Below are 59,798 nucleotides of genomic sequence, written 5' to 3'. Positions count from 1 at the left end.
AGGGAGTCACAGACTGAAACAGGCTCCAGGCTCTGAGCTGGCAGTCAGCACAGAGCCCGACGCGGGGCTCGAACCCACGAACCGCGAGATCATGACCTAAGCGAAAGTCGGACGCTTAACCGACTAAGCCACCCAGGCGCCCCAAGTGTTGGACTCTTGACTTTGGCTCAGGTCATGATCTCACCATTTGTGAGATCGAGCCCCTCATCAGACTCTACAGTAACAGCACTGACAGCGCAGAGCCTGCTTGGGATTCTCTCTCTTCCTCCCTCTCTCTGCCCCTCCCCTGCTTGCATTCTCTCTCTCTCTCTCTCTCAAAAATAAATAAATAAACATTTAATACAAAATAAAATTGGGGGCGCCTGGGTGGCTCAGTCGGCTGAGTGTCCAACTTTGGCTCAGGTCATGATCTCATAGTTCGTGGGATCGAGCCCAGCATCGGGCTCTGTGCTGTGCTGACAGCTCAGAGCCTGGAGCCTGCTTCAGATTCTGTGTCTCCTTCTCTCTCTGCCCTCCCCTGCTCCTGCTCTGTCTCTCTCAAACATAAATAAACATTTAAAACAATTTTTTAAATAAAATTCAGTATCTCAGTTGCGCTAGCCACATTTTAAGGGCTTGATAGCATGTGGCTTGTGGCTACCCTATCAGATAGCACAGACAGAACATTCTGTCACCACAGAAAGTTCTATCGGACAGCACTGGCCTAGGGGCAGTGAAATCACGTCGGAGTTTCCTGCAAAAGCCAGGGTAGGAAGTGGTGCTGACAGCCTTCTGCAGACAGTGCCACAGTAATGGAGAGAAGGAGTGAGGCTCAAGAGGTATTTAGGCAGTAGGGTCTTAAGAATCCAGCTGGTGGTGAATGACAGGAGGAGATTCCAGGATTCCCGGGTTCCTGGCTGGGGTGATGATTCAGAGGGAAGGTGTGTGGGCAGGGAGGTGACATGATTCATCTGGGCATGATGAGAGTGTTGTGGGAGGGGGTCCCCAGGCAGACAGCGGGTGATTGGATGTCCCAGACTGAAGTTCCAGGTCCATATCTCATAGATTGTGAGATCTTCCCTAGATTTAATTATCCATCTGTGTCCACCAAGGTCCTCCTTCTCTGCCAGGTCTGGGCACAGAGATGAATGGGACCCAGCCCTTGCCTTCAAGGGGCCCACAGGCTCTGCTGCAGTTTGGGTGAGACGATGGGCCAGCCAAAAAACTATGGCTCCTTGCGGCCAGAGCCATGGCAGAAGTGAGAATGGGATGACGAGAGGCACAAAGAAGGACTCACCCCACGAGGAGCAGACAAGGGGCTGTCAGTTACTAAGTCCTGACCACCAGCCAGGCTGATGACAGTGCACTGAATAAATTTGTCGAGTGACCCAGGGGTGCCCTTCACCCTTCTCCTCACCTTAACCTTAGCCACACTCTGCATTTCTCTGGAATCCTCTCATCAGGAAATAACTGCTGTGAAGCTAAAACAGAGACAGCCAACATGAAGCATGCAGCACAGAGCTTGGGCCACAGAAGGTGCTCAACAAATTTTAACTGCAAGGATTATTACATGCAATTTCTGTAAAACCAATATAGGAATGCCCAGGGCAGAGTGCTCACAGCTCTCGTGCAGGTGAGCACTCTTACTTGTGAGCACCAATGGATTCAACAAATCTTGCTCTGTGTACATGCCGTGTGCCAGTCCCTGTGCTGGAAACTAGAGGTAAGGAGAAGAGCAGAGGCTACCTCAACCTTTAAGCTCACAGTCCAAAGGAGAGACGGCATGAAGGATGCTGTCAAGGAGAGCAGTGTGGGGCCTGGAGGAACTCAGAGGAGCAGTGTGGTCACAGCAGAGCAGGGTATAGAAGGATGAGAAGGAGCTGCCCAGAGAACACAGGGTAGCCATGAGTTTCAAGCAAAGGGATCAACATATGGAGAAAGACAATGGGGGGGCGGGGAGCAGGGGGTTCGTGGCAACAAACAGAGCCATCAAGGGAGCAAGAACTACTGCTGAAGGCTTCAGGTGCTAAGCAAAGGCGTCTGGCTTTTATCCTGAAGTCTGAGAAACATCGTGGGATTTTAGAAAGGGAAGCACTTTTTTAGAAAGGGAATACACTCTCCAGAGTGGACAAAATGAAAAATATGAAAAGTTTCCCCTGGTGGTGTGTGCATGAGAGAAGCAGCTGGGACCCTCATATACACCTGGTGGATGTACCTGTTGGTTCAAGTGCTTTGGACAATAGTTTGGTAGATCTACTAGACTGAACCTATGTCTAGCCTATGCTCTAGCACTATACACATGGGTCTATACCCAGCAGAAATACATAGAGAAATATGTGTAAGAAGGTTCTCAAGAGTCGGGCTTATTATAGTCCAATATGGAAAACAACCCAAACATCAATCAACAGTTGAACAGATAAATAAATTGCGTGTTCATATTATAATGGAACAGCATACAGCAATGGGAATGAACTACAGCCACATTCAACTTGTGAATAAATCTCCTAAATGAATGGGAAGGGATGAAGGTAGATACAAAGGAGCACACACTGATTGCTGAATTCGACACCTCAAAGTGTTTAAAATGATAAATTTTATGATTTTTTATTTTATATTTTATCATGATAGAAAAAGTGAAAACAAATTCAATGAACCATACAATACAGAGTGCACTTTAATGTAAACTATGGACTTTGGTTAATACTAATGTACCAGTGTTCATCCAACAGTTGTAACAAATCATGCTAATGGGAGGTATTGCTCATAGGGGGAAAGTGGGAGTGGGGGTAGCGGGATATATGGAAGTTTGCTTTGCTTTCCACTCAATTTTTCTATAAAGTTAAACTACGATAAAAAATAAAATCTGGGGCGCCTGAGTGGCTTAGTCGGTTAAGCGTCCGACTTTCGCTTGGGTCATGATCTCGCGGTTCGTGGGTTCGATCCCCGCGTCTGGCTCTGTGCTGACTGCCAGCTCAGAGCCTGGAGCCTGTTTCAGTCTGTGACTCCCTCTCTCTCTGACCCTCCCCTGCTCACGCTGTCTCTCTCTCTCTGCTAGAAATAAAAAAAAATATTTAAAAAAATAATAATAATAAAATAAAATAAAATAAAATAAAATCTACTGGGGATGCCTGGTTGGGCAGCTCAGTCAGTTGAGAGTCGGACTCTTGACTTTGGTTCAAGTCACAATTCCAAGGTTGTGGGATCGAGTCCCACATTGGGCTCCTCACTGAGTGTGGATCCTGCTTAGGATTCTCTCTCTCTCTCTCTCTCTCTCTCTCTCTCTCTCTCTCCTCTGCCCCCTCCTCTTCTCTAAAAATATTAACAAAAAATATTCCAGGACAGGGACACGTGGGTGGCTCAATCGGTTAAGTGTCCAACTTAGGTCATGATCTTGCCGTTCATGCATGCTGACAGCTCAGAGCCTGGAGCCTCCTTCAGATTCTGTCTGTCTGTCTGTCTCTCTCTCTCCCCCTCCCCCACTCACACTCTGTCTCTCTCTCTCTCTCTCAAAAATAAAGTCAACATTTAAAAAAAGTTTTTTAAATATTCCATGACAAAAATTAAAAAAGAGTAGACACAGCATGATTTCATTTATAGAAAGAACAAACACAGACAAACTAATCTACAGTGTTAGAAGCTGGAGTGATTGGGGTGGGAGCACGAGAGTGTTTCTGGGGTGCTGGTAACATTCTGTCTCTTGATCTGAGGACTGGTTACATGGCTTCGCTAAATCCGTAAAACTTCATCAAGCTGTACACAATATCTACACTTTCCAGTGTGGATCTTATAATTTAATTTAAAATGTTAGGATTGTGGGGCGCCTGGGTGGCTTAGTCGGTTAAGCGTCCAACTTTCGCTTAGGTCATGATCTCGCGGTTCGTGGGTTCGAGCCCCGCGTCGGGCTCTGTGCTGACTGCCAGATCAGAGCCTGGAGCCTGTTTCAGTCTGTGACTCCCTCTCTCTCTGACCCTCCCCTGCTCACGCTGTCTCTCTCTCTCTCTCCCCTAGAAATAAATAAAAATATTTAAAAAATAAAATAAAATAAAAAATAAAAAAATAAAATGTTAGGATTGTTATTAAAGATAAGATAGTCTGTCGCATATAAGTTCAAATATTTTATGTAGACACTCCATCCTCAAGGTTGTGGGGGAGCAGAACTCCCCACTCTGTAGGTGTGGGCCGCTCACAAGGACTTCCTCCAAAGAGCACAGTATAGAAAGGGGGGGAAGGAGTGACTCACTGTGGATAACCTTGACAAACACGACTTCAGCCAGCTGATCAAAGTCAACATCAACCATCCTGGTCAGGCTGACAGTATGCAGCTTTGACATGATGTGACCAAGATGGCACTTTTCTTCCATGGTCTTCTACTAATAACCCATAACACCCCATCAGACAAATTGCAATCCTGGGCTTCCTATGGAATAACAGACCCGTTCTCCTGAGAACTGTCAAAGTCATCAAAAACAAAGGTATTCTGAGAAATGTCACAGTCAAGGGGAGCTTAAAGATGACTCAGTGTAATGTGGTGTTTTCCTTGATGGGATCATGGAACAGAAGAGGACATCAAGCAAAAACTAAGGAGATCTGAATAAAGTATGACTTTAGTTAATTAAAGAATGAGAGCGAGAAGGAGAAATAAAAGTAGAGGGCAGTGAGGAAAGAAGGAAGGAAGAAAAGAAGGAAGGGCAGGAGGGAGGGAGGAAGGTGGGGGAAGAGAGACATAGACAGAGAGAAATATTTAATTTTCTGTAAAACTTAACCTAACCTCAAACCTTGATTATTTTTTAATGTTTATTTATTTTTGAGAGAGAGAAAGCATGGGGGAGGAGCAGATGGAGAGGGAGACAGAGGATCCACGAAGCGGGCTCTGCCCTGACAGCACTGAGCCCAATGTGGGTCTTGAACTCATGATCCATGAGATCATGACCTGAGCAAAAGTCTGACACTCAACCAACTGAGCTACCCAGGCACCCCAAACCTTGAGATACAGACAGAAAACAGCTTTCCTTTCTCTCAGCCATGGATCTTCAAAGTCACTCCACAGTTGTATCAGACTTCTTGACTTGCCCCTTGACCTTGGCCCACCTTGACCACACAGCTTTCCCCAATCCAATCTAAATCAAAATTTGTGTCTCACGTCCAATTTAGGGTGTGTTCCCAGCCTCGTGGGGGAACAGTTTTCTCTTTTTCATACTCCCTTCGCCTACCCTGCACTTTGCTGGCTTCTCCACCAGGGAGTGCCAAGAAGGAGGGTGCTGGAAGAGAAGCTAATCTCTTCTTATTTGCCTGGTGCTATTTATCTTCTCTCTTGGCTAAAGATGCCCTTATGTGTGCCAGATGCCTCACTGTCAGCTTTGCATAAAGTACCTTAGAGTCCCAACTGTCCTCCTCGTAGAGTCCCTAAGTATCTCATGGACTTTCTGGTTGACCTCTTGGCCACCCTCCAACTCGCTCCCACAGGGTACATTTGCAGCCCCTGTGCAGCGAGGTCCCATGACGAGCTTAAGTCTAATCCCTTGAGAATGTCTACCTGGCCTTCAGGAGACTCATATCCTGGTACTGCACCCCGCTATGGCCATGCAGACTGCCCTCTGCTGCCCCCACCATCACAGCTGCTCCTCCAAATCCAGGGACATGTTTCCAGCAGGTGTATAGCATGCTGGTCCAGAGGACAGTCTTCTGAAGGTTTAGGTCTCGGCTCTAATACACTGTTCTGGAACCTAGAGCAAATTGCACAACTTCTCTGTGCCTCTCTGCTGCAGTGTATTACAAAAATAGTATTAATTTTGATTCCAAAGGATGACCGAGAATGTTTTTCATTCATGTGTGAAAAGCTCTTAAAACAACTGGGTCCATAACTATCAAACTCTATAAAGCATTGATAAATATGCAAATGGACAGCCTCCTCACTACTGTCCAATCCACCTGGACTCACAGTCTGAGAGGGAGACCCCATTCTCCCCTCCTTGTAAGTATCCCACTTTTTTTTAAGTTTATTTATTTTGAGGTGGGGAGGAGCAGAGAGAGAATCCCAAGCAGGCTTTGAACCATCAGCACATAATCTGATGTGGGGGCTCAAACCCAGCTCACCACCTGAGCTGAAATCAAGAGTCAGACACTCAAGCCACTGAGCCACCAGAGTCCCAACACGTATCCTACTTTCAAACCTTGGGTCTGCCGGACTCTCCTCACTTGACACTCAGGTGGAGGCTTCCTCCTGCCTTCCCCAGGGAGGAGAGAGAATCACGATGGAAATCCTCACCAAGCAACAACCCTCTTGCTACCTTAAAGTGCCTTTACAGTCAATGAACACCCACATACTTTCCCCTAGGACCTTGGATAGCTGACATTTGCTGTATCTACTCTTTGTCTCCTCTCTCTATATGCATACACACAGAGATGTGCATTTTTTCCCATTTTCTTTTCAATTTTTATTTCTTTATTTTGAGAGAACGGGGAGGGGCAGAGAGACAATCCCAAGCAGAATCCTCAATGTGAGCACAGAGCCCAATGTGAGGTTCAGTTCCACACACTGTGAGATCATGACAAGAACTGCTGAGGGATCCTTGATCAAGGCCAATGGCTGACCCTTTCAACTTTATTTGATGATATTGATATCTGGTGATCAAGATGGCCAGGCCAACCTGGCAGAGAGTGGTGTTTATAAAAGGCCCTTCACCCAGAGTCAGAAGCTCTGTGCCAGACTTCACAACTCTGCTGATCTCAAGCACCTGCCTCTACAGGTACCTTTCTTTGGCTCATTTCCCAGTCCCTGGGACCCCTACCATATACCTTGGGAATGAGTGGAGATGAAGGGAGCCTGGGTTAGGTGTAGGAGGCCTGAGTTCTTGTCCACCCTGCCCAGCTCCAGACCTCAGGATAAATACTTATTTATTTATTTCTCTTTAGAAAGAGAGGGAGTGGGGGGAGAGGGACAGAGGGAGAGATACAGACAGACAGACAGAGACAGAGAGAGAATCCAAAGCAGACTCCATGCTCAGTGTGGAACCCAACATGGGGCTCAATCCCACGACCCTGCGATCATGACCTGAGATGAAATCAAGAATCAAAAGCTTAACAAACTGAGCCACCCAAGAGCCCCTCTCCATTTTTATTTTATTTTTTTTCACTCTCCATTTTAAATTAGCAACTTGGCCATCTCTGATTAGAATGGAGAGATGGGAGGGGATCCCCACCCGGCATGAGGGCAGCCTTGGCTCTGGCTTGGCTGCAGCCCAATCTCAGTCTCCAAGACTGTGGGAGGGTGGGGACTCACCCTCAGAGGAGGGGCTCCCCATGGTCTGGTAAAGAATGCCCTGGGGAGGAGGCATCACCAGCCATTTGCATGAGCCCTGGGACCTTGGCCCCCTCAAGTGTTTGTAGCTGAGTGGGAGCTGCTCACTGCTCCCTGGGTAGGAGCAGGTATTGGCAGGAAGCCAGCCTCAGCACGGTCTCTTTGGCATAATGTCCAGTATAACCTTGAACTGGAGGCTGGCAAGGGTTTTCCCCTGTTTTGAAGTCGTCAATTGCCTCCACTCCAGCCTCAGAATTGGAAACTGAGGTGATGGGCAGATGAGAGCATCAGAGCTAATTAGGTTGGGAATTTTGAGGCTCCTTTCCAGGCCTCAGATTCTGTGATGTTCTAAGAGTGAGCTCTTGGGACACAGGACCTATGGTGGATATACCTTAGTCTTTCTAGTGTCTAGCTAGGAGCCAAGCACCAAACATGGGGAATGTTTATTGACTGAGTGGATGAATGAGTGAAAGGCTCCATCTTGATGCTCAACCAGTCTCCTCCTTCCCCAGTAGTTGTTACAGATGGCATTATCCCCAACAGCCACAGAGCTTCTCCTGGCCTCCGTTGTCTTCTGTCTGGTGTTCTGGGTGGTCAGGGCTCGGCAGCCTCAGGTTCCCGAAGGCCTGAAGAGTCCACCGGGGCCCTGGGGCTGGCCTCTGCTCGGGCACATACTGACCTTGGGGAAGAGCCCCCATCTGGCGCTGGCAAGGCTGAGCCAGCATTATGGGGACGTGCTGCAAATCCGCATTGGCTCCACACCTGTGCTGGTGCTCAGCAGCCTGGACACCATCTGGCAGGCCCTGGTGCAGCAGGGCGATGACTTCAATGGCCGGCCTGATCTCTACAGCTTCACTGTAATCACTGATGGCCAAAGCTTGACCTTCAGCGCAGACTCTGGACCGGTGTGGGCTGCCCGCAGGCGCCTGGCCCAGAGCGTCCTCAACACCTTCTTGACTGCCTCAGACCCGGCTTCCTCGTCCTCCTGCTACCTGGAAGAGCATGTGAGCAAGGAGGCTGAGGTCCTCATCAACAGGTTTCAGAAGCAGATGGCAGAGGTTGGGAGCTTTGACCCCTATACCCAAGTAGTGCTGTCAGTGGTCAATGTCATTGGCACCATGTGCTTTGGGCAGCGCTTCCCTAAGGAGAGTGAGGAGATGTCCAGCATCCTGAGGAGCACCAATGAATTTGTGGAGAATGTGATCTCCGCCAACCCTGTGGACTTCTTCCCCATCCTTCGATACTTCCCCATCCCTGCCCTGCAGAAACCAAGGCCTTCAACCAGAAGCTGGTATGGTTCCTGCAGAACATTGTCCAGGAGCACTACCAGGACTTTGACAAGGTGAGCCCAGGGTGCTGGTGAGGCTGCAGGAGGCACCCTGCAGGGCCTGTGTGCGGTCCCTCTCACCCAGCTTCAAGGCACACACACAGCTGACATGCTGCTGTCAAGGCGTAGGAAAGCTCTGGAACACCCTGGACTGGCTGTGTGACCTGGCAACAATCCCTCTTCGTCTCTGGCCTCGGTTTCCTCATCCCTACAGCCTCCCTCTCAGGGTTGCTCAAAGCCCTAGAGATATTTGGCTGTGAAGGGGGCCCTGGCAGAGTCCTGCAATGTGGGGGGGCTGTTATCATAAGGCTTTTGTTCTGCGGGAACCTGAATGCTGACGGAGGCTAATCCCCAGCTCAGGTAGCACTTTGCTTCCTAGTCCTCACCCCAGTCTCCTCCTCTGAAACTGGACCCCTGGGGTTATTGGGAGGAAGGGTCCCCAGGGCTGCCACCAGCTCTTGCTATATAAGCCCAACTTACTGCCTACAGGCCAGGGGGAGGCACCCTGTGGCATGGGGTAAGGTCCAATGGTTGGCCCTGGAAGTACAGGCTTGTCCCTAAGATTTTGTCCTTACAGAATAACATCCAGGACATCATGGGCGCCCTGTTGAAGCACTGTAAAAAGGGCTCCAGAGCTAATGGTGGCCACATCACTTGTGAGAAGATTGTCAACCTTATCAGCGACATTTTTGGGCCTGGCAGGAATCAGACCTTTGCTCCTCCATCCATTAGTGCCTGCTGTTCACCCACAGACTTGCTCAGCCCCTGAGTACATCAGAAAATTTGCCAACCACATACCAGATGGTGCAGAACATACAGACACCTGGCCCATGTTCAGGGTCAGAGTCCAGGCCAGCCAACAATGCTCAGTGGAAATTCAATCAAGCCCCTCTCTGCCTCTGGGCCTCAATTTCCCCACATGAACAATTAAGGGTTCTCTAGCCTGTAAGTCTGAGTCCCTGTAATTCCAGAAACTAATGATAAATCCAGTGACCAAATATCCGTTGAGGAGATCTGGCTCTGCCCCCAGAAAACTCATGGGAGGGGCTGGAGCAGGCAGGGGGGAAGGAGGCAGAGAAAGCAATGCATGGTACATACATGCGGGGTGCTTAGGGACAGCTGGTTTCTTGTTCTTGTCCTCCTTCCTTCCTACCTTGCACCGTGCTGCCCAGGATTTGACACTGTCACAACAGCCATCTCCTGGAGCTTTGTGCACCTTGTGAAAAGTCCTGAGAAACAGAGAAAGATCCAGGAGGAGCTGGGTACGTAGCAGAGATGCATTGGCTGAGAGAAGCCTTGGGATCCTCAGGTCATTTGTTCAATCTACATATGGCTGTTATGTGCCTAATAGGGGACATAATGGGGGATGTAATAGGAGACGCAGATGCCCTGGAGCAGTCAGGGAAGCCCTAAGCCCTGTTTGGTCTTCTGTGTTCTACAGACACAGTGATTGGCAGGGCATGGCAGCCCCGGCTCTGACAGATTCCAGCTGCCCTACCTGGAGGCCTTAATCTTGGAGACCTTCCGACACTCCTCATTCATCCCCCTCACTCTCCCCTATAGGTAAGTTCTCCTTATGCTGCCCTGCCACCTTTGAAGTCCTCACCATGTCTCTTCTTCCCATCTTCTCAGCCCTGGCCTTGGCTCACATCTCAGCATCTCATTCTGGCCGGTCCCCAAGTTCCTCACAGACCCTCAGCCTCTAGTCTGTTCCCAACCAGTCCAAGCATGATCAAACTACCCCACTTTCAGGATAAAGTCACACTCCTGATCTCAGCTCTCCTTCACCTCTGCTCACATTCCCTCCCTGCAAGTACTCTCAGCCCAGCCAGGCCGGCCTCACTGCAGCTCACCAGCATGCTGCAGCCAACCTCCAATTCTGCTTCTGCTGGACCTTCTCCCTGGAATGCCATCTATCCTCTTCTCTGGCTACCAGAATCCTGTGCTTGCCCCAGGTCAATCCTGACACAAACTTCCCTTCACCTAGCAGGCTTTCCTGACTCAAATGGCTGGCACAGATTCATTCTCTGATATCTTGTAGAACTTTCAGCCATTTGTCTTTAATTACGTCCTAGGATTTTAACAATGTCAAAAGAGTTAGTGAACACTTACTTCCATCCATCTATTGGTCTAATCATTCCTGGAACAAGAGGTCTGACTCCTCAGCCAAGCTGGGAACTCCCCAGGGCTGGCCCAGACAGTCTTCTTCTTGGCGCCAGAGGATGGCCAAATGCACAGCCAGACACACAAAAAAGTTCAGTAAACACTTGCTTTGTTGAAGGTGAAAAACAGGAGCTGAGGAAGGGGAAGGATAATTTCGCCACTCTTTTTTTTTTTTTTTTTGAATAGTTTATTTACTTTTGAGACAGAAGGAGACAGCATGAGTGGGGGAAGGCAGAGAGAGGGAGACACAGACTCCAAAACAGGCTCCAGGCTCTGAGCTGCCAGCACAGAACCCGATGCGGGGCTCGAACCCACAAACCACGAGATCATGACCTGAGCCGAAGTTGAACACTTAACTGACTGAGCCACCCAGGCGCCCCTAATTTCACCACTCTTGACATTCCCTCCCAGTGTGGGGTATGGAGACTGTGGTGAGCAAGCTATTGGGCTGGAGTGGAAGTAGGAGAGAATACCTCCCAGAGACATGCCCCAGTTTTCCTTCCCTGAGCCTGACAGCCCCCTCTTCCTTCCTCAGCACAACGAGGGACACGACATTGAATGGCTTTTACATCCCCAAGAAACACTTGTCCTCATAAACCAGTGGAGGTCAATCATGACCAGTGAGTATACATCCTCCACTAAAAACTATGTGAGACTCAGCAGTCAGGAAGGCTGTCTGTCCCCCTGGGAACTGGGTATATGATAGAAGGATGGGGCCTCGATTGCTATATATAGTCTGTTCTAAGTAACAGACTTTGGGTCCATGTTTCTCAAACTGTAGTGCACATAGGAAAATGATCAGCAGGTTGGTTAGATTAGGGTGCCTCATCCCCCAAGATTCCACTTTGGTAGGTAAAATGGAGTACCTCAGGTGACTCTGATGGCAATGGCTTGGTGACCTCTCTTTAGAAAATCCCCCTCTAGCCTGTAGGTGGGGGGGGCATATAATTTACCACTTAAACTGGGGTGCTCCTAAGTGTGAAAAGGAATACTGCCAACCATTACTCCAAAACAATAATCATAAACCAGGATGTACTGTTGACTCCCCTGTATACTGAGTAGGATGGAGATAATGTTTTCCTCCTTTTAATTTCTTTTAGTTGAAGCATTATTTCTTTAAAATAACAAATTAATATTTAAAAGCCCCATTTGTAAGGTCGATCATCTTAGAGAGAGATTTGTAAAAGAAATAAGCAGCAAAGTACAGTTTGGCCGCTCTCTCAACTCTCTTTTCATCACTCTCCATCTATTCTAACACTTGTACCATCAACAGAAGTCTCCACCAGGTCTTTCCTCCCAGGGTCTCCCCCACCCAGAAATCCCATCTCCTCTGTTCCTCTTGCAGGAAGGTGTGGGGGGAATCCATCTGAGTTCCGGCCAGAGCGATTCCTCACTGCTGATGGTACTGCCATCAACAAGACTTTAAGTGAGAAGGTGATGGTCTTTGGCCTGGGCAAGCGCCGGTGTACAAGGGAGGTCCTGGCCAAGTGGGAGATTTTCCTCTTCCTAGCCATCTGCTGCAGCAGCTGGAGTTCAGCGTGCCAGCAGGTGTGAAAGTAGATCTAACTCTCATCTGTGGGCTGACCATGAAGCACCCCCACTGTGAGCATGTTCAGGCATGGCCACGCTTCTCCATGAAGTGAAGACACCAGCATGCCAAGGCAGAGGGAGGGGTGAGGATCGCCCATGAGTCCACAACCCTTGTTTGTTCCCCTCTTTCTTAAATGAAAGCTTTGTTGAGGTATAATATACATACCATACAATTCACTTTCTTAGACAATCCAATGGCTTTTAGCATATTCACAGATCTTGTGGGGTTCCTGGATCCAGTTTCAACATAGGGGGGTATCCCCACACACACAACACCAAGCAATTCTTGGACACCAAATGGATGTCCAAGAATTCAACTCAATTTTGACACTGTCTACCTACAGATAGCATTATACTTCACAGGTTAAGGGCTCAATCCTACAGGACTGCACCCCACCAACCTGACTTCAGTTGCTAGTCAGAAGCCCCAGGCTGCTACCTGTGCTTCTGACCAACCAGCTTCAGACTGGAAGTTCCAATGACCTCCTCCTCCTTAGGTTCTTTAACTTGCTGGAGTGACCCACAGAACTCAGGGAGACACTTACCTATGTTTATCAGTTTATTAAAAGATATGATGAAAGATAGGAATCAGCAGCCAGACAAAGAGATACACAGAGCGAAGTCTGGGGAAGGGGTATGGAACTTCCATGCCCTCTCCAAGCACACCATTCTCCCCAATCTCTGGGTGTTCACCAACCTGGAAGCTCTTGATCCCAGTTCTTTTGGGATTTTTATGGAGGTTTCATTGTATACTCAGGACTGACGAAGTCATTGACCACTGTCTAATTGAACCACCAGCCGCTTTCCCCTCCCCAGAGGTCAGGGAGTGAGACTGATCCAACACTCTAGTCATATGGTTGGACCTCCTGGCAACCAGCTCCAAAAGTTGCCTTCATTAATACAACAAAAGACAAGGCACCTGGGTAGCTCAGTCAGCTCAGCATCTGACTCTTGACTTCGACTAAGGTCATGATCCCAGGGTTAAGCCCACACTGAGCATGGAGCCTGCTTAAGGTTCTCTCTTTCTCTCATTCTGTCCCTCTCCCCCACTCACTCACTCTCTAAAATATGTATATATTTTATATAAATATTAAAACAAAAGACCTCTTTATCACTCTCAACACTTAGGAAATTCCAAGGGTTTAGGAAGCTGTGAGCGAGGATCTGTGGACAAAGACCAAATATATATGAGAAATAGATGTTTGGTCATTTAGATGACCATTTAGATGACCAAACATCTATTTCTCATAAATCACAAATTGCAACAGAGTTTTGCTAACACACCACAATCAATTTTAGAAACTTCTCATCTACTGGAAAAGAAAGCCCACACCCACTGGCAGTCACTCCCAGCCCTAAGCAACTACTAATCTACTTTCTGTCTCTATAGATTTGCCTACTTTGCACATTTCATATAAATGCAGTTATACAACAGGTGGTCTTTTGTGACTGGCTTCTTCACTTAGTGTATTGTTTTCAAGTTTCATCCATATTATAGCATGCATCAGTATCAGATTTCTTGAGTCCTAAGAGTAGGCCTAGGTTTGTTTCCTCCATCACTGAGGGCACATTGTTCATTGCTCTCTCTTCTCTCCTTTCCTGTTTGACCCAAGTCTTTTAACACTTGAAGGGAACATGAAGGAAGAGATCCAGCCTTGTGGACCAAACCCAGATGGCTGAATGGGGATACCTCATGCCCCAATCCTCAAAACACCTGACTTCTCACAAGACCTTCATTTGTTCATCCATAGCTAGGGGAGGATAAATTCCCCAGAAGGGCTTGGGTTATCTGCAAGAGGCCCAGGTCTTCTTTTGCAAAGGGAACGATCAAAAGAGTGAAAACAGAAGCCACAAAATGGGAGAAAAGAATTGCAAATCATATATCTGATAAGGGATTAACCTCCAGAATACATGCAAAGAAATCCGCAAAGAAATCCTACAAATTGACAGGAAAACAAACAACCCAACTTAAAAATGGGCAAAAGAGGGCCGCCTGGGTGGCTCAGTCGGTTAAGTGCCGACTTTGGCTCAGGTCATGATCTCACGGTTTGTGGGTTCCAGCCCTACATCGGGCTCTGTTGCTGACAGCTAGCTCAGAGCCTGGACCCTGCTTCAGATTCTGTGTCTCCCTCTCTCTCTGACCCTCCCCTGTTCACGCTGCCTCTCTCTCTCTCAGAAATAAATAAAACATTAAAAATTTTTTTTAAAAAATTGGCAAAAGACTTGAATAGAGTTCTCTAAAGCAAATATGCAAATGATAAGAAGCACATGAAAAGATGCTGAACATAATTATTATTAAGGAAATGCATATCAAAACCACAGCGAGATATCACTTCACACATATTAGAATGGCTATAATAATAATTTTTTAAAACCTAGATGGTTACAAAAATAATTTGTTATATAAATATAAGTGGTTACTTCATTGTAAACATAAAGCAAAAACCTGTGACAGATACACGAAAGAGAAAGAGAAAGGAATCTAAACATACCACTACACAGATGCACACACACAACATAGAAGTAAAAAAATAAAATGAGTAATTGTGGAAAGTACTACAGACAAGACTGTCTGCTCCATGTTAGCTGTGTCAATACCTACACATGGATGAATAAGTGAAATGAATTTCACATGGTAGTCATTTTTGTTGCCATTTTTCTAGTATCAGATGTAGTACTGATCTCACACTATTTAGTTTTGTTAACATATAAATTCTGCTCATAATAGATCTTGATCCAAATCTATAATGATATAGAGTTTGGAGAGTAGCAGACATTCACATGTTTGTCCACAAGTAAATTAGTAAGACCACACAATAGAAAGGCACAGTCCAATTTCTTTTCATACAATCTAGTTTAATGGGAGTATTGAGCCCTTAAAATGTGGCTGATCCAAATTCGCATGTGCTATTAGTATAAATTGCACTCTAGATTTTGAAGATGTACAAAGAATATAAAATATCTCAATTTTGTATATTGGTGAAATTATATTTTTGGTACAGTGTGTTAAGTAAAATGTTATATTCAAAATTTAAAAAAAAACAAAAACAAAAGGAGCACTTGGGTGGCTCAATCAGTAGAACATCCAACTCTTGATCTCAGGTCTTGATCTCACTCAGGGTTGTGAGTTCAAGCCCAGTGTTAGGTGTGAAACCTATTTAAAAACAAAAACAAAAAACAAAATAAAAACAAAAACACACCACTATAAAAAATAATCAAATCACAAAGGAAGAGAGCAAGAGAAGTAGAGGAGCAGAAGAAATACAAAAGAGCCACAAAACAATTAACAAAATGGCAATCACTACATATCAATAATTATTTTAAATGGAAATGGACTAAATGCTCCTATCAAAAGACAGAATGGATGAACAGATTAAAACAAAACAAAACAAAACAAAAACAATACCTATCTATATGCTGCCTCCAAGAAACCCATTTCAGATGTAAGGACACACACACAGACTAAAAGTGAAGGTGTGGTAGGGTCCCCTCCCTAAGGAGAGAGAAAAAAAGGGAGAGAAAACCTCAAGGTAACTTGGCTGTGCGCCTACATGAGAACATCCCTCATGACCTTGTAAACCGAGACTACCTAATCAGACTGCATGTTTATGTGTGTTACCATATAACAAAGAAATAGACAAAGAAATAGAAAATGTATTTTTAAAAAAACTATGCCACGTGATGTTCGGCGCTCAGTTCTTTGGGTATGAGACCCAACTGAGCAGTGCCGGCATGAATAAAAGTTGCTTCCTGGATAAAAAAAGCCTCAGTGTCACGACTCTCTGTGAGAGAATCCTGTTACAAAGGGATGGGAGAAAAACAAAGAAACCAAAAGAAAGTTGGTGTGGCTATACTCGCATCAGACAATAAAGAGCTTAAAAAAGACCATGGGGCACCTGGGTGGCTCAGTCGGTTAAGCGTCCAACTTCGGCTCAGGTCATGATCTCCCGGTTCGTGGGTTTGAGCCCCGCGTCGGGCTCTGTGCTGACTGTCAGCTCGGAGCCTGGAGGCTGCTTCGGATTCTGTGTCTCCCTCTCTCTGACCCTCCCCTGTTCATGCTCTCTCTTAGAAATAAATAAAAACATTTAAAAAAATTAAAAACAAAGACTGTAATAAGAGACAAAGAAGGTCATTACATAATGATAAAGGAATCAATCCAGTAGAAGGATATGACACTTGTAAATACTTATGCACCCAACACAGCAATACCTAAATATATAGAGTAAATACTAACATACCTAAAAAGAAAAATAGACAGTAATACAATAATAGTAGGACACTTTAAATTTTTAATGTTTTATATATTTTTGGGAAAGAGGGAGAGAGAGCACAAGCAGGGGAGGAGCAGAGAAAGAGAGAGACGCAGAACTTGAAGCAGGCTCCAGGCTCTGCACTGTCAGCTGAGAGCCCAACATGGGGCTCAGACTCAGGAACCATGAGACCATGACCTGAGCCGAAGTCAGACGCTTAAACAACTGAACCACCCAGGCACCCTTACCACAATTTTTCTGAAAAGCAAATAACATAATGAAATATCGTGTGCAGTAAAAAGAAATAAGCTACCAAAGTGATAAAAAGACAGGGAGGAACCTTAAATGCCTGTCACTAAGAGAAAGAAGCAAATCTGAAAAGGTTACCTATTTTATGATTCCAACTATATGATATGCTGGAAGAGGAAAAATGATGGAGACAGAGAAAAGATCGGTGGTTTCCAGGAGTTTAGGGTTGAGGTGTTGGGGAGGGGAGGGGGGGGGAGATGAACAGGTAGAACACAGCACTTTTTGGGCAGTGAAGTTATTCCGTGTGATCCTATCATGGTGGATACATGGCATCATACATTCGTCAAAACCCACAGAATCCACAACAAAGTGAATCCTAATGTAAACTATGGACTTTAGTTAATAATAATGTATCCATAGTGGTTCATTAATTGTAAAATATGTGCCTACTCACGCAAGATGTGAATAATAGGGAACCTGGAAGCAGGGTGAGCAGGTATATGGGAACTCTCCGTGTTTTCTGATCATTTTCTATAACCTAAAACTGCTTTAAAAAAAATAAAGCTGACCTGGGGCCCAATTGATTGGGCCTCCAGCTCTTGATTTCAGCTAAGATCATGATCCCAGGGTCATCAGATTGAGCCCTGTGTTGGGCTCAGCACTGAGCGTGGAGCTTGGTTAAGATTCTCTCTCTCTCTCTCTCTCTCTCTCTCTCTCTCACTGCCCCTCTTGGCCCCCCAATAAAAAATGAAGTCTATCAATTAAAAAAGGACAAATAACAAAATAAGATATTGCCAGAACATTAAACAAAGGCCCAGGCCTTCCCCTCTCTCCACATAGCTCTGGGGGTGGAGCACTCACCGGGCTCACTTCACAGTGGGTGGAGCCCCCCATTTTCCACTCTGGTGCCCCCTGATTTCACCACCAGTGTTTCCACCTGCAGAATGGAGGCAGCATTGGATTAGTTGATCTCACAAGAGCCCCAGGTTCTAAGTGTATTAGAAGTTTACTCTGTTCTTTATAAAAAATGAAAGCTGTTCATCATGTTTTATCTCCTCCCCACTGAAAAACAGAAACGGGAAACCAGAGGATGCTGAGATTTGGGCTCACACACACACACACACACACACACACACACACCTGAAAGACCACCTGCCTCTTTAATGCCCCTCTGACCCCGGGCTCTTTCCAGGGACACACCTTTATGCCTGAAGGGACCGACTGGCTATACTGTGACTACAGGGTAACCACCGGGTGTGAGTGGGACAGAGGAAAGAAAACCATGGAGGAATCCTTGGGGAGGGTCCTTGAAGGAGGTCGGACACAGAAAGAATGGCTGTGCCCCTCCAGCTGTCATGACCCCCTGCTTTCTGGAATAGACTCATCCAGGAACCAAGGGCAGTAGACTGGGTCTCTGCAAAATGAATCCTATTTTCCTATTGCCTTTATCACCATATTAGAGGTGTGTTCTGTAGAAAAATGGCTACCAATAGTTCACATTTAGTAAGAAGGTGGTCCAAATGGTAACCAATCTGTAAGTTACAGATTGTAACAACAACCTGTAAGTGTTGCAGTCCTGGGCAAGTGTATAGAGTTTCGACCCTGCCAGCACCCCTTTCCAAGGAGCTGCTACGCATAGCTGTGGGATCTCACCTCCTGCCACTCATACCTGAGAAGCAAGCACAGAAACTAATAATAGGCTAGGGCTACAATGCCACCCTTGACGGACAGGAGCTGGTACCTAATACACATTGTCTGCATTTCTGCTAATTCACTTCTTTATCGTTGCTTTATTACTAGCCAAAACTCAGCCTCATCTGTCCTACAAATTACAATTCTCTGAAATGAGATGAGATGAGATGAGATGAGATGAGATGAGATGAGATGACAATGAGCCAGACCTTTACTTCCCAAGTGTTCATACAATAGCACAACTGCCACAACATTCTGAAAACAGTTGTCGTTATCTGTGGCTTTGAAAAGGTTAATAAATTTAAGAAGGAAAATCAGTTGAGTCTGTGCTAAATCCATGAAGGCCGGATGCACCCTCCTGGGCTCCAGGGGCTCGTGCCCACGCCTGTCCTTGAACCTAAAGCAAACCCTCCAAGGAACTTCCATCAGAGAGGAAACTCAGCTCACCTGTCAGATGGAAGAGGCACAGCTCTGCCCTAGGGAGCACCAGCCTGAGGAGGACTACAAAGTCCTGCCCTGGGAACTTGAGACTTTTTCTGGACATCCCAACTTGAGGGAGGAGACACAGCCCCACCAGGGGGCTCCACTCTGAGGGAGGAAATGAGCCTACCCTGAGACTCCTGGTCTGAGGAGCGAGATGGAGCCCAGCCCTGTGAATCTCAGGAAGCATGACCTTGTCTGAAGAAAGAAACACTGCCTTGTTCTGGGAGCCCCAGTCTGAGGCGGACACGGTCCAAGCAACAAACAGTGCCACACTTTGTCAATCCAAGATTCAGCCAGGTCCCAGCTGCGTGTCAGGCCCCCCTGGTCACTCAGCCGTCACCACCCTGTGGTCAGAAGTTGGCCTGAGCTTCTCACGCACACCTGGCCAATCTTTAACTCACCCAGGCTGGCCTAGGGCTCATCTCGGGTCACAGCCAAAGTAGGAGGAATTAGACATAGAGACTTCACAACCCCTCACCCCTGCTAGCCATCCCTGCCCCCCACAGCAGGCTGGGGGCTGATTGAAACAGTCCTGTCCTGGGGCGCCTGGGTGGCTTAGTCGGTTAAGCGTCCGACTTTCGCTTAGGTCATGATCTCACGGTTCGTGGGTTCGAGCCCCGCGTCAGGCTCTGTGCTGACTGCCAGCTCAGAGCCTGGAGCCTGTTTCAGAGTCTGTGACTCCCTCTCTCTCTGACCCTCTCCTGCTCACGCTGTCTCTCTCTCTCTCTCCTAGAAATAAATGAAACATTTAAAAAAATTTTAAAAAAAGAAAGAAACAGTCCTGTCCTGCCCCTTCCTGGGCAGGTGGGGGACACACGTCATCTCAGGCTGTTCTCTCGACCCTAGGAGGTAGGCACCATTATACCCTGTGTGGAGACCAGGAGCCCACGCCTCGGAAAGCATGTGCTGGAATTGGTGGGGGAGGAGCTCAGGGCACAGCCTCTTTCCCTACCTGCTCTTCCCGCCTTGGCCAAGACCATCTGGCTGGAACAGGGCAGCTGGGAAATGCACTTGATCTTTGAGCCCTGTGAAAAGGGCACTCAGTGGGAGGCTTGGGAGCCCTGGGCTCAGGTTTCAGGTGTGGGTGAACTTGGGCAAGTCCCACCCCATCTTGGGCCTCAGACCCCTGTCTTCAGCCACCTCCGATGTCTTCTCTGGCACCGTACACCTGAAGCCAGGGCCAAGAACAATAGCGCTCCTCTGCCAGCCTCACTTCAGGCTGTGGGCAAAATCCCAGGAGGCTTTGGCCCACCTGGAGGGGCAGTGCACCGGGGAGGGGTAATTCTGTGAACACGGTGGGAACCCCCCTCTGCCTCATAGGGAAAATGGAATGACTCCTCCATCTCCCAGCATGTCAAGTCAGATCCCCAGCTCCTTTTATCTCAAGTATTATCCACCTACTCGGAATGAGTAGTTCATGTTCTTGGAGAGGAATGTGATGGGCTCAAGCCATCTTTTCCACCGAGGCCTTATAGGTGAGAGGTCACAGGTTAGTCAGTGATTGGGTCACCATGGAGCACTCACCTCTGATCCAAGTGGTCACTGCATGCCGGGGAGACAATGGCACAAGAGCCTCCCTCTGTCACTTTCCTGCCCTCAGTGCAGGACAATCATATTCTCCTTGATACCCCAAGACTGGACTTCCTGATCAGGAAAGAGGAAGGACCACCCCCCTGTTCTTACTCCCAGGCAGCTCAACCCTTCTCTGAAGGGGGTGGTGACGCAGAGCCGGGTGGTCCTGCCTTGATCCTTTTGTCATCAGGGTGGCCTCTCTCCCAGGATCCCCTCGGTCCCAATGCAAATGAACCCAGATCTGCCCAGATAAGTCTCAGTCCTAAGGCAACTTGCTCCCCAAGGAAAGATTTTCCAGTTGACAAATCAGAGGGACAAGGCCAACTGAAGCCAGGGTACTGGGTGCACGTCTGGGAAACCAGGCAGGGGCTGGATTTTCCTGGTCCAAAGTTTGTTTGGTTCAGAAAGTCAGCCCCTGAGTCTGTCCTCCACCTCATCCCTGTCCAAGAGGGGGCTGCCAGCAGAGGCCATCACACCCTCAGCTGAGCGCCCCACCTTGCAATGATCCCCTCCCTCAAAATTAGCCCCCAAGCCCCTGCACTCTGGTTATGCGTCTACCATGACATAACACCAGGTTTGCAGGGCCCCCCTGCAGTTGGGGCCATAATTCAAAGACGTGCGGGCTCTCAGGCTGTGCAAGGGAAGGAGAGCTTTGGGGGAAGGAGATTCCCAGTGCAAAGATCTCACCTTGCACTAATGAGGGGGGTCACCTCTGGTCCTCTCTGAGGCCATGTGGACTCTCCCTGGGGGCCGACAGATTTCTCTGGTTTTAGAAGGATAACACGGTGATACTCGATATGTTTCCCCACACTGCTCCTTCACGTCTACACCTCCCACTTCCTTCTGGGCAGGTAATTAACAATTGGAGTCCAATCCCCAGCAGGGCCTGGGAAAGGGAAAGGAGATATGGCAGGAGGCTGGCTCACAGAGAGATGTCCAAATCCCAGCTCACCCCTGGGCCAGTTGTATAACCTTTCTGAGTGTACCTTTTCCCATGGTGCAACTGGGGATGACAATCCTACCCCCCAGGGCTACTGGGAGGCTTGATGAGATACAGTGTGTAAAGTGCCAGGTGTTATTTAGGTCGATGCTCAACACACACACATACACACACACACACACACACACACACACCAGGAATGCTGGGAAGAGTGGTCTCAGGACAAGACGAAAGTCGTGACACGCATGCCGCATTTGCAGCTGTGCGTACACCAGGCTCACATGTGTCAAGCATTCCCGGGACCCTACTCCCTCTCACTGGGGTCCTGCCAGGGTCTGGGCTCAGCCCACTTCCTTCCACTGCTCCCCCCACCCAGAAGCTGGGAAGGGCTGGGGGTGCTGGCGTGCCAGGGAACAATAGGCCCCTGACCCCTTCCGGCCCATTGCGTGAGAAGGAGCTGCCGGAAGGAAACTCACCTCCCCGTGGGACAGGCCGCCACCACCCTGACGCCTGCCCCAGGGAAGCCTGGAGACCCCCAGACTGCTCAAGGGGAGGGCCTCTGTGTGTTCCAGGTCTCTTCCTCAGGGTAGATTCTGTCTCTACCACCTGGACTGGCTCCCTGTACCCCTCTGGCAAAGGCATCCCTGCCCCCCTCCACAAGGCCCCAGGACTCCATTCTCATTCATCTCTGTGTCCTGGTGTGTGGCCCAGAGCAGTCTCCATGAATATTGACCCACTAAGCAACAGTGCAGGAAGCCAGTCCAGGGAGGGTCAGGGGCCCAGGGCTGAGCTAGGAAAGATGAGAGAGAAGAATCCAGCTCAGCCAGAACTTACACTGCACATAGCAATGAGGTCAGGGCCCCAGAAACCCCTGGAGAGGGGCGCCTGGGTAGCTCAGTCGGTTGAGCTTCCGACTTCGCTCAGGTCATGATCTCACAGTTCGTGGATTCGAGCTCCGTGTCGGGCTCTGTGCTGACAGCTAGCTCAGAGCCTGGAGCCTGCTTCGGATTCTGTGTCTCTCTCTCTCTCTGACCCTCCCCTGCTCACACTGCCTCTCTCCCTTTCTCAGAAATAAATAAAACATTTAAAAAAAAAGAAAGAAAGAAAGAAAAGAAACCCCTGGAGAGAGCATAGGGCTCACTGCTGGGGAGGGCCAAGGCTGCTCCCACTCACCCTTAAAATCCTTCCAATATGCAGGGTTTCATTTGTAGAGCAGTACCCTAACCCACACCCCCAACTTTCTCATGCACATCCCCCTCATTCTGGGTGGGTCCGGTGCCTCCCCCTTCAGACCAGGAGCTCTCTAAGCCCAGGATGGAGGGTGGAGGGAAGCGGGGGGCTCTTCTCCCACACTGCACGTCCTCACCCAGCAGCGTGGGTCAGAGGGTTCACGCCAGTGGGGCTAGCCACCAGGGGCTGTGGACAGCACACCCCTTCTAGGCACTGGTTTCCCTGCCAAGAAGCCGTGTGTGTATGAGGTGTGGGCTGGATGACACCGTCCCTGTGGCCGGGCCCTCCTGGCCTGGGTGCGTGGACGCTCCAGCCCAGAGCGCAGCCGTGGCCGATGTGTGGTGGAGGTCAAGGTCCGCCTGGATCTTGCGCCAGATACTTGTTTTCCCCGTGTGGCCCCCAAGAGCCCTGGGCAGGGTCTCAGCTCCCCGCCCCCCCACCCCCAGGAGGTGGCGCCACCAGGTCCAGGTCTCCAGGTTCTCGGATGTGGCCACTGCCAGTTAGCAGGAGAAGCCAACTTGCCTAATTACCCTGCCAGCCATCTCCCCACAGCCACCCCCACCTCAGAGGAAGCGCTAATCCGGGGCCTGAGAGAGTCCAGATTCTCACGATTCTCAAGGCAAGGGACTCAGGCACGCGAGCCGGCAGCTCCCTGGCCCCGAGGGCGCAGGAGACGACAGGCGCTCCTGTGAACACACACCTGGCTGCAAGCACGCACCTACTTGGCTGGTGTGCTGATTCACCTGAACACACACCTGGCAAACTCACGCACGCAAATATACCTGGGCACTCCAGGCCCACCCTCGCCTGTGTGCGCTCGCCCACTCAGAGCAGGTGGCCCCGACCCGTCTGCAGCCTTTTACACCGTCCCCCTCACCCCAGGACCAGTGTTTGATACGCATGCCCACGCCTATGGAATGGCCACTGGTGCTGTTGGGCCATCCCGGACCCACGTCTTCTTGTGGACCCCACATTATATCCACTTTGGAGGTTCAGAGGACACTAGGGACGTAAAAGAGCTTTGGAGATGAACCCCAGGCAAGGCCCAAGGATAACAATGGGGTGTCTAGTGCTGTGTAGCAAATGATACAGCAATGAGTTTTTGTTCTCAGCAACACTATTGATTCATTCATTCATACAAGTTGTTATCACAGAGCACCACTTCCAATCAGTGTGGGAAAGCTGTATTTTTGAATAAATAATGTTGAAGAAAAATCAGATACCTCCCTCCCTCCTAACACCGAAATAAATTCAAATGGATCAAACATTTAAATGTTGGTTTGTTTCTTTTTTTGTTTTGTTTTGTTTTGTTTTATTTCTAGGGGAGAGAGAGAGAGAGACAGCGTGAGCAGGGGAGGGTCAGAGAGAGAGGGAGTCACAGACTGAAACAGGCTCCAGGCTCTGAGCTGGCAGTCAGCACAGAGCCCGACGCGGGGTTCGAACCCACGAACCGCGAGATCATGACCTAAGTGAAAGTCGGACGCTTAACCGACTAAGCCACCCAGGCGCCCCTAAACATTTAAATGTTGGTAATAAAACCATAAAAGGCCAAAAGAAAATGGAATTAATTTTTAAAAATAATCTGAGAGTGGAAAAAGCCTTTCTATATTTGACACAAGTTCAGATGCTATAAAAGATTGATTCTACTACATACAAATAAGCCATTTCTGCATTTATCTGTTTTCATGTTTTATTTATTTCTGAGAGAGAGAGAGAGAGAGAGAGAGAGAGAGAGACAGCGTGAGCAGGGGAGGGTCAGAGAGAGGGGGAGACACAGAATTGCTCTGAGCTGTCAGCACAGACTGAGCCACCCAGGCGCCCCACCATTTCTGCATTTAAATGAATCCTAAAGTCAAAAGACATACAATGAAAGTGTGCTGGATGCCTTCCATTTTGCCCCTGCAGATTCCCTCTTGACGCTTCTCTACATTGCTCTGTGTCACAGGGAGCCGCCCTGCAGGAGCCTCACACCCAGGCTCTCCTGCCCTCTGCTTTCTAGCTGGTACGTGGAACTTACTGTAATAGAAGATGGGGGATGTGTCCTCTCAGACCAACCCCCCCCCCACCCAGCTCTCCCCCTGGGGCTCAACTGTTCCCTCCAGCACCATTTTTCAGACCACTGAACTACCCCCTTGAGCTCCCCCTATTCCCTGCCTATGCCCTCATAAATAATCCCTGTAGTAAACCTTCCTCAAATTCAACTTATTAAAGAATGCCATCTGGAGGCACCTGGGTGGCTCAGGACTAACTCCTGATTTCAGCTCAGGCCACGATCTCACTGTTTGTGAGTTCAAACCCCACATCAGGCTCTGCACTGACACTGTGGAGTTTGCTTGGGATTCTCCCTCCCTCTCTCTCTCTCTCTGTCCCTCCCCCAATATATATATTTTAAAAAATGAATGCCATCTGTTTCCTGCTGGAACCCTGCATGATACAGAGGTAAAAGGTTAATTTCCTTTCCTTACTATGCAAAGAGTTCCTACGGAAAAACAACAGTCTAATAAAAATGGACAAAGAATATGAACTGTTAACAAAACAGGAAAACACAAATGAATTTTAAACTATAAAGAGATACTTGGCCTCACGTATAATAAGAGAACTATAACTTTTTTTATTTGAGAGAGAGAGAGAAAGAGAGAATGCAAGTGGGGGAGAGGGGCTGAGGGAGAGAGAGAGAATCTCAAGCAGGCTCTATGATCAGCACAGAGCCCACCAATCCCACAACCCTGGGATCATTACCTGAGCCGAAATCAAGAGTTGGACGCTAACTGACTTTGCTACCCAGATGCCCCCAAAAATATAACTTAAAACTAAAATGACAGAGGGACACATGGCTGGCTCAGTCAGAAGAGCATGTGACTCTTGATCTTGGGGTTGTGAGTTTGAGCCCCACATTGAGTGTAGACATTACTAGAGTAAATAAAACTTAAAAAAAAAAAAACCCTCAGTGACAGTTTTTCACCAATCAGATTGGCAAAGATGAAATATTTGATAACACTCTGTCGGCCAGAGGATTAAAAACAGTCACTCATATTCATTACTGGTGAAAGTGAATTTTAGGGGGCGCCTGGGTGGCTTAGTCGGTTAAGCGTCCGACTTTCGCTTAGGTCATGATCTCGCAGTTCGTGGGTTCGAACCCCTCGTCGGGCTCTGTGCTGGCTGCCAGCTCAGAGCCTGGAGCCTGTTTCAGTCTGTGACTCCCTCTCTCTCTGACCCTCCCCTGCTCACGCTGTCTCTCTCTCTCTCTCCTAGAAATAAATTAAAAAAAAAAAACATTAAAAAAAGAACGTGAATTTTAGTTAAAAAATAAATCTCTAAAAAGGAATTTTGACAATGTTTGTCAAAATTTTTAAAGCACAGGAGCACCTGGCTGGCTCAGTTGGTGGAGCATGCAACTCTCGATCTCAGGATTATAAGTTCGAGCCCCACATTGGGTGGAGAGATTACTTAAAAAAAAAAACTTAAAAATGTTTAAGTATATACCTCTGGAGGTGCCTGCCTCACTCAGTCAATAGAGCATTCAATTCTTGATTTTGGGGGTTTTAACACTGAGCCCCACATTGAGTATAGAGATAACTTAAAAATAAATTAAATTAAATTAAAATAGAATAAAATAAAATCTTTAGGGGAAAAGTGTACACTTTGGACCCATAAATGCCACTTCTAGAAATTTATGCTTCGGTTAAGCTGACACAAATGACAGTGTGCTCAGTGATTTTTTGCAGCAGCCCATTAATCCCAATAACCTGGAAATGACTACATAAGTTACAATAGATATATACAAGACAATATGCATGATATGGAAGACTCTCCAGGACAACGTATCTAGCTTGCTATCATTTATGTTTTTGAAAACCGTATATTAATAAATGCAGAGAATGCCCTGCAAAGATGTAGAAGAACAAGTAAGGCTCTTCTATGAAGAAGGTAACGCTCATCTGGAGGACATGGGTTTGAGAGATTTCATCCTTTTGTAACTTTTGATTTTGTACCATGTATATAGATTTCCTATTTCAAAAAAGGAATTTGTGTTATGCTGATTAAACATCTGTTATGCACTAGGTGCTGCGCTGGTTGGTAGAGAGATGGCAATAAATGAGATGAGCATGGTTATCTTCTGCTTTCATGGAATTTATAGTCTACTAAAAAGGCAGATACTAAAAAAGTAAACTACAAATAAATACCCAATTATAAATTATAATGAGTGTTATGAAGAAGCAAGCATGCTATATAAAAAGAAAAACAGGGATGATGACTTAATTTTTTTTGTTTATTTATTTTCAAGAGAGAGAGAGGGAGAGGGACAGAGGGAGAGAGAAAGAGAGAGAGGGGGGAGGGAGAGAGAGAGAGAAAGAGAGAGAGAGAGAGAGAGAGAGAGAGAATCCCAAGCAGCCTCCATACTATCAGTGCAGAGCCCAAATCCACAAAACGTGAGATCATGACCTGAGCCTAAATTAAGGGTCAGATGCTTAATCGACAGAGTCACCCAGGTGCCCCAGGTATGATGACGTTAGATGGGTTGATCAAGGCAGGCTTCTCAGAAGAGGTAGGTAGAATAAAACAGGAAGAGCTGAGGGAAGAAGTTCTGGGAAGAGGGACCAATATGTGCAAAGGTCCTGAGGCAGGAAAGGGTTTACTGTATTCTCAGGGGCAAATTACCCTATCACTCTTCTCAGAGAAAGCATAGTGTCACCTGTAGAATAACCTCATTTTAGAGATGGAGAGACAGAGGCTCAGACAGGGGGAATCAGCTTCCCCAGGAAAGTTGGTGAGCAGAACTGGCACCTAGATGTTTGAATCCATAAACTCAGTACTACCCTGGCCATGCATGTGAGGACTTTTTGCAGATCACAGGGACCAGGAGCAGAGATTAAAAGGGAAAGAAGTTTGCCACCACCCTGGCTCCACTCTGTTTCCCCACTACCACCCTGGACCATCTCAGGGACTGAGGGAGGGAACAATGAGAGGAGTGTACACACATCATGAGCACTGACCTCAGCTCGCAGAGAGCTAAGCTGCTGACTTACTGTGGTCATCTTGGGCCTGGAGTTGAACCCTCCTCCACCTTGCCCCAGCCTCTGAGATGTGCCTTTATTAAACTGCTGCTTGTTTTGTATGCAAACCTCAGTTCACATGAGTGTATGCTATGCAAATTCATGTACGCAGTTTTTTTTATTCTTTTAATGTTTTTATTTATTTTTGAGAGAGAGAGAGACAGAGCACAAGTGGGAGAGGGACAGAGAAAGAGGGAGACACAGAATCAGAAGTAGGCTTCAGGCTGTGAGCTGTTAGCACAGAGCCCGACGCGGGGCTCGAACTTGTGAACTGCGAGATCATGCCATGAGCTGAAGTCAGACACTTAACCGACTACTCAGGTGCCCTGCCCTCTCGGTGTTTATACTGAGGACAGAAACCAATCCCCATTTTTCTCATTGGATAATAATAATCCTATGAGGCATCCACTATTATCTACCCCTTTTTACAGATGAGGAAACTGAAGCCCAGGAGACATCACATAAATTACCCAGCAAGTAAAGTGGCAAAGGAAAGACTCAAACGCAGGGAGGCAGGATGGCAAATCCCCTGTCCTTAACTGAACATTAAATAAATGTTTAATGAATAAGTTAACAGGTGATCCTCATGGCACAGATGAGGAAACTGAGGTCCAGATGGGCACCCAGGAAGCTGCCATTTGGGCAAGGTTTAAAACCTGGTCTTCATTCTGCCCAGTGGAGCCCCCTCTCTGCTGCCTCTACCTCCAGGGCTGCCGGATCTGGCCGTCCACCTGCCAGGCTCCCCGACCTGGGCAGACAGTCCCTGGGACTGGGCAAGATCTCCTCTTCACCCTCCCGGGGTCTGGCTGGACTCTGGCCCCTGCCCTGAACCCCAACTTGGAGCCCAAGAAGGTCCCGGCCCTCTCTGTCCTATACTTGGTGAACCTGCCAAGGAGCTGCCTTCTCCTCAAGCTCCTCCCTGCCCCCCCCCACTCCTTTCCCAGAGAGGGTCCCAGGCCCTACTCTGAGGGGGAGGTGGAATCCTGGGGCCTTACCCACAGCTGTGCCTGTGCTACTCAGCGGGCACAGAGCCCAGGGGGGCAGGGACCTGGGAAGATCTGCTCCCGCACACCAGCACCCCTTCCAGACTCCTTTCTCCGCAAGGTGTGTTTTGCAAGCCCAGGAGACTGGAAAGCCAGCACCATGGTCTGCCCACCCAGGGGATGACGAGAGGCACTCCAGGCAGTCCCCGCCAGCCAGCTCACCACTGTGCCTGACGTCCCCCTCCTCCATGCTTCCCACCTGGGTGTGGGCACTGCCCTGGCTTGGGATGGGGGTTCCTATCTTCCTGTGCCCCAGGCCTCTTGCAGCCACACTCTCCTGTTCTCCCTGCCACACAGGAAGGGTAATCCACTCCTAAATGCCAAGGCTTCCTTGAAGCTTGCCACAACTGTAGTCTTCAAAATTTATAAACTTTTTCCAGTACTAGGGCTCATTGTTCAAAGAAAATCTTCCCACCTGCCCCACCCCCTTCCCCCCGCCACGAAAAGTCAGCCTCGTGATCTGCGGGAGGGAGAGTGGCCCTTTCTTGCACCCCACAGAGGCAGCTGTCCAACTCTGTAGCCCTCTTCCTGCCCGGAGCCCAGTTCTTGGTTCTCAGGCTTAGATCTGACCGCCTCACCCCTGCCCGGCGCTGCCGCAGCGAGAATGCAGTCTGGGGTCGCCCCCTCGTGGCCACTCGGAGAAGAACAAGAATCCCGAAGCCACTGAAGGTAGCCGGCAGCCCTGACGACCCCGTCCCGAATGGACAAGCCCAGGAAAAGTAAGTTTATTTTGCAAACGCAGCTTGAAGACAAGGCTTAAGTCCTTCCTACTCAGACATTCTGGAGAAGCCACTAAGAATGGCCAGAGAACAAACAGTTGCCGGGGGGGTGGGGAAAGGGGGGGATACAGACCTCCAGGTAGGGAATAAGTCACGAGAATAAAAAACATGGCAGAAGGAATACAGTCAGTGACGTTGTATTGTGTTGTGAGCACAGCATAGTGTACAAACTTGTCGAAGCACTATGTTGTACACCTGAAACTAATGTAACATTGCTTGTCAGCAATACTCAAATTAAGATACTTTTTTAGAAAAAAGAATGGTCAGAGGGTGCTTTCCCCACCTCTGCCATCATTCCTGGCATGATCTACAAAGATCCACCTGAAGTAGAAATTTCTTGTCCAACTCTCTGCCAGGAGTTCAGCTCTGTTCTCTTCCAGGTTCGGGGAATCATTATCCCCAAGGCTGATCCATCATCTTTCCTGTGCTGGGGACACTGGAACACTGGTGGTGTAGACCCTTCCTGACCTCCGGGGACTCACACTGATCTCTTACTGGAGCAACAGGTGAGCAAACGAGGGTTGCAGGTGCACCGACAGGCCCAGAGGTGGAAGCGGCCCATCCTACAAGACCTACACCCTCACCTCCCTCCTCTCAGAGATCTTCTATTGGAAGGGATGAAATGCTAGAAGCTGGAAGATGTCTGGGGTTCAGATGCTCCCCCAAATTCTGCCTGAGAATCCACCCGAGTTCCCTGAGCATTGGCTTTCTGCCAGGTCCCTCCTGTGAGTCCCTCCGGCACTCTGTGAGGGCAGTGTGCTCAGGCCCGCTCGGTGCAGAAGAGGAAGTCCCTTGCCCAGGATGACACCGCTAGTCATCTGCAGCATTAGACTTGACCTCAGCTTTGCTGGTGACTCTTGCAGCTCATGCATAATTCCTTGCACCAAAGCATGACCCCTGGGCCATGCCAGGCATGCTAAGAAAGCTCACGAGTTTGACCCCCATCTGCCCCCTCATGCCCTCCTTCCCAGCCCTGCCTCCACCAATGTCCCAGCTCTGCAATGACTCATCTCAGGGTCCAGTACCATTCAACCCAGACACTCCTACCTGGACTGTTATCTGGCAGGAGACAGCTCTGCAGCAGCAGCAACTCTCTTCCTCCCAGCTCACTGTCCTTTCACGGCCAGACAAACCTAGGACCTGGGACCAGCCTCTGGAGGCGCTGTCTGAGAGCCTCTGGTGGGGTAGAAGAGAGAGCCCAGGCTTTGGGATGGGCTCTGCCAGCCCCTCTTTTGCTATACAGAGAAGCTCGAGATGCTACTGTTTCCCTTAATAGATTAATGAGATCAAGTGTATGAACACCCAGCACACAGTAGATGCTGTCCCAAGGGTGCCTTCCTTCTGTCTCACCCTCCCCTTGAGCCTGTTATATTTTTTAAGATTTTATTATTTTTTTAATGTTTATTTATTTTTGAGACAGGGAGAGACAGAGTGTGAGCAGGGGAGGGGCAGAGAGAGAGGGAGACACGGAATCTGAAACAGGCTCCAAGCTCTGAGCTGTCAGTACAGAACCCCATGCGGGGCCTGAACCCACAAACTGCAAGATCATGACCTGAGCCGAAGTCAGACGCTTCACCAACTGAGCCACCCAGGCGCCCCACTTTAAGATTTTATTTTTAAGTCATCTCTGTACTCAACGTGGGGCTTAATCTCACAACCCTGAGATCGAGAGTCGCAGGCTCTTCCGACTGGACCAGGCAGGCACCCCTGCTCCTGTGACTCAGAATGTCAGCAATGCTGAGGCCAGGCCGGATGCCCTGAGAGCCAGTGTGGTGGTGGCCTTGAAATCAGAGAGCAGCCCGGGGCGGGGGGTGGACCCTGGGGAATCCTGGCAGCCTGGTGCTGATCTGGCTGTCCTCCACTAGCACCCCATCTGGAAAAAGGTCTTCTGGAGCCAGACGGAGAACCACTAGGGGTGGTTCCCTGAAGGGCCGGCTGCTGCCTCTCTGTGAAGGGATGACCAGCCCTCCCATGCTTTCCGGAAGTGGCCTTATCTCTTCCCCTTCCAGCTGCCCTTGGTTCCCTTCCCTCATCTACAAGGGCCAGCCTTGCCCAGCCTTGCAACACTCCCAGTTGGAGAGGGTCAGCTGTGGCTCTCGCCCTAGTTGAGTCCGGGACCGGGTCCTCTCCAGGCTCCTGGACAACTATTTCCAGAAAAGACATGCACCTGCTCTCCAGACATGACTCGGGCTGTGGGCCAGAACCCTGTGCCTTTGCCCTGCCTCCAGCCTCGCCACCTTCCCTTTCCCTTGGGATCTCCTCTCTGGCCGCCAGGAGGCGCTGTTTCCTCTCAGACCTGATGAGACCACAGGCCAGCACCATCAGAGACCAAACTCCTTTTAAAGGAGAACAGAAGGCAAGTCATAGTGGGGAGTGCAAGGGGAAGAAAATGACCTTTGTCTAATCGCTGCTATGAATCTGACACTTCCCACACAGGACCTTACCTCATACGCCTGCCACAACGGGTGTGGGGTCAGGGCGACTGGGGAGGGTTCTAAGTGACAAACGGAAACTGACCTCTGCCTCACATAAGTAAAAAATAAAAGTGCTGTTCACAAAAGTAGCAGAAACGACAGAGAACCACGCTGGGGAAATGGCAGTCACCCAAGGAAGACGGCCACAAGGAGACAGCTAAGATCAAGCTCTCAGTGCGGTTTGAACAGGATACTGCCTCTGCCTTCTCGGCTCCCAGCTGCCACTGAAAATAGTCCCCAGGGGATGCTGGTATTTGTGGCACTGCATCCCTCTGTCACACACCCTCACCCTAGCTGACATGAGGTCTTGCGTTCTCTGCACCACAGCTCAGGGGACCAACCAGCTCCTCTGAAGCTTTGGCCACTTTCACCCCAAGCTTAATCTGCCACTCATTCAACCCACACAAGGGCCCTGTCAACATCAAGCGTGTAGGACCTTGGCTCCCAGACTCAGGCAGGGCCTGACCTCTCTAAAGCTGCCACTCGCACTGCTGCCTGGCCAGTGGAGTTGAGGGTTAAGGTCTAGCTGCTGAGGAACTGGAGTCACATGGCCCCCTGGGGCGGGGTGGGGCATCTTTGGGGAGTAAGAAGGCCATCTCTCCAACCAGGAGGCCCTGCCATGGGCTCTGTACCACCCCATGGACAGACAGAGGGAAAGAAGCCAGCCCCTGTCCTCAGAGAGCTCACCCCTCCCAAACACCCACAACCCAGAACTAAACTCTGGGGTTCCTCCAGGCTCCCTGTACCCCATGGAAGAAGGGTCCTCCAGGCCTCATTCCTGACTCCGGTGGCTTCTGGAACCTCCTTCCGCTCAGGGAGGGTCCCCTCCCTGCCCAGCTCCACTCCACTCCCAACCAAGGGAGGGGTCTTTTCAAAGTTCCCCTAATCTCCCACCCGGGACAGGTATTGACACACAGGTGTATCCACAGGTGCAACAGGGCAAGAGGATTTGCATGTGATTTGCAAACGCTTGACCCCCAGCTGCTCTCCCCTCCCTGCCCAAGCCAGGCGAACCTCCTGCTCCTTCCCCTTGCCAGTCCCCACCCTAGGCCACGTTTCCAACCTTTGCACCCCAGAGAAGCCCAGGACCCCTTTTCCTGCTCTCCCCCAAACAGTTCCCATAAAGAAGCCCAAACGTGACCACCTGGGGCTTCCAATCTGCAAGGCAGGTTCTGGGTGGGAGTTGGTTTAGCTCAAAGATCACATGTGGCAGGTGAAGGTCTCTGGGCAGCACTTGAGGGGAGCCATCAACTTGCAAGAGGGTCTGTGAGCCCAGCACCCCAGGAAGCTCTGGTCTTGTCCAATCCCAGGGCCCCCAGGGCCTGGAGAGGAATAAGCACACCCTCAATATTTGGTAAGTGGATGAAGAAGGGTTTTAATTTGTCAGCCACTCTGTAGCAGCCGTAGGGGCCGGCACAGACAAGAGCCTCAGGGAGGTGCACTGAATACTCACAGGACAACAGGGGAGGGCCAGGACTAGACAGCCTATTTTGGGACTGGGAGCAAAACCTCTCTTCTGCCTGCCAGTGGGTGAAAGCATGCCTCGTGCCAAAGCACTGTGCTACGTGATCAGCTCTACATCGTCTCCGGTTAGCATCACAAGTACCCTGTGAGGTGGGCCTCTCGTCCCCATTTTAGAGATGAGGAAACTGAGGCTAGGAAAGGTTACGTGACCTTTGCTTACGGTCACACAGCTGGGCAGGAGTGAGGCTAGGACTCGAACCCAGACCTGTTAAAGTAAATTGGGTGATAATGACGCGATGACATCCCAGGCCCTTCCTCCCCTACCCAGGATCTGGCGACTGAGGTCCCTTACAGAATCCCTCTGAAGTTTCTGTATCTGCAAAACAGAGATAATGATGATACTTACCTCGATAGTATATTGCAAGGATTAAATGACTACTAAGACATGTAAAGTGCTTAGGATAGTATCTGGCACATCGCCAGCCCCATATTAGTGTTGCCTAGTTACTGGGGTTTTTAAAAATATTATTATTCATTGAAATTCATGTCATTCATCCAACCAGCATCTGAGCACTGCATTTCAGCCTCCAAGAGCAGATCAGGAAATCCCCACCAAGGGACAGCCAATGCTCCCATGCTGACAGGGCCTGTTGAGGGGCCCAGCAGAGGAGAGTGGTCTAGCCTTGGAACCTGGAGAAGGTCACTGCAAGACAGAAAGTCAATTCTCCACCTGTAAGCAAGAGTGTCTTTTTTTTTTTTAAGTTTATTTATTTATTTATTTTGAGAGAGATAGTGCACTCAAGAGCAGGGGAAGGGCAGAAAGAGAGGGAGAAACAGAATCCCAAGCAGGCTCTGCACCATCAGTGCAGATGCGTGGCTTGAACTCACGAACCATGAACCATGGGATCATGACCTGAGACAAAATCAAGAGTCAGAAGTTTAACCGACTGGGCCACCCAGGTGCCCCAGGAGTATCGTTTAAAAATTCAAATGCAGGGGCACCTGGGTGGCTCAGTGAGTGGGGCATTCGACTTTGGCTCTAGTCATGATCTTGTGGCTTGTGCCTTCGAGCCCTGCATCGGACTCTGTGCTGACAGCCCAGAGCCTGGAGCCTGCTTCAGATTCTCTCTCTCTCTCTCTCTCTCTCTCTCTCTCTCTTTCAAATAAATAAACATTTAAAAAACTAAATAAACATTTTTAAAGATTTTTAATAAACAAATAAATAATTCAGGGGCATCTGGGTGGCTCAGTCAGTTAAGCATCTGACTTCAGCTCAGGTCATGGTCTCAAGTTTGTGGGTTCGAGTCCCCATCGGGCTCTGTGCTGACAGCTAGCTCGGAGCCTGGAGCCTGTTTCAGATTCTGCGTCTCCCTCTCTCTCTGCCCCTCCCCTGTCTCCATCACTCAACAATAAATAAATGTTTAAAAAAAATGCTTTTTTAAATTCGAATACAGAGAGGCGCCTGGGTGGCTCAGTGGGTAAAGTGCCTGACTCTTGATCTCTGTTCCAGTATTGATCTCAGGGTTGGGAGTTCGGGCTCCACACTGGGCACGAAGCTTACTTAAAATAATAATAATAAAATAATAATAAAAAACACACAAATGCACAGCTGGACTGTGGTAAAACCCTCAAAGAGCACGGTGCCTCTGCCTGGGCAGGAGCTGCACAGACTCTCAAGGTCCCAGCAGGCTCTGCTTCAGGGCTCTGCCACCCTGCCCTGCCCCTCACTCCATCCTGGCCTCCTTCCCCTCCTCTCAAGTTCATTTCCTTCCAGCTCCAGTGACTCTGCTCCCATCGTCTCCTCTGCCTGCCTCCCAGGCTGGGTCTGAACACTCAGGTGAGGAAGGTTCCTCGGCTCTGAACCCACAGCACACCTGCAGGCCCTCTTGGTAACGCTCATCCCTTGATTAGCATGTGTGCTCCCCCTGACCAGAACATTCCAAGAAGACCGGGACCGAGGAGGAGAGAAATGTATGCCATGAGGGAAGCACCAAGACGGTTTGCTGGGATGACAGGTATCTTGACCAGTTCGTGTCATGGACTTAGCTCTGCATTCTTCCACTTCAGGGAGGTTCTAAATCAGGCAGCCCAGTACCCATGACCTTTGTGGTGAGGGGACTGGCCAGTTAGCCCTGCATAGCGGCGGAGGGCCTGTGTGTGGGTGGAGTCAGACCACAAGAGTGGGGTCCTCCAGCCCCCAGCAGCCTTTAAGTTGGGTTACCACCACTACTAACACTACCAAAGCCACAAGGCCACCAAACCACCACCACCAATACCTCTACCACCATCATGTCAGAAACAAAGACTAACTTCCTAGGACATTTCGCTTGAGCAAGCTGGTGCTGTGAAGGGAAGAGACCTTAATCTGACATAAACAATGCTTGTGCATAGTAAGTGCTCAGTAAATACTAGCTGTCATCATCAGTAATAATGAAGTACCTGGCACATAGTAGGTGCTCAGTAAATGGTAGTTCTCTGGTCCCAGGGGGTCACCAGTTGGAGGCAGTGGGGAGCCACCTCCCTCATCTCAGGGCCTACACTTTTGCACAAGGAGTCAGATCTGCAGGAGACCCCCAAATGTAACCCTCAGTACATAGGTGGGGAAACAGGCCGAGACGGGGAGGACTTGCCCAAAGTCACAAGTGAGGTCTGTCCCTAGAGCCTGGGTTTTCCAGGCCAACACCGCATCCTCATGATAAACTCTGCAGCCCAAGGAGGGAGGTTTTCAGTGTGTGACATCCCTAGAATCAGGTGGACACTGCTTACTCTCAGGGACAGCTTTGTAAGGGCGGGAGTTCAGGCTCAAGTGCAAGGCTTCTCTGGAAGGCCAAGGCTTCGCGCCCACACGAGGCAGGTGCAACTTCTTGACTTGATGGAGCCATGGAGGCCTGTTCACCTGCAGGTCAGGAAGGGAAAGAGGCCGCAGGGAGGGCTCATCCCGGCCCCTGCTTCCCTGAGCTTTTAGCCCCTGTGGGTATCAGCTTGGCCATCCAGCTAAGTAGCCCAGCTTTGAGACATCAGAGGCCACGGTGACGTCTTGCTTTCTCCTGGTTTCCGCCCTTCTCTAGGTACTCTCAGCCCCTGCCGTTGGTCTGGTCTCCCTGGCCTTCTTCCCTCAAGACCCCCCTTTTACTGATTCCACCCCTCAACCCAGCCCTCGGGTCTGTGAGACCCTGCAGCAGGACAGTGGCAGTCACACCAGGCCTGAGTGACCCCAAAGCCCATGCCTTTTCCACATGGTCTCATTGCTTTCCAGGGGTCCCCAGGCGCTATTCCCTGTAGGTGCTACTGGGCCCCTTCCCCAGTGACCGCCTCTTCTACCTTCCACAGCCTCTTTCTGGAGGCAGCTCATTGGCTCATTCCCCAAGGGGAGCTCCCCAGTGGGGATGGTGATGACAAGACCGAACCACAGCTCCTGAAGCAGGAGGCCACCTGAGGTGCCATCAAGCCAAGGGCAGCTGCTCACAGTCAGCTTGGCCTGAGCACCTGCTCCACAGGAAGTACGAGGGGACTTTGCTGGAAATCTGCCTTTAATCTTGGCTTCCTGTTTTCTGCCCTGGGGGACCGCCCAGAAGGTCTGAGTTTCAAGCTATTTCACACCAGCTTCTCTAAACTGTCATCTCAGAGCAAAAAGGCTGGGGGAGGGGAGGAGGCAGGATGGAGGGAGAAGCGGCCCTTCCCTCCCCAAGGGACCGGCCCTGGGAACACCGCGCAGGCCATCCATAAAGGTGGTTAAGCTCTGGACTGGCAAAACCAGTGACCAACCCAGCTCTGTGTAGAGCTAGTCTAGCTCACGTTGTTGAATGCAGCCCCAAGTCTTAAGCTCCACCCTCCACACCCAGGAGTCTCCCCAGCCTCTCTTCTCTGGAGTCCCTCCAGGATGACGACAAGAGCCCAGCCTGGGACAGCTAGCGCTGGAGCCCTTCTGGCTACCTGGATGGCTAGCCTCCCGTTAAGTGATGGGGCTCCTCTTAAATTTACTCCCAAGTCCTAAAACCCAAGGACCTTTCTCTGATGATTTATTTTCCTAAAGTCTGCTGAGTTCTGAGGCTGATCAGTGCTCTAGGCTTTGGAGGTCTTGGGGGTGGGATTCTGGGAAAGTTCTTTACATTCAAGCCTTAGTAGCCTCATCTGCAGAACTTGGCTCCAAAAGCCAGCCTTACATCTCTGTGTCTCACGGGGGTCTTAAAGCCAGTTTGTCCCAAATCCAACTCTTGCGCATTACTCCCACCTGCCCCTCTCCCAGGTCCTCCCCACCTCAGCAAAGTCCACCGCCATTTCCTCAGATGCTCCAGCCACACCCAAGGATCAGGCCTGCTTTCGCCTGTGCCCTTACTCCCGCTAACAGTGCCTAAACAAGAACTGTCCCGTGGCTCACCTTTGCCCACAGGAGCCCATGCCCATCACCACTGGCTCCCATTGGCCATATAATAAAATCCAAACTCATGTAATGAAACACCTGGCCCACAACGACCCCCAGGATCTGACCCCTTCCTTGAATACCTCTCTTCCCTGCCCACAGGGCTCACCACATTGGCCTCTTGACTGTCCCTGAAGCCGCCGAGCCTCTGCGCCTGGCTTCCTCAGCCTGCTCTCTTCCCTCCAGAATTCACTGCCTTCCAGCCACAGTCCCTAATCACCCTGTTTGTTTCTCCTGCTAGGCAAGAACCAAAAGTGGCCTTGCTTACGCCTTCACCTCCAGCATCCAGGACAGCAGCTAACACTCAGTAGGTGCTCAGTAAGTGCTTGTTGAGTGAGTCCGTGGCTGAAGAAGTGACTGGGGGAAGCTGAAAGTTGACTGGCTCTTCCACTAGAGAGGACGCCTAGTGGGGCAGGGCACTTACTGATCAGCCCCCTGGGCCTGGGGTTCAGGGAAGTTAAACCGCTTATTTCACTGTGCTATGGAGAGGTGGAGCCAGAATTCAAATGCAACTCTATTTGACTCCAAAGTTCACACTCCCCGCCACAGCAAACCAGGGGAAGAAGGCAAATGTGTTGGAGGAAAGGAAGATGGGTTGGCAACCAAACAGGGACAGGAATTGGAGCATTTTCCCCAAATCCCCTCAGTCCCTTCCATTTTGCCAGCCGATTCCTTTAGAGGGGAGATGTCGACTTCTCCCTTTCAGAAGCCTTTGCAGAACTGCTGAAGTACCTTTCTTTTGGCTGAGAGAAGGCCCCATCAGGCACTACTTTATCATTCCATCTTGACCTCAGAGGAAAGAAAGGGAAACCAACTGAGCTGAGAACCTGCCCCACCCCCAGAGCTGTTATCTTGCTGAATCTGCAGCATCTCTCATGAGCAGAAGTATATTTTGAGCCTGATCTCACAAAAAGAGGAAACTGAGCTCAGAGACCTTAAGTGGCTGGCCCAAGGTCACACAGCTAGTCAGTGGCCCAGCTGAGATTTAACTTTGAGATCCGTACCCCCCAGTCCATGCTTTTTTGCATTACACCATAGCAATCTCTGGGACCTGTCTCCTCAAAGGGCAGGGGTGCAACAACTTCTTCCCTCCTTTGAGGGGCTAGTCCCTCACTGAGAAGCTGGCCCAGGGGTGCATTGGGTCACAGAGCCAGCCGGTGGTTTATCTGGGGAGTCACACCCAACTCCTGCTCCTGGTATTTGAGGCTCTTTGTAAACTGCAGCCACATTGTCTCTCCCACTCACTTTCCGACGGCCTGTTACTGTCCCTCCCATTCCTTCAGTCTGCGTAGACTGGACGGTCGACTTGACGTTGTCAGTCTACCTCATTTCCCTCACCAGAAAGTGCCCCTCCTCTCTTTCCACCCACCCTGACCCCTTCCTTCAAGGCCCAGTCCCTAAGAAGTGCCTTGATGCCCTTCTACACACACCAGTCTCTGGCCTCTCCTCCATCACTAACTGCCCCCCACACCACCACCACACACACACCATCTGCTCCTGCAGCTCAGAGCAGACCCCTTCCCTGCTCCTCATTAACTATGAGATGTAAAAGCTGTACTTAACTGAGGGCTGATCACGTGCCAGCCACTGCAGGCTAAGCAGCTTAGATGAATTAACTCATTTCCTCACCACAGAACCTTAAGAAACTGGTGCTATTATTTTCCCCATTTGGTAAATTATAGGACAGAGTTTAAATAACTCTCCCAAGGTCACACAGCTTCTGGCGACTTCCTCATTGCCTCCAGGCTGAAAACAAAGTGCAAGGAAGTCCCACGGAGTTCTTTGGATCTCTCTCGGCCCTGCACCTTGCAGGAACCCCATCTCTCCCCACTCTCCTGAGCCCACAGTGCAATTTGCAGCCATCCGGAGCTATTAACAGTTCCTGGAGCCATCAAGGCTCTCACCATTCTCTGCCTTTGTCCATGATCTCTCTCCACCTGGGGTCCCAGTTCTATGAAGTCTTCCCATTAGCCCTCTCCTCTTTCCTGTTTTCTGCGGCTGTTGTACACCACGTCTCCACTTTTATCAGTTGTTTCTTTGCACTTGTCTGTTGGCCTGTTGGTTATCCTACTGAGAACTCCCCGACAGTAACGAAGTGGCCCTACTAGTAGACTTCGGAACAGAGCCTGTCATGCTGTCCGAGCCAGGACACGTTTTTGAATGAATGCTTACTGCTGCGAATGAGGCCCACTCTCCGTAAACAGGTCCGAGGAGAGAGGCCCGGGTCAGGCCTCGATCGCGGCTCCATCGGGGGAATCCGCGCCCAGGGAAGGCTCGGAGGTTGCTCCGCGGCGGCCGGGTCAGCCCTCTGAGAGGGACCTCGCGGAGCCTTCAGCGCTGGCCGGCAGGTGGGGGCAGGGCGTGGGCGCGGACACACCCCCCGCAGTGCCCCCCGGCTCCCGGCAGGGGGCGCCGCTCCTCCGGCCCACGCCCCGCCGCGCGCCGGGCAGGCCCCCTCGCGCAGGCGCGCTGCCGCGGGCGGAGGATCCGGGCCGCGCTTCCTCTCGCCAGGCCTGCGAGCTTCCTCCCAGCGGAGCCCCGGGCAAGCCGAGCTTGGCCGCCGCCACAGACACCGCCGCCGCCCTCCCGCTCCCGCCCCACCCCGCACCCTGCCCGGGGGGCCCGCCGGGGTGGGGTCCGAGCGGGGCGACCGTCCGGCCGCGCCGCCGTCGGGGCCGTCCCCCAGCCAGCCGTCCCTCCCGCCCCAGCCAGCCTGTGGCCGCCGGAGCCTCTGGGGCGTGGAGCGCGGGGAGCCCCCGCGGCCCCCCGATCCAGCGTCCGGGGCAGCTCCCCGGCAGCCGGCGCGACGTTCCAAACTCGAACCTCGGTGACGGCGTTCGGAAGCGGAACTCTGCCCGGGCCGCGCCGGCTACATTGTTTCCTCCCCCCGACTCCCTCCCGCCCCCCCTTCCCCCGCCTTTCTTCCCTCCCCGACCCGGGCCGCGCGGCCATCCCCCTGCCTCTGTCTGGCCGTCCCTCCTCCCCCTCTCTTCGCACCAATACCTCTTTGTACCGCACCCCCCGGGGACCCCTGCGCCCCTCCCCTCCCCCCTGGCCGCATGGACCGTCCCGCAGGCCGCTGATGCTGCCCGCAGCGAGGTGGCCCGGACCGCAGTGCCCCGAGAGAGGTAAGTGCTTGGAGGGCCTGGAGGAGGTGGGCGTCCGAGTGCTTCTCGAGGGGATGAGGGTGGAGGTCGCGCGTCCCGCTTCTGTTGCTTCCGTTGCAGCTGCGGTCACGTCCACTCCCATCCCCCACCTCCCTTACCCCTCCTTCCCGGGTTCGAATTCTCCCGGGAGTCGCTGTCAGCCTGTCTGGGAGGGGAGCTCACTGGGGAGGTACTGCCCAGTGAGCCCCACAGACTTGTCTCGGGCCACTCCGAGTCCGTCCCCTCCTCTCCCCGCCGTGTTGGGGCTGGCTGGAGTCTAGAAGGAGGGGGCACCATGGGCCAGGGCCCTGGAGAATGGGCACTTTGCCGTTCCCTGGCCTGCCTTGTCCTGCATCTTCCCTCATCCCCCCCCCGCACCCCCCCACCGAGGAGCCAGCTGGCTCTAGGAAGCCCAGGGCCCAGCCACCTCCCTCGAGCCTGCCAGAGAGGTTGAGCCCGTCTGCCTCCCAGAAGACCAGGCCTAAGCCAAGGGACCTGTGACCCTTGGGTGGGGAGACTGGGCAGGGCCTCTGTGTGGGTGGACGTGACACTGGGCATCGGGACCATGCCCCCACCTCCTGGCAGCATGGTCAACTCATTCTCCCAGGCTCCTCAGGGCCCAGGCCAGGTGTCAGGAAGAGGCGTGTCCAGCCACCAGATCCTTGGAACTTAACTGGGGGTTTACCTCTCCTCCCATTTTGTGGACCAGGGTAGTGAGGCTCAAAGGGGGAAGTTGCTACCCTAGGCCTCTGGCAGAGCCAGGCTGTCTGTCCGTTCATCCTCTGCTCTACGGAGCTGGACTCTTTTGGATGGAGGGAAACCAGACAGGGATCTTCACCCACCAAGGACCCTAAGCCCCCAGCCTGACCTAAAGGACCTTGGGGGGTAAGCACGTGCTTCCCTGCAGAGGGCTTCCGGCCCCAGCTCTGCCTGGGTCTGGGCTCAGGCAGCATCGGCACTGCCCATGGGATTTCCCCTTGGTGCCTGAGGCTGGGTCACTGACAGCATGTGGTGGGAGAGGGGCACCTTGTCTGGGGTGGCGCTGGTGCTGAGTTGAAACGGCCTGGTAGTCAGTTCTGACCCAACCTCCCCACACGTTTGGTCCAGCTGGCACAGAAGCAGCCAAGTTCAGAACATGAATGGGATCCGGATGGGGAAGGTGAGAGCCCTGTTTCCACACCCTTGGCATAGGACTGTTGTCAGAGTGGGGACACCCACGGGGCCAGTGTCTTTTCTTGGAGGGGTCCCAGCAGGAACAGGGCAAGGGCAGCAGGAGGAAGGCTGGGAGTGTAGCAGGAGCTTCTTGCTCCCTGGAAGGGTGGGAGGTTCCTTGGAGGATGCTGAGCTGTGTCTGGGGCCCCTTCGGGCCACTGGTAGTTTCATCCTGCTCAGGACTCTGCTCTTGATGTCGAGTTTTTTTCCAGTTGCCCCAGCATGCTTGGTGGAGAGGACCCAGGTGTGGCTCACCCAGCCCCACACTCAGCCCTAACTTCCTTTCCAGCCTGGGGCTGAGGCCTGACTGTTGGGCACCTTATACCAACTGTGAGCTGTGTGGATGCGGCCCCAGGGTCCCAGAGCCTTGTAGAAAAGGGGTCTGGCTTCGGGCTAGCACATGTGCAGAGATGTGGTTTTTATCTGGTGAGCTTAGTGCCTGCCTCCCTCTCAGAAGCGCCTGCTCTTTTCTGTGTTGGGTCAGGGGCAAGGAAGGATCAAATAATAGTCTCCAGGGCCGCTGCAGAGGCCACCAGGCCCCAAGAGGTTGAGCCACCATGGAGCAGCCCAGAGCAGCAGGCAGGGGTGGGGGCCCATCCACAGTGTGATCCAGCTGCCCAAACAAGCTGCCCGCTGGCCTGATCAGGCAGAACGGCCTGGGTCCAGTTCTGGACCCTACCATTTGAGGCCTTTGAAAGCCTTGACACAGAGTCCCCAAAGAAAGGTGTGGTCTGGGAAAGAGAAGGCAGGGAGAGACCCTGAGGTGCCTGAGAGGCTGATTCCATATCAGTATGGCCACCTGGCAGTAGAAGATGTCCCCAGACCTCAGGGCCAGAGCTGGGGGGCAGGAGGGTCCCAGGGAAGCATATCTGATCTCGTGAGAAAACTACGAATGGATTACTTTCTTAATGCATAAAGTAACAAAACAGCATTAATCACCATTGCTTCACCAGTGGCGACTGTTTGCATTTTGGAATTCCCTGCCCATCTTTTCCTGATTTTTTTTTTTTTCCCTTCATCGCTGTTGTCATTTGAGTATGCGCGCCATGACACCTTTCTTCACTTAATTCTGCGTTTCTGGGCATTTTCTCTGTCTGTGTAACTTCACCTCTAAGAAGCTACATGGTGTTCCAAATAGCTCTGCTGTAGCAGCCTCACCCAAACCCTCGTACTAAGCGCGCACATCGCTGTTTCCCATCTGTCGCCACTGTCACTGTTGTTACTACAGGCCCCAGAGCAGCCTGAGGTATTGGAAAGAGTGGGCAGCTTGGCACCCACCCGATGTTCCAGGCCGGGCTATGCCATTTAGGCTGGCACAGAGGGGCCTCGGACAGGTCACCCTCTGAGATGGGGTTCCTTTATGCACACAAGATCGGGGGCAATGCCTGGGCCAGGGGCCATAAGAGAGGAGTATGAGCTGACTCACTGAAGTACTAGAAAGTACCTGGTGCAGCCCCGGCTCCCCGGTAAGCACTTTGTAAGGAAAGGTTAACGTTCGCAGTGGACCCAGTGCAGGCTGCCTCAGTGTGTGGGGGTGATGCCCAGGCCAGGGTTGGCTGGGGGCTCGCCCAGCAGGGGGCTTTGCCCATGGACCCCTTCTGAAGCCCTCTTGTTCCTGAGGTATTGGGCTCTGTTGGGCTGTGCCCTGTCCCAGCTCCCTGCCTTGTCCCCTCCCTGTCACCACGCGGTTGGCTGGTCCAGGTCACAGACCTGGCCCTAGGAAGATGGGCTACTGGTTGGTTTCTGGGGCCTGGCCCTCCCCATCCCTCTTTGCCAGCGCCAGAGCTGACAGGACAAGGTCTGCTCTCCGAGAGCCCGGCCGCCGCCTGCCCCTAGCTTCTGCTGCTTCCTGGGCCACCCCTGAATTCCCCCGGTGGAGACAGAGGCCTACTTTCCCTGGGAAAACCAAAACTTGGGCAAGGAGCCCAGGCCTCCTGAGCCCCAACCGAGGGATGGCATGTCAGCCTTGTCTCCCTACCCTGTCCCAGTGGTGGGGGGAAGGGAAGAAAACTGGAGGTGGGGGTGGGGCGGGGATGCCAGCCTCCCAGATGAGAGCTGGAAGGAGACATGGATGGCCCACAGATCACCGGGGACGCTCCGTGTGTCAGCAGCCTCCTCTTCGGCAGGTGTCCCAGGTGTGACCTGAGCACATACTGCTGTGGTACCCCCTGCTCCCTCTTCTGCTTCTGTGGAGACAAGAGTAACTGGGAGTACCCTCCTGGGCCACCCCATGGGCAGAGGGAGGAAATCAGTCTCAACCTGGCACTCCTGGGCCCAAGAGACCAGAGCCCCAGATGACCCTAAAGTAGCCCAGGGCTAACGTAGGCAGGAGGCCTTCCCCCAGGTGGGCCATTCAATACACAGATCCCCAGGCACATGATCTCAGATTCTAGCCGCTAGACTTGTGCCTGCGGAGTGTCTCCCTCCCTCCCGCCTGGTCTCGGCCCAGGGGAAGTGGGCATTACAACTGCCCTCCTGTCCCACAGCCTGGGCTGGGATGAGGTCACAGGGTGGGGCCCCCTCCAAGATGCTAGCCTGGCTGGGGCAAGCCCTTTGGGTGTTTCTCATTCCCCCTGCCTTATTTGGGGACAGGATGGGTGGAGGAGCAGGCTGGCCCCCATGCCAGGCAGGGAGCACTGCCTCCCTTCCTCCTCTCCTGTGGGTCCCTTCATTTGAGGGCTGGAAATAGAATCCGCTAAGTAATGATTAAAGTCAAATTCAGACCTAAAAATAAAGAGCTGGTAAAGGAAGAGCTAGTGTGCTCCCTGTGTGGTTGAGGGGAGAAGTGAGCAGGGCGAGGCTAGCTCCCAGGGCCAAGCCCCTGCTTCCCAGGAGAGGCCAGAGCCCACGGCGGGGTGGGGGGGATCGGGAGTCCTCCACCAGCCAGGGGGCATCCCTTTTATCCGGCGTCATGCAGGCTGCACCAAACAGGCAGGCTGGCGGGACCAGGGAGAGAACCCCACTTTTCCTGTGGGGAGACTGAGGCCCAGAAGGGGAAGTGTTTTGTCCAGCCACTGTCCAGGAGCGCCCCTCGGCAGGCCCCCAGGGACCTGAGGGCCCCTCGCAGCCCAGCCTGCCCTTTCTGCCTGCTCAGTTTCTCTTCCTGGTTTTGAGGTACTGCGATGAGAGGCGCCTCTCATCACACACTAGCTGTGTACGCCTCGGCGGGGCTGGGCCTCCAACCGCAGCTTCCCTCCGTCCCCCTGCTCCCCACACCCGCCCCTTCCTGGGCCCAGAGCTGCAGGAACAAGCAGAAGAGAGGCGCCCCCCTGCCCCTGCTACACAGTTGGAGGCCTTGTGGGCGGTGAGAACCTGGCTGTCAGCTGACGCCTGCCCGCCCTGCCTGCCCGCCTGGCTGCTGTTGCTCCTTGGCCCTGGCCAGCCCCACACCTGGTCTTGACCCAGGCCCTTCATCCTGTGCTGGCATCTCGTGCTGTCCACGCCACAGGGAGACTGGAGGGTGGAGTGAAGAAGACCCTGAGGGCCCCCCTGTTAGCCAGTAGAGACTCAGAGAGGAGTCAGGGGAGGCCTGTGGTTCCACTTCCTGGCAGGGCTGGTGGGAGCTCAGAGGCTGGGGAGCTGCGTAGGCTGCAGCAGCCGGGAGGGCTTCCTGGAGGGGAAAGGCCATGAAAATCAAGAAGTGTTTGAGTTCCTTGCTCAGAGCTCTGCCTTCTATAGGGTTGCTGGCTTCTCTAGTTGCTGTGTGGCTGTGGACAGACTCCTGGCCTCTCGGGGTGACGCAGGATATGACAGACGAGCAAGGATTGGGCACACATGTCATTTCTGCTTCCCAGAGCGGAAGGCCGAGCTCTAGGCCGACCTCCCTTCAGCCACCTGCTCTTTTTCAGAGGATCTTCCGTCCTGCCCAAGGAGAGGCTGGGGGCTTCTCTCCTGACCAAGTTCAGGCAGATCTTAGTTCAAATCCCTGCTCTGCCCCTTGAAAGGTGGGTGACCTGTCAGCCTCATTCCTCCTCCTCTGTCAAACAGAGATGAACAGTAGAACCTCACAAGAGTTTTTGAGGATTAAATAAGTAACACAGGGTTGGCTCCGGGGGCTCTCATCCCATGCTTTCATTTTTACAGAGCTTCCTGTGGGGGGCGGGGGGGTCCTTCATGTTGGGCCCCGTAGCTTTACCTTCTGAGCTGTGTGTTCTGTGGGTCCCAGTTCTGAGGTGGAGAGACCAAGAATCTGGAGGGCACACTTCTTAGATGGTTCATGAGTCTCTGGCCCTCCGTCCCCCCACCTGTAATGTGCATAAGAGACTTCATGGTAGGGGCCAAGGACACTCATCATCTTTACGTGTTTGTTGGAGGTCAGTGCTGAGAGACTATATGTAAATGTAGGCAAATGGACACGCAAAGTCTATAGCCTGTGCTGGGGGGGTGGGAGGACAGAGGCCTGTGTTGGGGCCCTCGGGAAGCCCCAAGTCCCTGCTGCCCAGTGCATGTAGGTAATTAGGCTCCTGAGCGGTAATTAGAAACCTTTCTGGGCCGGGAGTGTCAGCTTCAGGCCGCAGCGGTGACTGGGGGAGGAGGCTCCCCATTAGCTTTCTGTAACCCCAGCCCCCACCTCTCCCCCAAACCGCTAGATGGGATTTCCGGTCCCACAAGCCACTGGAGGCAGGAAAAAGCCAGCGAGTTGCTGTAATTTAGTTTTAAACATTTGTCAGCCATTAAACTCACCCCTGCCCCAAGGGTGCTGAAGGCTGAGGGAGGCCCAGGGCTAGGGAAGGGGAGGGGGGGAGCGTCAGGCAGCACACTCTGGAGCCAAAGTGGGGCCATCCTTCCAGCTCTTTCCTGACCACCAGGAGGTTTAGGCATCTCCAAGGGTCTTGTGCCAAATTCTGCAGTCCCTGACCCTGAGACATGCGCAGTGGGTATGCTGAGGGCTCTGGACTGCCTGCCTGGGTTGGTGGGAACCCTCCAGCCCTCCAGCCTGGTATGTGGCCCGGGGGCATCACGGTGCCCTCAGCCTGGGTGTCCTTTGCAAAACTAGAGGTGGGGCTGATTTTACTGCTGCCAAACCAGCCCGACTGCCGGTGGTGCCCCGCCCTACTCAGGTGCACTGCTCTTTCAGAGGGGCGTGCCCACATTTGGAAATTCAGTTTTACTTCTTATCTGTCCTGTGACTGGTCAGAACTTCCGGGCTGGTTCAGAGCCTGTGTGGACTCCCACCCTGAGCTTTCTTCTGCCTTAATTAACTCCCTCCGTATCCCAGTTTTGGAAGCTTAATCCTGGCCTGGTCTAGCACATACCACCTCCCAGTTGCTTTCACTGAAATCCTCCCAGGTCCCGTCCCCTTCTTCCTGGAAGCCTTCCCGGGTTGCCCCCATCTCTCCTGTCTGTTGGGGCACTGAGCATACCTGGCCATGTCTGGTAGCTAGGTGGACAGAAGCAGGACGGCATTTTGGTGGTGGCCCTGGACCGGGCACAGAGAGAGATGAGTGGAGTTCTTAGAGCCCGCTGGAGTCTGATGGGCCCTTTTCTCCTCCTGTCCATTCGGGCCCACCAGGCAAGGGGCTCGTTGCGCAGGGAGGCTCCCAAAACCCCAGCTCAAATAATGTGAAGGCATAGGGGACATGCCTGTTGCTCTGGCGGCCACCCCTGCCCCCCCCCCCCCCAGACACTCCAGCTGGGTCCTCTGGCAGGACCGAAGTCTCTGGGGGCCATGGGGTCCCTTGTGCACTTCCCTTTTCGGTGGGTATTTTTAGATGGGTGTAAACAGTTACTGAAGGCTCCCACGCCCCATTAGGCAGTGGAGTTTTGGTGGGGGGGGGCAGGGCTAGGAGCCCCTTGACCTGCCCTGGCCTTGACACATGACAGACTGTAAGGGCCACAGCTGCCCCCAGGGCAGGGAAAGGGCAACCCGGGAGTTTCTGGGCTCCCAATTCTCCTTTCTTCCCCCCTCCGCTCCAGCCTCTGCTCCCAAGAAAGGCCTGCCCGGAGGCTGCAGCCACTGACCTCAGTGCTTGGGCATAATGCCCGGCCTGTTCCCAGGACCCCAGCACAAGGGCTGCTGGGAGCAGGGTTTGGGGCAGGAAGTCCGAGTGAAGCGCTGACTTCACAGAGTTCCAGAGCCCCCTGTCCCCTAGTCTGTGGGTGTGGTGACAGCTGCTGTCCCTTTGGGGTTAAATATAGGCCCATTAGTTATGGGACCTCGGTATGATGCAACCAGCCTAGCTTCTCCTTTCCTTTGTTGGTTCATTCATTCACTTAGCACTCATTCACCGAGCAGCCACTCTGGGCTCAGCCCTTTCTGGGGACATGAGTCAGCTCCCGGCCTTCCCCCTGCAGAGCTACCAGGCCAGGATCAGGGAGTTTCTCACTGGAGCGCAGGGAGGCCTGAGAGGCCGTGGAGGCCTGGGGCAACCAGCACAGCCAGGGAGCTAAGGAGGCTCCTGGTTCAAAAAGTGATTTATTTTCAATCTTCTTTTTAGGGGGAAGTCAGTAATAGATACATGTGGTTTAAAAAAAAATCAAGAAGGACAAAATAGCAAATACACAAAGTAATTTTCCCTTAAACTTGACTCCCCCTTCAGATCCCAGAGGCAACCCCTGTTGTCAGTTTTCTCTTTCAAAGATAAAATGTGCATGTCTGAGTCCGGGGGTGACTCGTATGTCCGCTTGAAAGACACAACTTGTAGCATAACATGGAAGATGGGTGTCCTGCCCCTTGCCTTTTGTCACAGCCTTTAATGTGGAGTGTTCCAAACCTACTAAAAGGCTAAGTAGGAGCCCCTGGCCAGCTCAGTCCGTAGAGCACGCGACTGTTGATCTCAGGATTGTGAGTTCGAGCCCCACGTTGGGAGTAGAGATGGCTTAACAAAAAGATACTGGTAATAGTAAAATAAAAAGCTGAAATAATAGTATAATGAATACCCATATATCCTTTACCCAGATTCACCAGGTCCTACTGTTTTACTGATTTGGTACCTCTTTTGTATACCTGTGTGTGTGTGTGTGTGTGTGTGTGTGTGTGTGTGTGTGTGGTTTTTTGCTAGTTCAAGTGTCAGTGTGGGTATCTCATCTTTCATTTCTAAGTACTTTAGCAAGCCGTGAACCTCTTACATAATCACAGCACCACGATCACACTTAAGAAAATTAACATTAAAATTCCATAATATTACCTAACACTTCCATTTTCCTAACTGTCCTCAAATGATTTTTATAGCTACTATTTTTTCCCTCTGAGCCAGAATCCAGTTTAGGATCATTCATTGAATCTCGTTGTCTCTTTCTCCTTTTTTTCCAGCTTTTCCCAAGGTGTGACTGACTTAAGATGTTGCATAAGTTTAAGATGTACAGGGTGATTATTTACCTGTATTACTAAACAATTGACCACTGTAAGGTTAGTTAACACCTCCTTCACCCCACATAAATACCATCTTGTTGTGTTGTCCTATTTCTTTTCTTCCTTTTTTTTCTTTTTTAATGTTTTATTTATTTCTGAGAGAGACAGAGAAACAGCATGAGCAGGGGAGGGTCAGAGAGAGAGGGAGGCACAGAATCCAATGCAGGCTCCAGGCTCTGAGCTAGCCATCAGCACAGAGCCCAATGTGGGGCTTGAACCCACGAACTGTGTGATCATGACCTGAGCTGAAGTCGGACACCCAACCGACTGAGCCACCCAGGCGCCCCGTGTTATATTTCTTTGGTGTTCCGTTTAATCTAGAACATTCCCCAGCCTCTGTTCGTGTGTCTTGTCCTTTATGACATTAACTTCAGGAGGCCGAGCCAGTTGCCGGTGCCGTGCCTAACTGCATCTTCCCGATTTGAGTCGGGGTGACCGGCTCCACGGGACTGCCACCCCGGGGACACTGCCCTGCTCGGTGAATCCTCCGTGTTGTTCCTCTCGCTGTGGCTGATGCTTAATTCGGTCACCTGGTTGACAAGGTGTCTGTCAGACCTACCTGCTGTGCAGGTGCTTTTTCTTCTTTCTGATTAATCCGTGGGGTGGTCTTTGGAAGCTGTGTCACTGTCTCGTTCCCCACAGCAGCTTGTCCTTCGGTGACTTGAACCGGAGGGTGCTCTGTGTCAGCACCTGAAGGTCTGTTTGCACCCTGTCACCGCTGGAACTGTCATTACCTTTTAGGGATATCTGGCCATATTACTTGGTCCCTTATGGATGAACGCAAAAGCTTGTTTCGCGATCTCTTGCTACCACAGACGGTTCCATGGGGGGTTTTAGGCCCATGTGAAACAGAAGCGATTCCTCATCTGCACCCCGGGGGCCGAGAGGAGGTTCCTTGGGCAGAGAGGAGGGAGGGAGTAGAAAGGGAGCACCAGGCAGGGAGTTGGAAACAGCAGGTGAGACACAGATCTGGCGGAGGTGCTGGATAGCCAGCAAGTCCAAGAAAAGCCAGGTGACTCCCCCAAGGTCACACACACGGCACGCTGGTGGCAGAGCCAGGACCGGGACTCAGAGCCCCTGACTCCCAGGGGTCTGTGCTATCTCTACACAAAGTAGCATGAAAGCAGGTCACAAAACCTGGAAAGGACCCCTGTGTACCTGGTCCAGGCCAAACTAGAAGCCTGAGTCCCTTGGAGTTCCTCCTAGCCGTCTGGCTCTTAGTCTCTGACCTGGATGGGGATGGCCCCGAGACCCTCAGGGTCTTAAGGAGGACCGCTGAGCCACCCTGGGCTCGCAACTTCACGGGGTGGGGGGGGGGGGGGGGGGGGACTGCCAGAGAGAGCCCACGGCTTGCAGTGTTCTCTCAGCACATCTGTGCCGAGGCAGGCCTGTTCCTGGTGCCAGGAGGTGCAGCCCCGGTTGCTGCAGGGTTATCCCTAACCCCATGTATGGATGGAAAAACTGGTCCCAAAGTCCTTGCCGGTAGAAAAAAGGAGAGGAGTCCATTCCTTCCCTGCTTTCCAGATCTGTGGCTGTCATAGCCCAGCCCCTCAAGGAAGCCCACCCTGACCACTCTAGCCATTCTTGCCCCTCCTTGGAGCACCGCATGCTTCTCTCCTCCCCTGCACTGTACTTTTTCTAGGCCAGTGTGGCCCTGGGCGTGGTGCTCCTGGGGCGTGGTGCTCCCGGGGCTTGGGGATCTGACTCCTGAGCAGGGCATGATGCTTACTGGAGGAGTAAACCTCAGGCAAGGCCACCTTGCCTCTTGACCTCGCTCAAGGTCCTCATCGGTAAAATGAGGGCGTCAGTTGCCACAACTTGCCAAGGACGGGGCCTGGCACAGAATAAGTGCTCAGAAAATGGGGCCTGTTATTATTTTTATTATTATCCTCAAGTCAGTGGGGAGGCGGCGGCAGCAGCTGCAGGCCGGGAAGGGAGTGTTTGCAAACTGACAGCCGGGAGGGTGACTAACGGTGCCACAGTCTCCACGCCCTCTGTGCTAGCATAGTGGTGGGGAGTTTGGGGGGGAGGGGTTGGGGGGAGGGGAGGCATGGGGACATGGACAGCTAGCAGAGCCCGTGTTCAGAAGGGCCTGGAGGTCGAGGACCCAGCCAACCCCAGTGGAACCCTATCACCTCTAACGAGCTGTGCGACTTCACACGAGTCATTCAACCTTGTGAGCCTCAGTTTCCGCTTGTGTAAAACGGGGGTAAGACAGGCTCACAGCTCACCACAGCTTGCGGAGCACAGAGCCCAGTGGCTGGTGTCTCACCCCAGCTCAGTCGTTTGAATGTGTTTGATGATGGGGGGAGGTGTCTAGGCTTGGCATGTTAGTGGGCCCCTGTCTCCCTGTGCAGAGGTTGATGGGCTGGCCTCTGGGGACCAGAAGCACTGTGTATCCTGGGAAGAAGGGAAGCAGCTTTGTCTGGAGGAGAGGGAGGGGGTTTACGGCAGGCACTGGGGGAGGCCTTCCCAGTCCAGGGGTCTTCTCTCCCTCCACAGCCTGCTTACGGGGGGGCCTGTCCCTGCCTTCCAGGGTGAGGGATCTGTGGCACAGAAGGGTTGAATCATTCTTCTGAGCTGCACACCCCACAGAGCCAGGTCTGCCTTACTTGAAGACTTGAAGCAGGGGTGAGGCCCGGAGGTGGTGGCGGCACTCTGGCTTCTGCTCTCCTCAGCTGCGTGCTTCTCTGCTAAGGGCCCCAGAAGCAAACCCCGGTTCCCTACATGGTCGCTCAAGGCTCCTACCACCCTGTAGGGTGCATGCCAGGCGGTCCCACCTCCAGAGGGTCCCCTGACGGCAGACGGGTAGGGCGCTCAGATGGTCAGAGTCTGCCTCCCAGACTCCCTCCCTGTGAGCTGGCCAGCCAGTCCCTCACGGTGGTCCCTGTCCGCCCTTGCTCAGCTGCCCCACCACCAAGGGATGCCTTCCCCAGCCAGCCTTCTCACCTTCGAAGCCCTCTGCCCATTAGGGCTTGGCTCTGGGGCTCCCTCCTCCAAGAAACCCGCCTACACCCTGCAGGCCTTGCTCGCCTGATACCCCACCCCCACCCCACACCCCAGATGCATGCCTGCTGCTGTCTCCTCCCACTGCCTGGCCTGGGGAGTTGGTATTACGGCCTGGGGAAGGTGGTATTACAGCCTGGCCCTCGACCTGGTCCGTCTTGTCACATGAGCCTGGGAATGGGGCTCGTGGAGTTTTTCTTCTAACACACTGTACCCATGGAGAAGTCCTTGGCCCTGTCTATGCTTCACTTGCCTCAGTTTCCCCATCTGTAAAAAAAGAACAGTAGCCCCAGCCTCTCTACTTCCTGAGACAGGTACACGGGGGCTCCGGGCTTTGGGAAAATGCCAGCTGTCCAGGGAGCTCCGAGGGGGGCCGCAAAGTATGTATCAAAGTGTATATGTGTGGGATGGATCAGCTTGCTGCCCCTGGGGCGTGCATTGGCTGGGGTAACTTTTTTGGAAGGGCTCGACTTTATTGAAGTAAACTCCTACACCAAAAAGTGTGCCAATCGTAAGGGTGCCACAGAGAGAACTCCCCCTCCCAAGGGCACTTGCTGTCGTGCACCGTGGATTTGGTGTGTGCAGTGTGAACGGGACCAGGACCACACAGCGTGCTCTTCTGTCCGGTGTCTCAATTACTACGACCCAGGAACGTGTCCTTGTTCCTGCACATCCACTGCTGCGCGGCGCCCCTCCCCCTAACCGTGCCAAAGCTTACCCAGCTGACTCTTGACGGGCATCTGGGCAGTTCCCAGCGTGAGGCTGGTAACAACTCAGCCCATTTCAGGGGACACTGGCCCTGCTTTCTCTTGCCTAGATGTAGGTTGACTAGGCCGTGAGGTGGGTGTACATTTGGCTACAGACCCACTGCCTGGGCACATTTTTATAGACAGAGGAACTGCGAGGCCCACAGAGAACAAGTGATTTTCCCAGGTTGCACTGCACCTTCACCAGGTTTGCAGAGCGGTCCTGGGCTCCCCTCCCCCACAGACCACATAACTCACATCCGGGCCTGGGACTTGTGGGGCGGGTGGCACTGGTGCAGCTCACCTCCAGAGCTCCTTTGCCTGTGTTGGCCATTCAGTTGGGCTGTAAGGCTCCCCAGGGGCTTGGGGTCCATGACCCCTCTGTCCCTGGGGATCCTCCACCTTTGTGCTCCTGCTTCCTCCCTATCCAGTGCTCTCAGCCTGCTGAGACTGGAGAGGATGGCCCTTGCCCAGCTCCCAGCTGTAGAGGCCTTTGGTACCTGTTCACCATGCTGCAGGGAAGGGGTGCGAGCTCCTCCGTGAGTCAGGGAGGCTGGCTCCTCATACCCCTCCTCAATCTTCCCCTTCTCCCTGCAGCTCTCATGGTACCAAGTGACAGGTCGGCCTTCCTGTGACACGGGGACGCCAGATCTTCTGAGAAGATGTCAGCAATACAGGTACCATGGGGGCGGGGGTCTAGGGCAGTTGAGGGGGAGCCGAGCTGAAGAGAGAGAATGGGGGTCACAGAGACCTGCTCCCCTTTTCCCAACCCTGGCTTTCAACAAGGGAAGGCTCTAGGGTGCACTGTTAGACCCAGGGCCCTCAATGTGGGAGTACCGATCTGGGGGCGATGGGGGAATCTCAGCTGGAAGGCCCCCAGATCTCTCAGGGGGAGGGCCACCTCACCCAGGCTCACAGAGGCCAACCAGGAGGCGGTGACTTCAAGAGTGGGTGGGCAAGTGGGTGGAGATGGGCCCCTGGGCTGCATCCACCCGCCCACCTGTTGCCTGCCCTGCAGGCCGCTTGGCCCTCCGGTACAGAATGTATTGCCAAGTACAACTTCCACGGCACTGCCGAGCAGGACCTTCCCTTCTGCAAAGGAGATGTGCTCACCATCGTGGCCGTCACCAAGGTAATGAGGGACCTCACATGCCCACACCTACCCCCTCCCATCTCTGGATGTTCCTGCTGGGTCCGGGCTCCCCTGAAGGGGACGGTAGCCTGAGAGTGTGTCTGGGCTGCCCTCCCGCCAGGACCCAAACTGGTACAAAGCCAAGAACAAGGTGGGCCGTGAGGGCATCATCCCAGCCAACTACGTCCAGAAGCGGGAGGGCGTGAAGGCAGGCACCAAGCTCAGCCTCATGCCGTAAGTACTGCTCACTCCCCCAACTGCAGTCGGGGTCTCCCAGTCCGGGGAGGAAGGAAGACGAGAAGCCCTGGCTCCCCTAGAAGATTCAGGAAGACAGAGGCAAGAGTAGGGGGTGGAATCTGTGAAGGCTTCTCAAGATGAAGGGAAGGGTGTGGGTGTTGGACCTCAAAGATGGGGGGTGGGCCTGGGAGGAGGATCAAAAGAAGAAGGATGGGAAGCAGGAGATGAGGGCCTCTGATAACCTGACTGCGCCGGTGGGGGCCGTGGCCCGGTGCCAGCCGGAGGGGGGGCTCCTGCGGAAAGTGGAGCCTGACAGGTACTCGGAGGGGTCAGTACCCTTGAGCCACCATGAGCCCCGGCCTGCCCCCACCACCCAACAGCTGGTTCCATGGCAAGATCACGCGGGAGCAGGCAGAGCGGCTTCTGTGCCCGCCGGAAACAGGCCTGTTCCTGGTGCGGGAGAGCACCAACTACCCCGGGGATTACACGCTGTGTGTGAGCTGTGACGGCAAGGTGGAGCACTATCGCATCATGTACCACGCCAGCAAGCTCAGCATTGACGAGGAGGTGTACTTCGAGAACCTCATGCAGCTGGTGGAGGTGAGCCAGAGCACCCGGCACGACCCCGCCACTTCAGGCCACGCGGCCTCAGGCACGTGCGGCCTCTGGGAGCCTGCGTTTCCTCACGCCGTGAGGAAGCACCTGCTATAATGCCCCCACGGGCCAAGTGGCACTATGCCCCACTTCACAGGCCAGGAAGCAGAGGTTCAGTGCAGTTAAGGGCCCTGCTTCAGGTCCCAGTTATAAATTAGAGGTGCCAGGACTAGAATCTGACTCTGTCTAATCCCAGAGCTAGGCCCCTTTCCAGGCACTCTGAACTACATGCCCAAATACGTGTGTGTAAGCATGTCCCCATGAGCTGCACCCTGATGGCTAGGGTCCACCAGGCTCCCACAGGTACGGGGATGTGCCCACATGTCCCTGCAACTCCCAAGGCCCGCTCTGCTAGCCCTGTTCAGGCCACAGCTGGCTTCCCAAGGCCCGCTCTGCTAGCCCTGTTCAGGCCACACTCTCTGCCCCTTCCCCCTGCCAGACTGGCTCGGCCTGTGGCTCAGGAGGGTCCCGGCCACACCTGACTAGAGGCTAGTGTTTGGACTGAGCCAGGGCTTGCTATCTGTCCAGCACTTGGATGTGAGGTGGCATGGGAAATGGGTCACGGATCTGAGTCTGGGCTGCCTTGACCCCTTCCCCAGTGGGAAACAAGGAGCTCTCCCAACCCAGAGCAGCTCCAGGCTGGGTGGGATCGGCCTCCACCGCCCTCTGGTGGTTAGAGCCAGGCGGTGCATGGGAGCTGTTGGCGCTCGGCGGGCTGGCCCTCGAGTGGCTGTCCTGCCCTCCACAGCACTACACCTCAGACGCAGATGGACTCTGTACTCGTCTCATCAAGCCAAAGGTCATGGAGGGCACGGTGGCGGCCCAGGATGAGTTCTTCCGCAGTGAGTGCCATTCCTGCCCCCAGCCCTCCTTGCCTGCCCACCTCCTCCCACCCTGGCACTGCCCCTGGCCCAGAGGCTCTGCACACCTCTAGGGTACTCCACACGTGTGCTCCCGTCTGTGTTTGCTCTGACCCCTGCTCTGGCCTCACCTCTCACTGACCTCCTCCCCCCACCAGGCGGCTGGGCACTGAACATGAAGGACCTGAAGCTGCTCCAAACCATCGGGAAGGGGGAGTTTGGAGGTGAGCAGGAGGGCGCAGCGGCCCTGGGAGGGCCATGGGCCTGTGGGGAGTCTGGGGAACAACCTCGAGCCCTCTTCTCCCAGACGTGATGCTAGGTGATTACCGAGGGAACAAAGTCGCTGTCAAGTGCATTAAAAACGATGCCACCGCCCAGGCCTTCCTGGCTGAAGCCTCGGTCATGACGTGAGTCGGGGCCGAGGGTGGGTGCGGAGGTCACCTGCCAGGGATAGGGAGGAGATGGGGAGGCTTAGCCAGCAGACTGTGAGCACCCCCATCCCGCCCCAGGCAACTTCGGCATAGCAACCTGGTACAGCTCCTAGGCGTGATCGTGGAAGAGAAGGGCGGCCTCTACATCGTCACTGAGTATATGGCCAAGGTGTGCACCTCCCTGAGATCCCACCCCCATCCTGGAGCAGACCGCTTGGGCTTTCCAACTGCCCCTGGCCCCTCCCCACACCCTCCAGGCCCTGCTCCCTCAGGCCCCTCTCCAGCTGAGCTCTGAAATCACCAGGCAGGGCTCAGGTTTTGTCCAGACTCATCATCTATTCCCTAGGACCTCAGACAAGTCATGTTACCTCTCCAAGCCTCAGTTTACTCGTCTGTGCAGTGGAGCTAGTAACCAAGTTTACCTTAGAGATTTGTGAGCTTTAAGGACTAGTGCCTGAGAACTGCTGAGCGCAGTGTCCAGCTGCCAGAATCCCATATTCAGAAGTGATATCCTGACCCCTCCTGGCTCCTTCCCTCCCCTCGCATATTCCCCAAGTGCTTACTCAGCCCCAGCCCACAGTTCCAGAAGGCTAGAGGGCAAGTCTGACCTGTGGGGCCGGTTGGTCCGTCTCTCCTGCCCCAGGGAAGCCTAGTGGACTATCTGCGGTCGAGGGGTCGGTCGGTGCTAGGCGGAGACTGTCTTCTCAAGTTCTCGCTGTGAGTGGAGCAGCACCCTTTGGCGGGGTGGAGGGGAGGGGAGACCCTGCAGGGACCCTGAACTGCTGTGGGAGCCCTGTCTCCCTGCTGTGGGAGGGGACATGTGTCTTGCTCTCTCCCAGAGATGTCTGTGAGGCCATGGAATACCTGGAGGGCAACAACTTCGTGCACCGGGATCTGGCTGCCCGCAATGTGCTAGTGTCTGAGGACAACGTGGCCAAGGTCAGTGACTTCGGCCTCACCAAGGAGGCCTCCAGCACCCAGGACACGGGCAAGCTACCAGTCAAGTGGACAGCCCCAGAAGCCCTGAGAGAGAAGGTGAAGCGGGCCTCCCCCCAGAGCCTGAGGAGTGGTGGACGGGGGTCCTGGGTCAACCCTTCCCCCACAAACCCCTGGGATCTGACTCCACTTCTCCCATCCGCATGGCAGAAATTCTCCACCAAGTCTGACGTGTGGAGCTTCGGAATCCTTCTCTGGGAAATCTACTCCTTTGGGCGAGTGCCTTACCCGAGAATTGTGAGTCGGGTGCTGGGGCCAGGGCATGGCTGGGGCTGATGGTGAGGCTTCGGGCATGGGAGGGACTGGCAGGGGAGGGGGCCTTTCTGGGCCCTGCCTCCCATTCTGAGGCCTAGAAGCCACAGACCCGCCCTGGGGACTTCCAGGCGGCCTGCTGGGCCAGGCTCAGAGGCCCAGGTGTGAAGGGGATCGCTGCAGCGGAGTAAGGGGCCCCTTGGGTGCGGGGCCCCACGTGGACTTATGCTGCCCCCTGCCCACAGCCCCTGAAGGACGTCGTCCCTCGGGTGGAGAAGGGCTACAAGATGGACGCCCCGGACGGCTGCCCGCCCGCCGTCTATGAGGTCATGAAGAACTGCTGGCACCTGGACGCCGCCACGCGGCCCTCCTTCCTGCAGCTCCGGGAGCAGCTCGAGCACATCAAAACCCACGAGCTGCACCTGTGACCGCCGGCCACCGCCCGGGCCGTGGGCCTGTGGGGACTGAACCTGGATAGATCGTGGACCCAGTGCCCCCACTCGCCAGGCCCGAGCCTGAACTGAGCCCAGCGGGCCGGGGGCCCTCTTTCCTCTGACCCAGCCTGTGCCCCCTCTGGCCTCCCAGAGACCCCGCCTGGGCCTGGCACCTTTTCTCATGGACCCGCCTGTGGGGCTCAGGAGCCCTGTGAAGGGCCAGGAAGGGAGGAGGCTGAGGAGCGTGAGGCGGACGCCCCCTACCGCGGTCAGGCTCCCCCTGGCCTCCCATCTCTCGCCTTCTTAGAGTTTTATTCCTTTCTTTTTTTGAGATTTTTTTCCCGTGTGTTTATTTTTTATTATTTTTCAAGATAAGGAGAAAGAAAGTACCCAGCAAATGGGCATTTTACAAGAAGTACGAATTCTTATTTTTTCCTGTCCTGCCCACGAGGGTTGGGGAGACCAGGCCCCTCTCTGGGGGACCCATCAACCCAGCCTTGTTCCCCGTTCCGTGTCCCGTGTCCCGTGTCGCCTCGGTCGCCCCGTGTTTGCGCTTGACCATGTTGCACTGTTTGCATGCGCCCGAGGCAGACGTCTGTCAGGGGCTTGGAGTTCGTTCATGTGCCACTGCCGCCCACCCACCTGCCTTGTGAGACGGAATCGTAATAAACCACTCCATGAGGACTCGCTGCCCAGCCTCGGCGCTTCCTCCGCCGAGCCTGCCTGGCCCGCCCGGCCCCCTGTCCCCGTGCCATCTTGTCCATCCCCCTGTCTCTGTGAGCGGGGCTGTGCTTGCCCTGGGAGTGGAGGAGGGTGGGGAGCACGGCCGGGAGATGTAGCCGCCGCTTTGTGTCAGCTGCACGAGCGAGTGTCCTGTGTCTGCCGTGGGGGGGCTCTCACCTCCCGCCCCCCCCCCCCACCGTCCTGCTGTGGCCTGAGCTTGGCCCTGGGGCTGTCCTGGGCTTGGGACCCCATCCACAGGGTAACGTCTGAGGGACCCAGCTCCCTCGGCTGCCACTTTCAGGCACAAGGAGGGCCGAAGCCGAGGATGGGAAAGGAAGCCAAGCCCGACTGGACGGAAGCAGGGTCTCTGGTGGGAGGCAGCATAAATGTCCCCTGCATCAGAGAAGGTGTTGGCCCTGGAGAGTGAGGGAAGGGGAGGCTCTGAGCTGCTGGTGGATCTCCTGACTCGCCCACAATGCAATAGGGCTCCCCTGTTCCCTCACATACGCCCCGCCCCATGTCTGAGGATACAAAGGTGGGGGGCCTTCTCCACCCTACCTTGGGGGCCACAGATGGAGAATGAGCACGAGCCATCGCATCTCCTCCCCTCAC

The 59,798-nt window shown here is 52.9% G+C and overlaps 2 protein-coding genes across 2 annotated transcripts; both read left to right on the top strand.

Annotated features, from left to right (window-relative positions):
* The first annotated feature begins 7,800 nt into the window (after window positions 1-7,800).
* Window positions 7,801-12,515, top strand: LOC120235751 (cytochrome P450 1A2-like). The gene is given in 10 exon segments (XM_039238210.1): window positions 7,801-8,542; window positions 8,545-8,618; window positions 9,181-9,301; window positions 9,776-9,865; window positions 10,045-10,075; window positions 10,077-10,166; window positions 11,302-11,342; window positions 11,345-11,386; window positions 12,112-12,276; window positions 12,279-12,515. Coding segments are annotated over 10 exon segments (1,527 nt in total). The 3' UTR covers window positions 12,410-12,515.
* Window positions 12,516-40,952: 28,437 nt separating this feature from the next.
* CSK (C-terminal Src kinase) lies at window positions 40,953-59,152 on the top strand. Its single transcript, XM_039238224.1, has 13 exons — window positions 40,953-41,134; window positions 54,065-54,144; window positions 54,486-54,599; window positions 54,721-54,833; window positions 55,217-55,436; window positions 56,239-56,332; window positions 56,509-56,574; window positions 56,658-56,757; window positions 56,860-56,950; window positions 57,425-57,498; window positions 57,621-57,816; window positions 57,928-58,014; window positions 58,275-59,152. The coding sequence occupies exons 2-13, from the start codon at window positions 54,130-54,132 to the stop codon at window positions 58,455-58,457; spliced, it is 1,353 nt and encodes a 450-aa protein (XP_039094155.1). The 5' UTR covers window positions 40,953-41,134; window positions 54,065-54,129; the 3' UTR covers window positions 58,458-59,152.
* Window positions 59,153-59,798: the final 646 nt, after the last annotated feature.

Source organism: Hyaena hyaena, unplaced genomic scaffold, assembly GCF_003009895.1.
Source record: "Hyaena hyaena isolate Hyena2069 unplaced genomic scaffold, ASM300989v1 scaffold_137, whole genome shotgun sequence".
Taxonomy (NCBI): domain Eukaryota; kingdom Metazoa; phylum Chordata; class Mammalia; order Carnivora; family Hyaenidae; genus Hyaena; species Hyaena hyaena.
Note: the sequence above shows the minus strand (reverse complement) of the source record. Positions and strands in the feature narration are given on the sequence as shown.

What these genes read in the sequence shown, in the direction of transcription:
- CSK (XM_039238224.1), top strand. An exon ending in TCACTGAGTATATGGCCAAG is followed by an intron (nt 56,951 to 57,424) that starts GTGTGCACCTCC and finishes CTCCTGCCCCAG; the next exon opens with GGAAGCCTAGTGGACTATCT. An exon ending in CAGAAGCCCTGAGAGAGAAG is followed by an intron (nt 57,817 to 57,927) that starts GTGAAGCGGGCC and finishes TCCGCATGGCAG; the next exon opens with AAATTCTCCACCAAGTCTGA.